General features: G+C 40.5%; 4 protein-coding genes across 4 annotated transcripts; all 4 read right to left on the reverse strand.

The window, feature by feature from the left end:
• Window positions 1–8540: 8540 nt before the first annotated feature.
• LOC118241470 (chemokine-like receptor 1) lies at window positions 8541–9565 on the reverse strand. The gene is given in 2 exon segments (XM_035526551.1): window positions 8541–9433; window positions 9436–9565. Coding segments are annotated over 2 exon segments (1023 nt in total).
• Window positions 9566–13617: 4052 nt separating this feature from the next.
• On the reverse strand, window positions 13618–31387 carry LOC113569426 (chemokine-like receptor 1). The gene is given in 5 exon segments (XM_035525951.1): window positions 13618–13659; window positions 14171–14399; window positions 29756–30271; window positions 30273–30567; window positions 31261–31387. Coding segments are annotated over 5 exon segments (1209 nt in total).
• Window positions 31388–34365: 2978 nt separating this feature from the next.
• LOC118241304 (chemokine-like receptor 1) lies at window positions 34366–51200 on the reverse strand. Its single transcript, XM_035525952.1, has 3 exons — window positions 50500–51200; window positions 34916–35144; window positions 34366–34407 (listed from the first exon to the last, which is right to left on the reverse strand). The coding sequence occupies exons 1-3, from the start codon at window positions 51198–51200 to the stop codon at window positions 34366–34368; spliced, it is 972 nt and encodes a 323-aa protein (XP_035381845.1).
• Window positions 51201–55112: 3912 nt separating this feature from the next.
• LOC118241305 (C3a anaphylatoxin chemotactic receptor-like) lies at window positions 55113–71954 on the reverse strand. The gene is made up of 3 exons (XM_035525953.1): window positions 71254–71954; window positions 55666–55894; window positions 55113–55154 (listed from the first exon to the last, which is right to left on the reverse strand). Exons 1-3 carry the CDS (start codon window positions 71952–71954, stop codon window positions 55113–55115), a joined length of 972 nt encoding a protein of 323 aa, XP_035381846.1.
• Between the last annotated feature and the right edge of the window lie 135 nt (window positions 71955–72089).

The following is a 72089-nucleotide window of genomic DNA, read 5'->3' on the forward strand; positions in this document are numbered from 1 at the left end:
TATTAATACAAATAAAAACTACTAACACTTCTAATGCTAATATACTAATAAAAAAACAGTGTAACTGTAAATGTCCACTTGTGTAATTAGCTCCATCAAAAGGTGTCTGTCTAATGTGGGAAAACAATAAATACAAATGATTACATGTAGTGTGTGACGGGCCTGGCAGAATCGGACGCTTACGGAAATAAAACAGGAGCTTTAATAGGGTTAAACACAGTGGTGGCTGAACAAACCAGGCTCCAAACCAAAAGGGCAAGGTAAGGGGAAATCCGAATCTTGGAAAAAGAACAATCTGTGTCAAAACCAGAAGAGCAATCCAAAACCAGGCAGATAAATCCAAGGGGCAGGCAAAAATCAGCAATGAGAAATACAAAATCAAGGTACGATACACAGGGAGATGTGTGTATATCATATCATACATATGATAAACGACTTACGTAGCGATGATGACCAACAAAGGAAGCACACACGGACAGGGGTTTAAATAGACACGGCAACACTTGACAAAGCCTGTGCACGTGTGTGTAATCCCAGGGGGGTGTGGTTACAAAATAGATAAACAATACACATGTGGATCCCCCACACTTAGCAGGCCGTACCATGTCACTTATGGGGGAGGAGCAGTCCGTGACAGGTAGCTACAACCCCTTGACAAAAGGTATGTGGTTATGCTCAAGCCAAGAAAATTAAATGAAAAAAAAAAACATTTACTGTAGGTGCATGAAGAAAATAGCAGAATGTCTAAAAAATAAAGACTGTAGCCTGTACACTACTAGAAAAAGATCAGGAGAATCCAACAGAGCTTTTGATAAAATTTATTCCATTAGTATGATCAGATGTCAGCCACTGAAACAATAATAAATGTTTCAGGTTACCATGAGAAACCACCTTTTGTAGGCTCACCTTTTATAGGCTAAAACTGATGTGCAGGTTGAGTAATTCGTGCCTTAAAGGTGGCTGTGGTAGCTCAGTGGAAGGTTGCTGGTTCAGGCCGCACCACTGCCAAGTTACCACTGTACCCCTGAGCAAGGCCCTTAACCCTCAACCCTCAAGTTGTACTCAGTTATAATTGTAAGCCGCTTTGGATAAAAGCATCAGCTAAATGCCATAAATGTAAACCTTAAAGACACAGTAACAGCAAAAGATAATAAATATCATGAAGCCAAAAAGGAAAATGTATATAACAAGAAGCAATAAAAAGATGTATTAAAATATATTAAGAAATGGCAGTGTACCCTCTTACAATAATAATTAAAAAAAAAAAACAGTTTAAGATTAAGGACTTCATTCATCCCTATGGGAAACATGGAAGCCAAATCACAAATATAAAAAATCTCCCTGTGTAATAGTGATTTATCTCGGTCTCCCCCTCTTTTTTATACCCCAACCCTCTCGATACATAAGAAACTATGTTATGTATCTGTTGTGATGATCTGTTGTGATTAATGAACTGTAATAGTCTTGTTACATAATAAATATTATTGATTTACTTTTGTTGTCTGAAGACAATCATTGCTGGATTTTCTTTAGCATGCATTAGACTTAGAATAAGAACCTTCTGTACATGCATCATATAGCTTTGTGTGTGTGTGTGTGTGTGTGTGTGTGTTTGTTGTTAAGGGGAGTATGGTGGTGACTGGAGACGTTAGTTGAGCTAACTGATAAGCTGTGAATAATTTTTATTGCTCTCTTTTCACAGTGTTAGACTATGTGACTCCTCTGGTGCCAATTATCCAACAGAACAGTGGAGGCGCTGCAGCACACAGTGGTAGGTGTAGGGGGAGTGTGACTATGTCGTTTGCAACACCTTCTTTCAGTCGAAAACTTTATTCAGCTCAGCAAGGAACTTGATGACATGAAGCTATACTAACACGAAAAGGTTTTCCATTACTAACATTAAAACCACGAATTCTACACCAAAGTGAGAGACATCAAAATGTGAATCAATCATTATTGAAATCTGTGCATATAGGCTATAGTCACCTTACAGAATATACAGGAAGTTGCATTTACGAAATTGCATTATTGTAGATATGTGTATGGTGCATATCTTTGTGAGATACTCCTATTGTATTACACAGGAAGTCCCAACCAATGTTATGCCTGCACAGTTAGTACTATGAATTTGATTCATTTGGTTCAGATAGTTTCAGTTTTATATGTATTGTACAATGTACCAAACCTTTCCAAAATGTACAGATATTATCTTTAAGTTGGACATGAATTAAATACTATTTTGAAATACTGGCTGAGTACCACAAACAGAAGACAGCTGGTAACAGTGACTGGGTTGCTGTAAGACAGTACAGCAAACTGTGTGTACACTGCATGTAACACCTAGTATGGAGATAATATGGAGAAAAAATGGAGCTAAAGATGAGGAGGCACTGAAAATTAGATATGGACAGAACAATAAAGAAAGAATCAGTCTTCCATGTCTGGTTCTGTCCCCTTAACTGTGTTGAAACTCACCCTGTCAAAGCATATCCTGACTAGTCAAAGTGAAGGGAAGATGACCAGTCTACACAAATGCATCATATATACAAACTCATGAAATACCTACATGCTGATTGAATTGAATACCTCGACAGTAGAAGAGAAAAATGTTTTGGATGATTTATTTTGTATTTGTTTTACCCTGATAGAGAACTGAGAACTATCATTTTGACTAGTATTGTTTTAGGCTTGTTTGTAACAACAAAATAATTTTAACTACATGCAGTTTTTAAACTGAATAGCACATGCCTGCTTTATAATCTCCTTGACTTCTTTTGTAAATGGCCAAATTAACTACATGAGCAAATGAGGAAAGTGTCTCTGATTGGTCAAGGCAGTTTGTGAACCCTTTTTTTGCATCTTTTCTAAGAACCCTGTCATTGTATGAGTTTTCCAATCGCATTCAAGAAATGAAGCTCAATTTAAATTCTCTGATTTTCCTGAAGCTTTAAACTGTGTTTATTATTCATTATTATACTTATTACTGGATCTTTGCTGCTAGGCAGGAGCAGATTTGGCATTTCTGGGGCCCCAAACAAAGGTATGTCTGGAGTCACTAATCAAAGACATTTCTTTTCCTTAATTTTGTTTCTTCTTTGGGTGCTGCTGGGATATGAGCATTTCATGGTTGCTCTCAAGAGTCCTGATTAGCTAGCTAGAATGTTCCGTTGTTGAACAATGAAAGAAAGAATACTTTTAGTCCTATTTAAAATTTCTCAGGCAACCACTTGCGGCCAGTGGGACTAGCAATTTCCACTGAAGGACAATATTAATGCTAAACATCCAGAGCTCAGGGCACAGTGGGCTCGGCACCCTCCTATGTCAACAGAGTATGGCAGAAAGAGCACCATCGCACATCTACAAGCAGTAGCCACTACAAGGTTACACAATCTCCAAGGCAACTTGTTGACAACACAGTGCAAAGGTGTGAACAAATCTGATGACACAAAGACACTCAGTGCTTCTGGGAATGGACTGTTATTCTGTCAAGGGTAGAGAACATGCAAAGAAAATTTGTTAAAAGTGTGTGGCGGGAGTTATGGAGCAGGTGCGAGTTTAAAACTAAATATTGAAGGAAACAAACAAAAAAATTGAAACAAACATAACATTAATAATCCACAAAGCTGTTATACCAGAATTGGGTTTTAAAACCAAGAAAAAACAGGATGTAACTACATATTGTCGTTAGAAGGCTATTTATTTGGAATATGTTTTTATATGTAGTCTTCTGTTTGTAAACTATCAGATTTGCCAAATAAAATGACCAGTGTTGATGTTAAAGGTGTATAATAAAAGTTTATAGTCACTATTTTCTTTTTTTTAATGGCAACTGTGTATATACATTGCTTTTTAATTACAATTTAGTGCACAACCAAAGCTCAAGTGTTGCAAACTCTATATGGCTTATAAAACACTGGAGTGGTTATAATTTGAGGAAATTACTGTTTACTGGAATTGGAACAATTTAGACATATTTTATACATTCTATCATTGTTTGCTCTTATAGGCTTTACTATTGTAATACGTGGCAGGCTAGAGTTTGAAAAAGGAACATGAAACTTATATAATGGAATAATGAATAAATAACATTAAAAACCAGTAAGAGCAGTATGAACAATTACTCCCCTAAAAGTTAACTAGTTTCATTAAATACCACGAAAAGCACAACTAGAGCACAATACCACCAGGTTACTATAAAATACCATCAAAAACCAACAGAATCAAATACATTACTGAACAAGAACTACTACCAACAATACATACCATTAGACAGTCATAGCAGACCAACAGGAATCCAGTCATATCCACGAAGAACATCTAATCCCTAAGGTCTCTAATGTTTTCTCTGCAGGCATGTAGTTTTCCAGTGGTTAGCCACTAAAAGTTGAGGAAAGTTTTTTTTTTTAAATCAACACACACTGGTTCTGACACAATCACACTGCCAGAATTATTTATTTCAGTTTTCAGCCATTCTTCCCAATTATTTCATTTTGCCACAGTCTTATTTTGATGTTAATAAGCAAACGGTACTAATAATATAACACATGGAATAGTTAGTATGCACTCGTGAATATTTAGCATATGTCCAAGTCTATCCATCTTGTTGTGACCCTTATCAGTTATGGGAAAGTTAAGATTTTGATTCATGTATAGTTCCTGTGACGTCGGAGGCTAGGCAGGACGCAGGAACAAGCCGAGTGTGACAAAGTGACATTTATTGACACGAACAAAAGACAATGTAGGACACTCGCAAGATTAATCACCGACAACATCCACTACTAAAAAACGCTTATATATACACTCATGACAACGACACAAAATGAGGAGCAGGTGTGAAACACGGGGAGGGCGTGGCCATATGAACAACACACACACACACACACACACACACAGACGTCTGGGAGGAGGGGCCGTACCGTGACAGTTCCCCAGTAGTCAGTGGTGGCACATTGGCTAATTATTATGCACTGACTGGTACAGAACAGGTGTCTGAAATGGAGGTGTCCATCTTGATGATATTCATCAGTTGTTATGGGAAAGTTAAGAAAGCCAAATGTATACAATGTGTGACAAGAAATAAAAAATGTAAACATGTCAACCTCAATGTTTTTGTTTGCAAAACAACAACCGGCCATTTGTGATATATATTAATCCATAATTTGTAATATATCCATAGTAATATATACTTTGTCCTAGCCATTTTGTTCATATGTTAAGAATTTTGAGAGTTTTTTATAATTGGTATTTTAATTTTCAGGCCTGATTAATCTTTAACTTATAAAGAACATTTAGATATTTTATCTTTATCACAACAAGATACCACAGGCTGTGACAGAAAACTTTCAGCCCTATTAAAACACACTCTTGGACACAATGTCCCATAACCTTTTATTTAAACAACCTTGGCTGAATGTGAGCCTGCTAGATGCTAGTTAAATCACCTGATAGCAACATGACCAATATGTTATTTGTGTGTACAGATGGATGAAAGTTATTGTAGCTATTGCTGTTGTAGGCTATCTTGGCAGCTCATCTATACATTGCCACTTATTCCATGCATAGAATAGGTACATGCCAACATATTTTCTCTGTGACATTGTCAGTTGATGTCTGGCTGAATTAAGCTAATGGAAACCCCAGAAGGATCAACAGTGAGAGTTGCTGTCCCAGACCCACCCCTCCAATTTTACTTTATAATACACTTTACTGTTTACCATAGCGGCATCCTCAGTGACTATGGTAATAAACCTGACTGGCCATGTCAATACATGCCAAGTGTAAACTATGACGGCGGTAGTTGAATGGAAGCGAGAGGCGGGGTTGCAAAGAGATGCTCTTTATTATCCATCAGGTTCTTAACGATGGAAGCAGGAGTGTAATGACAGAGTGTGGCCAGTAATCAGCTGTCTGGTGAGTCAGCTCGGTGGAATTAACTGAGGGGTGTGACACCACAGTGGTCTCCATGGTGACTAAGGCTGTACCAAGACCTACTGGCCCTGTTAGTGTCACCAGTTCCACCACACCACCTCTCATACATAACAACATTTCCTCAAATCATTATTAAAACACACCAACAGTACGATGCATGCCTGACTTGGCTACAAATCCACTATTTCCTGTCTCCGTAGGCCTAATATGTGCTTACTATCCATGATCCCTTACCTCAGCTCTGCATATTCCTGCTTCTTCCTTTCCTCAGTTATGCATTTGTAAATAAACATGCACATCAACTCCAGCACATATAAACACTATATATATATATATATATATATATATATATATATATATATATATATATACAAAAATAAAGCACACCGTTTTCTCTTTTTTGACAGATCACATTAACAATCATGAATAAAGTTACACAGCAGTGATAACTTTAATATTTTAAATATTTTAAATCTAGTACCTCATTATTGGGCAGTGGTGTTGATTGGTTTGGTCCAGCTTTCCTGTAGTGAACTAGTCCAGCTGACATTGATCGACATTAATTTCGTTTTTATCACAGAATTTCTGTGGGGAACAAAATTTTTTTCCACATTTTTTTCACAGAATACAGCTGACAGAGCAGTTAGAACTAGAGCAACTGCTAGAAACAAATAAATGGAACTCTTTAAATATTCTGGGGTCAATGATTGTCTCATATGCCCATCTTTCATAGTTACACTGCTGAAATACTAGGTCTACAGGAGAACTTCTCCTGTAAGTTTATATAATCTCAATACCTCAATAACCTCAATTCCCCTATGCCCACCCAAGATCTGTTTTTAGATGTGAAATGCATAGTTTAATTATCATTCAGCCCTTTTGATTAACATAATGCAGTGCTATTCTTGCTTCACATGGGGTTAAGTGATAAATCAACCAATAATTATTCAAGAAGAAATACAATATATATGGCATCCTATGATAGTACCTCACTGAAAATCACTGAGCTCTTCAGTTTGACAGATCTATCAAGACTTCATGGCTATGTGCTTGATGTTATACACCTGTAGGCAATGACTGTGGATGAAACACCTGCTTAATTGTTCAGAAGAAAACTAAAGAGAACCAGAAATGTAACCTTCTGCTTTAGGGTCCAAGTTGTAATGGACCACATGATGCAAATTTAGTGTTTTTGTCACCTTTACATGACAGTGGCCAAGTGTTAAATGTGCAGAGATGCAGTGTGTTAAAGTGCAGAGATGCCTATAATAACCACTAAGTGTGAGGACATAGCATTGCCTCTCCAGTTCTGCATTTAAAAAATACACTATAAGTGAAGAGCTAATGAACTATATCCAGTATATACAGTGCCCATAATAAGTATACAGTGTACAGCATTACAGAATGTACAAAGACAAGCAGAGGTTTTTGCAAGTACCACCTTTAAGAAAGCAAGTAAAATCACTGAATTACAAATGCTTGCTACAAAAATAAAATGCAAAACCCAGCACATTCAATATGCATTCATTTATTGTTTATATACAAAAAGTTAAACTGTGAGATTTCCTATCTTGTTCATCTTTAATCTGAAAGATTTATGTGGATGAGAGAATTAGACATAGAATAGGGGGAAATGCATGTTTAACCAGCATCAGCCAATTTCACCATAAGACTAAGGACATGAAAAACAACCAGTTTTAAGACCCAGCAGCAATAGCTTCAGCTGAAGCAAACACAATAATAAACACAGTTTAAAACTTCAGAAAAATCACTGAGCATTTAAATTGAGTTTCATTTCGTGAATGCTTTTAGAAAAACTCATGCAATTACAGTTATTACAAAGACAATGTGTGCAAAAATAGGTACAAGTGGTTAACAAACTGTTTTGATCAATCAGAGACTCTTTGCTTACTTGCTCATATGATTAATTTGGCCATTTAAAAAACAAGGAGACCATAACGGAGGTACATTGTCTTAAGTGACCAAGGAATACTGTCATGTTTCAACAGCAACGTTAATGTATGCTACAGGCAAGCAACAGAGTCTCTGATAGGTCATGGCAGCGATAAAGCAAAGGCAAAGTTTGCAGGAGACTGAAAGGCTAGAGAGAAAACCCTGATAATGTTTTAAGATTTCAGCCAGCTTTGTTCCCTGTAATCCATCATGGTGGCCTCCTGTGATAGCTAGTTATTGTGCAGAATTACTAAATGTGGCTTAATTCATCAAGTTACAAGCCTTAGGTAACAATGTGGACTTTTAACAATACCACCCTTTCCGTTTAAGTGTGATGCAGGACATTTCTTCTTTTGATGCAAATCTTCTCAACATGCTCAAAACTATGAAAGCACCAGTCAACATAAAGTACTGTGACTGTGATGTTCAAAATTTGCAGAAAAATATGAACTATACAAATGTTTTATGTCCCCTGAAATGCTTTTTAAGTAGATAAATGCAGTTGTTTTCCATATAAACCAAGACTACTCTAGACAAAGATAACATGAGTGAGCTCTGCAAGAGGCAAAATTGCATTAGCAAATACAAATATTTACACATTATTTTTTACCTAATTGTTTGATAATCTTCATGACAGACAAAAACATACACAAGACACGTTAAACGGTAGTTGAAAGTAGGCCTTCCCCTGAGTTGGTCATAAACGTCCCTCGGACTGTGCTCCGTCCCTCCTCCTTGATTGCAATCTCAATCTTTGACAGAATTGTGTAACAGTTCCTCTTAAAATCCTTCCCCATGAAAGCATAAAGAAATGGGTTCATAAAGCTGTTTGCAGTGAGTAGAGTGGTAGTAATTTTTTGTCCAGTGGGAACAAGACTGTGATATTTAGTGTCAAGTTCCATGAAAGCAACAGTGTGAAATGGAAACCAGCAGATAAAAAAGCAAACAATCAGCACGGCCATGATCCTAAACGGCTTTTTGGACTTTGCCATCTGGTTGGTCTTCAGCTTTTGGATGATGACAGCATAACAGGTGACGATGACCAGGAACGGGATCACAAATCCAAAAATGAATCGGCACACTACAATGGCAATATGGTCTTGATTTTTAACATCTGTGTATCTGTAGTAACATGTTTTTATTGAAGTCATGTGATCTTCCTTGATGTTCCGGTAAATGGCTGATGGTGTGCTAAGCAGTGCTGAGACAATCCAAGCCAGCATGACTATCACAGAGGCCTTTTTTACAGTGCGCTGGTTCTGCGCCCACACGGGAAACCTAACAACCACACAGCGGTCCACGCTGATGATGAAGAGGAGGAAGATGCTGCTGAACATGTTAACGAACATTATGAAGGACTGGAGCTTGCACAAGAACAGCCCAAAGACCCAGTCACCTTTAACCAAGTAGACAACATAAAATGGCAGGAAGGCACAGGACAGGAAGTCAGACATGGCCAGGCTGAGGTACCAGGTTGTGTTGATCGACTTCTTCATCCTGAATCCAGCGATCCAAATCACCAGACCATTTCCAGTGACACCCAGCACAAAATGATCACATTGGCTGTTGCTAAGATCACACACATCGCATCTCTGCATGATGGTGAAGACAATGTTGGGGTATCTGTTGTGTTGGGGTAGTCATAGTAATAATAGTCATTTTGTGTCACTTTGATAGAATTCATGATGTCTCTTGATTCTGTACAGCAAACAAAAACAGAAAATGTAGTTATTCTGATTTACAACAAAAACCTCTTTTAATGACTTCACTTCCTAGATGAGTTTTGATAATGAGCTGTAAACTGTAAAGATTAAGATAACAAAAAGAGAAAGACCTCTGTGAGGATTAATGCTAAATTAAATAGGATTAATGATACTCCTGAATAGTGAATGTTAATAGTGGCACCTATGTGTCCAGCATTCAGTATCTTAAACTTGTATTAAAAACTCCATGTAGTCCCTGCACTGAATTTTTGTGCTGTTAAAATAAAGCCTAAGAATAGTACTAGTCAAAATTATAGTTCTCAGAAGGACTCAGTTCTCTATAAGGATAAAACTAATATAAAATAAAAAATTATTAAAATTATAACTCTTCTACTGTTTAGATATTCTATTCAGTTGATATGTAGATAAGTAAATGAACTCTCAGACTTTATATGTTTCATATACACAGGATAACAATCATTTTTTCATTAATTTAATGAAAGGCTCAAAAGTGAGGTTTGGTGTCCCAGCCTCACTCCCTTCTAAGCTCACTTTAAACCAGATGCACCTTTTTAAGCACTATGCCACTAACAAACACAACCCGTAAGATCCATGATGGCCTTCCCAGCAACTAAGTCCATACTCAGCCCCACTGCCATCATTAATGCATGCTCAGTGCCATGCTCAGACGCATCCTGGCCTCCACAATGACTAGAGCCAGCACCGTTAATACCTGCTCCATGCCACCAGTTCCATCTGGATCTACCACTTTACACAATGACATGACAACCTCAGCCACTCCAACTTTAGGGTGCATTACCCCAATCCAGACTGAGCTCTCCTCATCCACAACTACTGACTAGCCCTTTCAGCTACTTATGATAACTCCTTTACAGTTTCTATAAATTTATGGCTTCAAAGGCTGAACTGTACAAGCAGTGGCAGACATCTACACATCCTTTGACACCTGTCTCTACTGGTCTTATAAGCACCTGCAAACATGCATTCGCTCACCTCAGCCACCAAGTCTGTGTACTTCAGCATTTTCCTTTTCAAAACCTTCATCCACTGCATCTTCAAATGGAACTGAATAAAAAACTATCCATTTACTTTCAGAATACAACACCATGTCTGGCCTCAGCATACTTAACGCAGAACACTGTGGGACCTGTACTTTTTTACATACATCTACAAATAATTTCCAGATTGCTTGTGTACGCTTCACCACATCATCCCTCTCACACAAACTTATTCCCTTTATTACTTATACCACTTGGCAACATGATCAAGTCTGGGCACTTACTATCAAATAAATACTCCTATACACTACGCAGTTGATTGTGTCTCCATGTATAGGAACCCTGTGACAAGCTAACCTTACACACTGTTAAAATATGCTTCAGTGTGCCAACTTGCACATCATTTACACTTAATGTCTTTGCCTCCCCACTGTCCCAGGTTTTGGAGAGTTGGGAGGATGTTGTAAGTTGCTCCAAGCAAAAAGTTGATGCAACTCACATCCACATCCCACAGCTCTTGCCAGGTGATTTTCCTTTTCTCCACTTTCCCAGTGAAGCCATTGGCATTGCCTTCCTTGCGATGCTGCTGCTGTGTGCCTTGCATCCAATTTCTGCTCACAAATAAAACTAGCCATCATTTGCCTTCTTGCATTCTTTGCTTTCCAGGTATCTTCTGACCTAAGGCCTGATTTTCCACATAGCACTCGTCCAATGACATCACTTAACACATTTAAATTCCTCAACTAAGCTTGTCAGAGGTAGCTCCAGCACTTTTCTTCCATATCATGCCACAATACATAAACAACGTGGCACACTTCCTTATAGAATAATTTGGAGTCCTCTCCAGCCTCCCCTTCACTTTCATTATGTCTGGATATGCTTTGACAGAGTGCATTTCAGCTCAGTTAAGGTGACCGAACCAGACATTCAAGACTGACACTTTCTCGTTTTTTTCATCTTTGCTTCCAAAAAAGCAGTAAACTTCTAAGCTAGTATTTCAATATTTAATTCATGTCTTACCTAAAGACAAGATCGGTACATTTTGAAATGGTTTGATACTCACAAGACGCATGTAAAACTGAAAATATCTGAACTAAACAAATGGAATCTTCATCTGTGAAGGAATAAAACAAGTAGGAGGTACTTAGTATTAAACTGTGCAGGCATAACATTGGTTGGGTAGTCCAATGAGAGTAATGGCGTCTCACAAAGATATGCACAAAATTCAATAAACATACAATAATTTAATTTCTTTTCTGTATCCTGTATATTCTAGAAGGTGACCAAAGCCTGTATGCACAGATCTGAACGATGACTGGCTTACCTTTTGATGTCTATTTATCACTTCAATGTAGAATCTGAGGTTTTAATGTCTATAATAGAAAAAGCCTTTCCTGTCAATAAAATGCCATGTCAGCAAGTTTCTTGCTGAGCTGAACGCTACTTTTAGAATACAAGAGGATGGTGCAACCTACTGCTGACTGCTGCAACAGCTCTACCTTTCTGTTGGGTAACACAAAGTACCAGATTAATCCCTGTGGAGGCTGCTAGGCAGTCGAAATTCCAAGATAATGCAGCACTGGTAACAGGCACCAGAGGAGTTACACAGTAGTAAAGCAGCAGAGAGCAAAAAAAAAATAATTCACAATTTATCATTTAGGTCAGTTAACGTTTCCTGATTACCATCCCCACCTTAAACATGCACACACAGAGCGAGAGTGAGAGAATCTGTGAAGCCAAGTGATGCATATGCAGAAGTTTCCTAATCTGAAACTAATGCGATTCACATGAACAACGTCTTCAGACAACACAAGTAAAACACATTAGTTCATAATATTGTTTATTATGTAATGAGACAATTACATTTAAAAGGGCAGGCACGTGTTTGTGGAAATGTAGCGGAAAAAAAAACGGTGTATTCAGCATGGGATTTCTGGCTAACGGATGCATGTAGACGGCTGAAAATCGGTAAGCAGGTACTTGTAATAGTCCTAAGGAATGCTATGTTGGTAAATGTAATGTACTTTAAGAATATCAAGTATTTATTTGAGTATGCCCGTTCAGGGACGCCTGCGTCCCTTTTAAAGGGCGTGGTGAACCATGGGGTTAATTAAAGACTAAGCACAACCTATGGACCTTCCTGAAGATTACATATTATCTTAGCTACTGTAAAAATGTATATGTGATTTAAAATTAAAATAGCAAACAATAATATTTATTATGCAACAAGACTATTGCAGTTAATTAATCACTTCAGATCATCATACACATCATACACACTCTACAGGCACTAGCAGAATGAAAGCATTACTATGCAGTGTACAAAATATATTTTTGGACTAAAATATATCCAATCTGGAGCTGGTTGCTGATTTTTAAATCATCAAGATCATCATCAAGACTAGACATAATTTGCATCCATTAGAAAAGTAGTCAGAACCCGAGCATAATCAGATACAGAGGTCTCACTCCCTACCTTCAGTTCAAGGACTTAGAAAACCAGAGTGGATAAAAAGTAATGTATATACACAGTTGCCATTAAAAAAAAGAAAAGAAAATAGTGACTATATAATTTTATTATACACCTTTAACATCAACACTGGTCATTTTATTTGGTAAATCTGTTTACAAACAGAAGACTACATGTAAAAACATATTCCAAATAAATAGCCTTCTAACAGCTTTAATATCCTAAACGACAATATGTAATTACATCCTGTTTTTTCTCGGTTTTAAAACCCAGTTGTGGTATAACAGCTTTGTGGATTATTAATGTTACGTTTGTTTCAATTTTTTTGTTTGTTTCCTTCAATATTTCCTTTTAAACTCGCACCTGCTCCACAACCCCCCCCACACACACTCTTTTAACAAATATTCTTTGTATGTTCTCCACCCTTGACAGAATAACAGTCCATTCCCAGAAGCACTGAGTGTCTTTGTGTTATCAGATTTGTTTGCACCTTTGCACTGTGTTGTCAGCGAGTTGCCTTGGAGTTTGTGTAACTTTGTAGTGGCTACTGCTTGTAGATGTGGGATGGTGCTCTTTCTGCCATACTCTATTGACATAGGAGGGTGCCAAACCCACTGTGCCCTGAGCTCCAGATGTTTAGCATTAATATTGTCCTTTGGTGGAATTTGTTTTGTAATTCATCAAATTACAAGCATTAGGTAAACATGTGGGCTTGATTTTAAAAATGCCACTTGGATGATGCAAGACATTTCGTCTTTTGATGCATATCTTCTTAACATGCTCATAACTGTGAAGGCACCAGTCAACATACAGTATTGTGACTTTGGAGATGTTAAAGAATTGGCACAAAAACATGAGCAGTGCAAATCTTTTATTCTCCCTGAACTGACTGTGCTTTTTTCAGTAAAAAATGTTTTCCAAATAAACATGGACTACCCTAAAACAAAGACTACTCTTGATCATACATTACTCAATAGTATGACTGAGGTTGTAAGAGACAATACTACATAAACATATAAAACCTTTCCAAATTTTTTTTCTTTTTGGCTAATTGTTTAATAATCTTCATGACAGACAAAAAACCCCACACATGACACCTCAAACATTAGTTGAAAGTCTGCCTTCCCTGAGTTGGTGATAGATGTTCCTCGGACTGTGCTCCTTCCTTCCTCCTCAATTGCACTCTTTATATTCAACAGAATTGCATAAAACGTCCTCTTAAAATCCTTCCTCATGAAAGCATAAATAAACGGGTTCATAAAACTGTTTGCAGTGGCTAGAATCTGAGCTATTGTTTGTCCAGTGGGAACAAGACTGTGAGATTTAGTGTCAAGTTCCATGAAAATGTCATGATCCTAAACTGTTTTTTGATATTTGCCATCTGGTTGGTCTTCAGCTTGCGGATAATGACAGCATAACAGGTGACGATGACCAGGAATGGGATCACAAATCCAAAAATGAATCAGCACACTACAATGGCAATATGGTCTTGATTTTTAACATCTGTGTATCTGTAGTAACATTTTAATTGAGGTCATGTGATCTTCCTTGCTGTTCCAGTAAATGGCTGATGGTGTGCTACGCAGTGCTGAGACAATCCAAGCCAGCATTGCTATCACAGAGGCCTTTTTTACAGTGCGCTGGTTCTGCGCCCACACAGGAAACATACCGACCACACGACAGTACATGGTGATGATGATGAAGAGAAATCTCCTGTTAAACATGTTAATGAACATGATGAAGGACTGGAGCTTCCACAAGAACAACCCAAATACCACACTGGCTGTTGCAAATATCACACACACTGCATACCTGCATGATGCTGAAGGCATTTTTGGGTTTGTGGTAGTGCCATCATAGAAATCACTGTACTTGTTATCTTGTGCTGTTGCAGTGGGGCTCATGGTGCCTCTTGGTTCTGTTCAGCAAATAGAAAGCAGAAAAATGTTGTTCTGCTGACTTACAGCAAAAATGTCTGGCAGTGACTTCCTTCACTTCCCTCTAGATGTGGTTTGATAATGACCTATAAAATGTACAAAAATGCAAGATAACAAAAATCATTAAAATTGAGGATTAATCCTAAATTAAATATTTGTGATGATGCTGAATAGTGAATGTTTGTAGTGACACCTGTGTGTCCAGCATTTAGATATTTAAAGGCATCTTAAACTTGTCTTAAAATGGGCAGAGATCTGTGATAAAAAGGCTTTTTGGTTTGTATATTTATTTATTTTTATGAAACAGCATTATTTGAGTGTCTTGCTCGGGCCGGTAGCCAGCCAGGACTCTCACACAAATCACACCAGTCTCAGCTTCCTTCCACTTCCTCACTCACAGGCACCAGTTTATTGATTCTTAAACACACCTGCTTTTCATTGGCTCCCACTTATTTAATCCCCACTGACGTCTGAGTCCAGTGCTTCCCACTGATGGTCCCTACAAGCCACATAGAGACTGCTCAAATCAGCTGTACTTCTAAAGTGAATTTTCTTTTATTCTGTTAAAAACTGCATGTAGTTAAAATTATTTTGTTGTTACAAACAAGCCTAAAACAGTACTAGCGAAACGTCTAGTTCTATATTCTATTGTAAAACAAATATAAAATAAATAATTATAAAACATTTTTATCTTCTACTGTCTAGGTATTCAGTTCAGTCAGTATGTAGCTATTTCATGAGTTTGTGTATATAATGTGTTTGTTTAGACAGGGCATCTTCCCTTCACTTTGACTAGTCAAGATATACTTTGACAGGGTGAGTTTCAATCCAGTTAAGGGGACAGAACCATAGATGGAAGACTTTCTTTTTTCTTCTGTCCGTATCTAATTTTCAGTGCCTCCTCATCTTTATCTCCATTTTCTCCATATTATCTCCTTACTAGGTGTTACATGCAGTGTTCACACAGTTTGCTATACTGTCTTACAGCAACCCAGTCACTGTTAACAGCCATCTTCTGTTTGTGGTACTCAGACAGTATTTCATAATAGTATTTAATTCATGTCCTACTTAAAGACAATGTCTTTACATTTTGGAATGTTTTGGTACTTTGTACAACACATGTAAAACTGAAAATATCTGAACCAAATGAACGGAATCAAATTCATGTGAAGAAACAAAATGAGTGGGAGGTACATAGTACCTTCATACTACAACACCTCAACACCTCGACAGCCCTGGAACCTACGCTAGAGTTCTGATTGTGGACTTCAGCTCGGTGTTCAACACTGTAGTGCCTGAGTTGCTGCAGGTTAAACTATCCAAGCTGTTGGTGCCAGATTCCATCTGCAGGTGGATCCTGGATTTCCTGACCGACAGGAAACAGCAGGTGCGACTAGGGAAGCACACATCAGATCCTCAGACCCTAAGCACAGGAGCACCACAAGGTTGTATGCTTTCACCTCTCCATTTTAATCTGTATACCAATGACTGTGTTTCCAATGTACCAGCTGTGAAAATCTTGAAGTTTGCAGACAACACCACCCTGGTCAGTCTTATAACCAATGGAGAGGAGTCTGCATTCAGAAAGGAAGTGGTTTTGTCGTTCCGCAGCAACCATTTGCTGCTGAACACAGAAAAGACGGTGGAGATGGTGATCGACTTTAGACGTCACCCCCCCATCCTACCTGTCCTCATCATTAATGTCCCTGTGGTTTCCACTGTGGAGTCCCTCAAATTCCTGGGCACTACCATTTCCAGGGATCTGAAGTGGGAGGAGAACATAATCTCCATCACTAAGAAAGCACAGCAAAGAATGTACTTTCTAAGACAGTTAAAGAAATTCAACTTGCCTCAGAGTCTGATGATCCAGTTCTACATAGCGATAATCGAGTCCGTCCTTAAAACATCTATAACCATCTGGTTTGGTTTGTCCACCTCACAGGAACGAGCCAATCTCCAGTACATAATCAGGAAGGCAGAGAAGATCATCGGATGTAGCCTGCCACCACTCCAGGACATTTATACCAGCAGGTTGATGAAACGTGCCAGCAAAATAATTGCTGACTCTTCTCATCCTGGACATCAACTTTTCCAGCCACTGCCCTCTGCTGGAAGACTCAGGGCTATCAGAGCCAGCACTACTAGACATGCTAACAGCTTTTTCCCCAGAGCTGTAGCACTCTTCAACGACAGTGGACATTTTGCACTTTAAAACTGAACTTACAAACTTTGTATGTGGTATGCATCCTGTGGTATGCTTATTTTGCACAACTGCACAATATGTTAGTATTCAATGTTCATACTACTCTATTATTTTTCTAATATATATGTTAATATACATATCTCACATGTATAGATATCCTTAGTTCTTGTAACTCTAAGTTTTATTTTTATTGTTTACCTATTCCTTTTTCTATATTCTGCTTTATTTAATATTTTGTCTTTCTTTCTGTTATAGTTAAATTGTGTTGTGGTATATGTGCTGTCCAATTGGTTTTAGTAGGTTACATCATACATGTGTGCACTGACCAATACAAATTCCTTGTATGTGTATACACATACTTGGCCAAATAAAGTGCTTCTGATTCTGATTCTGATGGTATTAAACTGTGCAGGCATAACATTGGTTGGGAGTTCCTGTGTAATACAAAAGGAGTATCTCACATATGCAAAATATATGCAAAATACACATGAAATATACAATAATGCAATTTCTTAAATATACATTTCTTAAATGCAACTGTCTGTTTGACACTTTGATGTAGAATTCGTGGTTTTAATGTCTGTAATGGAAAACCTTTTCGTGTTAGTAAAGCTTCATGTCATTGAGTTCCTTGCTGAGCTGAATATAGTTTTGGATGGAAAGAAGGTGTTGCAAACCACATAGTCACACTCCCCCTCCACCTACCACTGTCTGCTGCAGTGCCTCCACTGTTCTGTTGGGTAATTGGCACTAGAGGAGTCACACAGTGCTAGAGCTAAAAGAGAGAGATAAAAATGATTCACATCTTATCAGTTAGATCAACTAACGTCTCCAGCCACCACCATACTCCCCTTAACAACACACACACACACACACACACACACACACACACACACACACACACACACACAAAGCTATATGATGCATTTGCAGAAGGTTTTTATTGTAAATCTAATGCATGCTAAACAAAATCCAGCAATGAATGTCTTCAGACAACAAAAGTAAAACACTAAAATGTATTATGTAACAAGACCATTACAGTTCATTAATCATGACATATACACAATCTAGAGGAACTGCAGAATGAAAGCATGACTATGCAGAGTACAAAATATATTTACAGTGTGCCTGAGCATCAGAACTTGCATTTTTTGGACTAAAATATTTCCAATCCGGAGCTGGATTAAATGATCTGATTCTGTCTTAGTTCTTGATCAAGATTATTATCAAGACTAGTCTTCATTTGTATCCATAAGAAAAGGTCAGAACTCTAGACCATAATCAGAGACAGGTCTAACTCCTTACCTTCAGTTCAAGTACTTAGAAACCCAGAGTGTATTTACCACATACATTTTTTTTTTTATTCAACTGGAATATTACCTACTTAAAGAGTAGTTAGTTCTGGAACTGCATTTATGTGAGTCTAAGCTCTGGCATACATAGAGCTGGAGCGTGACAGGTAGCGGCTCAATTTGATATAACAATTCCTTTAGACATCTAAAGTCAATCTAGTGTAGTTAAGCTTATTGTAAACAACTCATATCGTATCTGCTTTTTTGTGTGCCTATAAAGACCAGTCATCCAAACCAGTGTATCTTCCTAAATGGGTTATCACATAACAGTACTGCATTGGATGTGCTGAATTACTTCTAAATGAGGTGAGTCTTGACAAGTGTGATAAAAATGTTAAAATTAAAAGTAACTGATTGGATAAATATATAACAAATACAATCCAAATAAATTGTCCATCTAAAAAGACCAGTTAGATTGAAAATCCTTTCATTACCTTATTGTGGTATAAATGTATCTTTAAATATATGCATGCTTTAACTGACTACTTAAGTTACTTTTAAACAACTGTTAAAACAAAAGCAAAAATGAATGACAGACCCTGCTGGAAGCTGCAAGAATATATGGATTCCCATCTCTTTTTCACCAAGACTCATGATGGTGTTCTGTTCTTCCAACATGACATTCATGCAATCACTTCCAAGCTCCCTGTGGAAATTTAAATCACCCTCATGAGGAGTCTCTCACTTCCAGCAAAAGGATGACTGGGACTGTAGTCTACATTTCATTTCCTTCAGAAAAAATATATTTTCAATTATTTATGCAGTGTAATTCTGTGTTATCCTGTGAGACAACCTGACTCTATATAGACAACACAATTATTTATAAGCACATAGTCCCTAACTATTTACAATGTAATTGTTAAAACAGCATGTATGTCCTTTTCCTGTCTTTGTGTCATTATGACATATTGCTCACAGTGTCTGTGCTTATGTTACATTGTTAAAATAACCTGCTCAACATTTTTATAATCAGTTTTTTTTTTAAGCCTAAGTTATTAATTGAATGGAAGTTATCACATCAAACTTACATGTAATCAAGTTTCAAGTTTGGTTTATTTGTCACATACATAGTCGTACACGATATAACCTGCAGTGAAATGGTTTTAGAGTGCTCTGTCCAAACTAAGAAAAAAAAAAGAGGGTGCATAGGGAAACATATATCTATATATATGTACAAAATATGTTAACAATGTATGTACAATATATGTATATATATACACAATATACAATGTATATATGGATATGTGTATGTACACAATGTACAGTTCCATCTTACAAATTTACAGATTTAGAGTCGCATAGTGGTGGTGATCCCCACAGTTAATAAGTTTCCCTGATTCAGGGCCTAAATGGCCTGTGGGAAGAAGCTCCTCTTCAGTCTCTCTCTATTGGTCTTCAGGGAGCAAAAGCACTTCCCTGACCTCAACAGAGAGAAGAGCCTACTGTTAGGATGGGTGGGATCCTTTACAATCCTCCTGGCCTTGGTCTGGCACCGCTTGTCTGCAGATCAGGAAGTTCTGTATGTGTGATGCGCTCTGCTGAACGCAACACCCTTTGGAGTGCTTGCCTGTCCTGCTTGGTGCTGTTCCCAAACCAGACTGTGATGTTCCCCATGAGGATGCTCTCGATAGTGCAGGTGTAGAAGTTTCGCAGTACCTTGGAGGGCAGTCTGAAGTCTCTTAGGCGTCTGAGGTGGTAAAGACACTGACGAGCCTTCTTTGCCAGGGAGTTGGTGTGGCGGGACCAGGACAGGTCTTGCGAGATGTGAATTCCAAGGTACCTGAAACTATCTACTCTCCCCATCGTGGTTCCATTGATCCTCACAGCTTGGTAGTGCCACTCCTGCTTCTTGCTGCAGTCCACAAGCAGCTCCTTTGTCTTGCTGACGTTTAGGAGGAGATTATTTTCCTGGCACCAGTTTTCCACGTGTTTAATCTCCTCCAGGTAGGCCCTCTCATCGTTGTCCGAGATCAGGCCCATGACGACGGTATCGTCAGCAAACTTGACAGTGATGTTGGAGCTGGAAGTGGCTGTACAGTCGTAGGTGTACAGTGAGTAGAGCAGGGGGCTTAGAACACAACCCTGAGGAGCTCTAGTGCTGAGGGTGAGGGTGGATGAGACGCAGTTGCCCACCCGTACTGATTGTGGTCTGTCTGTTAGGAAGTTGGAGATCCAGTCGCACAGGGATATATGCAGTCCTAGATCCCCCAACTTAGTAGTGAGTAGGGAAGGGATGATAGTATTAAATGCTGAACTGTAGTCGACAAAAAGCATTTTAACATAATTTCCCCTCCCTTTGTGAAGGTGGGTCAGTGTGGTGTGGAGCAGATGTGCAATTGCGTCATCGGTGGAGCGGTTGTGGCGATATGCAAACTGCATTGGGTCCATGGAGGCTGGCAGTGAAGGTGATGAAGTCTCTGACTAGCTTTTCAAAGCACTTCATCACGACTGATGTGAAGGCAACAGGGCGATAGTCATTGCGGCCGGAAGGTCGAGGTTTCTTTGGGACGGGGACGATGGTGAATCTCTTGAAGCTGGATGGGACGGTACCGAGCGTTACGTAGAGATTAAACATGTCGGTGAATACTGGGGCTAGCTGGTCTGCGCAGTCTTTGAGGACTCTCCCACAGATACCATCTGGTCGCACCGCCTTCCTGGTATTCACCCTTATAAACACTCTTCTCACGTCACTCTCCATGATGATGAGGGAGCGCTGTTCTATGGTGGGCTCTGTGCATGCGCCGTTGGCTGCGCCTATAGAATATTGTTAGCGTAAGCGCTGTTAGCATTAACACTGCTAGATGTTGCCTCAAAGTGAGAGAAGAATGTGTTTAGCTCATTCCCCAGAGACTCATCCACACTCTTCAGTCCGGAGGGTGGGCTCTTGTAGTCCGTAGTCCCTGCCACAGGGATCTAGAGCCACTCTGCTGGAACTGTGACTCTAGTTTCCTCCCGTAGCGCCGCTTTGCCTCCCTCACCGCCCTGCGCACTCCGTATGCCGCAGACTTGTACTCGACCATGTTCCTGCTGATGATCCCCGCATTGTAGGCAGCAGTGTGAGAGTTCAGAGCCTCGCGCATGGTTTTGTCCAACCAGGGTTTCTGGTTGGAAAACTTCTTGATGGTGGCTCTTTGAATCGTGTCGTCCACCAGTTTCCCAATAAACCCCACTACTGCCTCCGTAAACTTGCTGACATCATCAGTGCTGCACTGGAACATGTCCCACTCTGCATCATGCAGACCATCCTACAGAGCGGCCATCGATTGGTCTGTCCATCGCGCGATCTCCCTCTGAACCGGAGCATCCCGTTTCAGCCGTTGTTTATATTTTGGTAGGAGGAAGATGGCAGCGTGGTCCGACTTGCCAAACGGTGGATGAGCTAGTGCCTTGTAGCTGTCCTTGTACGGTGTGTAGCAGTGGTCAGGTGTCCTATTTCCCCTGGTGGGGAAGGTTACATGCTGGTAAAGGTTGGGCACTGCACGCTTGAGGTTAGCATTGTTAAAATCCCCCACCATGATAAGTGCAGCATACTGGTGTTGTGCCTGAAACTGTGGGAGCCTCATAAAGTTCACACAGTGCAGTGTCCATTTTGGCCTGAGGTGGAATGTTCACGGTGTTGATGATGACCGAAGTGAACTCCCGAGGAAGGTAGAAAGGACGAAACTTGAGGGCGAGCAGCTCCACTTTGGGTGAGTAGGAGCGGGCGAGAGTAACAACATTGGCATTGTTGCACCAGCTGTTGTTTACCATCACACATACTCCACCATCTCATGACTTTCCCGAATCTGCTGTCCTGTCCATGCTGTGAACCGAGAAGAACTTGGCCAGTGGGATGGCGTGGTTCGGTACCGTTGGGTTCAGCCACGACTCGGTGAAGCAGAGGAGATTGCAGTCCCGAATGTCCCTCTGGAACTTTATGCTGTCCCGGAGGTCATCGAGCTTGTTGTCCAGAGACTGGACATTGGCAAGCAGAATGCTAGGTAAGGGAGCTCGGTGTGCCCGAGCCCTCAGCCTGTTCCTGACGCCGGCTCACTTCCCTCGAGGCCTTTTCCTCACGTTGCATCCTTTGTTTTTCCTCAGGATCTCCGTCGGCCATCTTGGGTCCGGGGTTAGAGATGGCTTGAGTGCTATGTAGATTAAGAGAATAAGAGCATCTCTGCTGTATGAGATACGCGTCGTGGTGTAGAGAGAAGGGCTGCGGAGAAATCAAGTTCAAAGTTCAAAGAGTTCAAAGAGGTTTTTATTGTCATTTCAGCTATATACAAGTACACAACAAAAACGAGACAATGTTCCTCCAGGACCATCGTGCAACACAAAAACAACAGTGCAACAGACAGCATGCTACACAAGTGCAAACAGTCCAATATAGTGCAAAATGTCATTAAATAAACATTAAATAAACAATAATAAATACAGGACAGGACAAATACAAAATGAGTAGACAGTGCAATTATTTAGTACAGTACACAGTACTGGGCATATGTAAAGCGAGTTGTGCATAGCAATCAGTGACATGCTACCCTGAACATAGCAGTCACCGGTAGCAGCCATAACAGTTCAGAGTACAGTGCTGGATTAGTACAGTACTCTAGCAGCAAGTAGGATAATGTGCAAGACTGCAACAGGAGTGCATAGTTTATTTGTGCGAGGTTTGACTTCAGCACTAGTCCGATGCAAAACAATGTGTGAGTGTGTGTATAAATATGTATGTATGTATGTACGTATGTATGTTTGTGTGTGTGTGTGTTTGTGTGTGTGTGTGTGTGTGTGTGTGTGACTGTCTATAAGCATGTATAAAAGTGCCCATTTTGGAATCTGAATTGGAATTGGAGTTAGCCAGAGTTCAGGAGTCCAATTGCTTTTCGGAAGAAGCTGTTGCATAGTCTGGAGGTGCGGGACTGGATGCTGCGATAACTTCTTCCAGATGGCAAAAGGGTGAACAGTTCATGTGAGGGGTGTGTGGGGTCTTTCACAATGTTGGTGGCTTTCCGGATGCAGCGTGTTATGTAGATGTTCGTGATGGAGGGAAGAGAGACCCCAATGATCTTCTCAGCTGTTCTCACTATTCTTTGGAGGGTCTTGCGGTCAAAGGCGGTGCAGTTCCCAGACCAGGTAACGATGCAGCTGCTCAGTATGCACTCTACAGTACCTCTGTAGAAGGTAGTGAGGATGGGTGATGGGAGATGGACTTCCTTCAGCTTCCGAAGGAAGTAAAGACGTTGCTGGTCTCTCTTGGTGATGGAATGGGTGTTCAGGGTCCAGGTGAGGTTCTCCGCTATGTGAACACCAAGGAACTTGATGTTCTCGACAATCTCCACTGAGGAGCCGTTGATGGCAAGCGGGGAGTGATCTTGCCTTGCTCTCCTGAAGTCAACAACCATTTCTTTTGTCTTGTCAACATTCAGATACAGGTTCTTGACCTTACACCAGTTCTCACCAGTTCTCGCACCTCCTCTCTGTATGCTGACCCGTTGTATTTGTTGATGAGACCCACCACGGTCGTGTCATCAGCAAACTTGATGATGTGATTCAAACTGTGCATCGCTGCACAGTCATGAGTCAGCAGTGTGAACAGCAGAGGGCTGAGTACGCTACCGTGGGGAGCACCAGTACTCAGTGTGGTGGTCTTGGAAGTACTGCTCCCAATCTGGACTGACTGAGGTCTACCAGTCAAGAAATCCAGGATCCAGTTGCAGAGGGAGGTGTTCAAGCCCAGTAAGCTCAACTTTCCAATCAGATGCTGAGGAACAATGGTGTTGAATGCTGAACTGAAGTCTATGAACAGCATTCTTACATAGGTGCCCTTTTTATCCAGATGTGTGAGTGCCAGATGAAGTGTGGTAGAGATGGCATCATGTGTAGAGCGGTTGGGGTGGTACGTGAACTGCAGGGGGTCCAGAGAAGGGGGAAGCTGGGTCTTGATGTGTCTCATGACGAGTCTCTCGAAGCACTTCATGATGATGGATGTGAGTGCGATGGGACGGTAGTCATTGAGACACGACATCGTGGGCTTCTTAGGCACGGGGACGATGGTGGTGGTCTTGAAGCATGTTGGGACCATGGCGCAGCTCAGAGAGATATTGAAGATGTCTGTCAGGACATCTGCAAGCTGGTCAGCACATTCTCTGAGCACATGACCCGGGATGTTGTCTGGTCCAGCAGCTTTCCGTGGGTTAACTCCATGCAGAGTACGCCTCACATCAGCCGCCATCAGGCACAGCACCTGGTCATTTTGTGGAGGGATGGACTTTTCTGCTGCAACGTTGTTCTGCGCTTCAAACTGTGCATAGAAGTCATTCAGCGTATCTGGGAGGATGGCATCACTGCCCAAGGAAGTGGTGTTTTCCTGTAGTTAGTAATGGCCTGAATGCCCTCCCACATGCGCCGTGTGTCACCAGCGTCTTTGAAGTGTCCATGGATCCTCTGTGCGTGTGCACACTTTGCTTTCCTGATTGCACGTGACAGTTTGGCTCTTGTTTTCCTGAGAGCCTCTCTGTCACCTGTTCTGAAGGCTGAGTCACGGGTCCTCAGTAGCATACGCACCTCAGCAGTCATCCATGGCTTCTGTTTGGGGCGTGTGGTGATCGTCTTGGAGACAGTAACATCATCAATACACTTGCTGTCACTGATGCTGTGTACTCTTCCAGGTTAACAGTGCCACCGTCAGTAGCAGCCTCCTTGAACGTGATCCAAGTCATGTGCTCAAAACAGTCCTGAAGAGCAGAGATGGCTCCTGCTGGCCAGGTTCTCACCTGCTTCAGAAGCGGTTTTGAGCATCTGACGATCGGTCTATATGCAGGAATCAACATTACAGACATATGTTCAGAGTATCCGAGGTGGGGGCGGGGCTCCGCCCGGTACACGCCGGAAATGTTTGTGTAAACGAGATCCAGCGTGTTCGCTCCTCTCGTTGCAAAGTTCACATGTTGATGGAATTTAGGCAGTACTGACTTGAGATTTGTGTGGTTGAAGTCTCCAGCGCCAATAAACAGTCCGTCTGGACGAATGTTCTGCAGTTCACTAATCGCTCCAGGGGTAGTGGGAAGAGCAAAAAGAGTGAAAAAAGTGCCAGGTGTGGACAGAGCAGTCGTGACGGCATCCGACCTCACCGGCGCCATCTTAATCCAAATTAAAATTTAATCAATAAATAATTTTTTTGACCACTACATGGTCAAAAGTATGTGCACATCCCTACTAATGACTGAGATCAGGTATCAACTCCCACAGGTATGACGGGCAGGTGTCTCAATGGTGGAAGGTGTTACATAGTGGACACTGAGATTCATCATAACCCTCTTATGGCCTTTCTAAAGTCAGAGTCATGAAGCTGCTAGTAATTCTTTAATGAGTACATTCATACACCTCTAATCAAAACACATTACTGTTTTTATAGTAGTTTCCTGCGCGTTTCTTGTATTCTGCATTCTTAAATTGGTAAATTGTTGCACTTTTACTAATATAAGAAGCAACAAGCTTGTGTTTAACTCTACATTTCAAGCAAGCAATAGTGAATAGTGACAGTACAGTGGGAGACAACACATGAAACATGGATGACATAAGAGGAAAAAAGGGCAAAGGTCACAACAAGCAAATACATTCAGGGAGAGATCAAGGACACCAAATCAGCCAAAGAAACACTGTCCAGCTAGAGAATCCGACTGTAGAAAGTGGCAGCAACATGAAGAACAGTGTGGGAAAGTTTTGTAGCTCACACACTTCACACTGCAGGAGGATGGGAAGGTTGTGAAAAAATCAGGAGATTCATAGAAATGAAGAGGCATAGGGCACTTTAGATAGGTGTCATGAAAAATTAGGATTTTGCAAATACACCACATCTGGTTTATCGCAAAAGTGAAACATCAGTGTTCACTTCTGTCAAAAACTGCAATGACTTCTTTGAAAACATCGTTGGGTCTCTCCAGCATGACTTCATTTTCCTAAACAATTAATACGCAGTTCCTCTATGTATAAGTCTTGTCTAATTACAATGATTAACTGAAGTATGTGAATTGTGTGGGATTGTTTACACTTGATACTAGAATAATGTTCTCTCCCATCAATTGCCAGAAGTAGTAATTCATCACAAGTAGTAGATTTGATTGGGTGTATTCAGTTTAGTGTCTGCTTCCCTTCCCCAATACTGCTGCTGTGTTTGGGCTGATCTCTCTTCTCTTCCCCAGCACTGCTGCTGTGTTTGGGCTGATCTCTCTTCTCTTCCCCAATACTGCTGCTGCGTTTGGGCTGATCTCTCTTCTCTTCCCCAACACCGCTGCTGTGTTTGGGCTGATCTCTCTTTATATAACCAAATGTGATGCTGCACCTTCTCACACAGTCAGAGCTTGGTAAAGTGAATGACTGCACAGACTAATAACATTATTTTTATACAGAGTGTTGAGCCCAGTGTTACACTTGTGTATTAACACAGTCCTGTGCACAGTCCCAAGGCCTCACACTGCAAGATGCTCAGGAGATCACTAGTGTTTTCTTATTTTCACCATTAGTGTAATGCTTTTATACTTCAAAATGTAATAAAGTACAAAATGTAATAGAAACATAAAATGTAAATATAGGTGTAATCATAATTTTCCTTTATTAATGCCTGCAAAATGACTGATATTACACATCATATACTGTATGTGTCGGTGTTGTACATAATTCATGCTACTTATGGGTACATATGTAATACAGAATATACGAGCCTTTATCTCTGCCTGCTGGTGCTAATGCAGTTAACAAGCTTTCTTGAAAAAAAGAATGTTTCATATAAAGGCCTGACACTGTAAAAACAATTAGTTGTTTATATCTACTTTTATAATATTATTAATCTATTTGATTTCATTTTGAGGGCAAGTACAGCCATGCAGTTTATCTCTACTGTGTGGTCCCTGCTGACCTCTAGTGGTTAACTAGTATAGATTTTAAAGAGCAGGACTGATGTGTAACATAAACCTTTTTTAACTATTTTATTTATCAGGAAGAACTAATTATGCAGAGTCTCAAGAAGTAGGGCCTATTCAGAGAAACAGATACCTAAAAAGGTCTATTTGGTAAATGGACTTGATAACATGGACCAGTTTATAAAGTGGTTGTACCTAAAGGGAGCTGTGACTGTATATTCTTTATAAGTTCCATTGATGTTTTCACAGACTGAACATAAATGAATAATGCACATACACAAAAACAAATACACAATAAGGTATTTCCTTACACTGAGTTTTCTGTTTTAATAGTAATACTGTTGTAATATCATACCGCTGACATAAATGCTGGCAATAAATGTTTCTTCTTCTCAGCAATTTTCTGCCAAAGCCTGTGGCGTCTTGTTGTGATAAAGATAAAATATCTAAAAGTTCTTTATAAGTTAAAGATTAATCAGACAGAGAGTTAACACCAAATCTAAAAACTCTCAAAATTCTTAACATATCAACAAATTGACTAGGACAAAGTATATATTACTATGGATTATATATTACAAATTATAGATTAATATATATATCACAAATGGTTGGTTGATGGTTTGCAAACAAAAAAATTGAGATTGACATGTTTCCATTTTTTATTTCTTGTCACACATTGTTTACATTTGGCTTTCTTAACGTTCCCATAACAACTGATGAGTATCAACAAGATGGACAGACTCAGACACCTGATATGTACCAGCCAGTGAATAATAATTAGTCAGTGTGCCTGGCAGTATGATTGTCTGAGAAACAGTGTGTGTTACTGAAAACGACAGTACCGGAACTGTCACGGTACGGCCCCTCGTGCGTGTGTGCGTGTGTGTGTATGTGTTTGTTCGTATGGCCACGCCCTCCCCGTGTTTCACACCCGCTCCTCATTTTGTGTCATTATCGTGAGTGTATATAAATCTCTTTTTTAGTAATGGATGTTGTCGGTGATTAATCTTGCGTTAGCCTGTGTGCTACCATGGCTGTTGTTCGTGTCAGTAAACGTCACTTTGTCACACTCGGCTCGTTCCTGCGTCCTGCCTAGCCTCCGACGTCACAGGAACTATACATTTATCAAAATCTTCTTAACTTTCCAATAACTGATAAGGGTCACAACAAGATTGATAGACTTGGACAAATGCTAAATATTCATGAGTGCATACTAATTATTCCATGTGTTATATTATTAGCACTGGTTGGTTAATAAAATCAAAATAAGACTGTGGCAAAATGAAATAACTGGGAAGAATGGCTGAAAACTGAAATAGATCATCCTGGCAGTGTGATTGTGTCAGAGCCAGTGTGTGTTGATTAAAAAACTTTCTTCAACTTTCAGTGACTAACTACTGGGAAACTATACATGAATCTTTTTTTGTTTGTTTGTTTGTTTTATAACTTGAGTGTTTTGATTTGTTTTTTTCCAGAAATTTAGCACTTCCCATTTATTGCACAAGATCCCTGCAGATAAAACATTAGAGTCCTTTAGGGATTAGCAGTTCTTAGTGGATATTATTGGATTCCTTTTGGTCTGCTGTGACAGTCTAATGGTATGTGTTGTTGGTAGTAGTTCTTGTTCAGTAATGTATTTGATTCTGTTGGTTTTTGATGATATTTTATAGTAACCTTGTGGTATTGTGCTCTAGTTGTGCGTTTAGTGGTATTTAATGAAACTAATTAACCTTTAGGGGAGTAATTGTTCATACTGGTCTTACTGGTTTTTAATGTTATTTATTCATTATTCCATTATATAAGTTTCATGTTGCTTTTTCAAACTCTAGCCTGCCACATATTACAATAGTAAAGCCTATAAGAGCAAACAATGATAGAATGTATAAAATATGTCTAAATTGTTCCAATTCCAGTAAACAGTAACACACCAGTATTTTATAGGCCATACAGAGTTTAATGCAATACTTGAGCTTTGGTTGTACAATAAATTGTAATTTGCAGAAAAATATGAACTGTAGAAATGTTTCATGTCCCCGAACTGACTGTGCTTTTTAAGTAAATAAATACAGATGTTTTCCATATAAAACAAGACTACTCTAGACAAAGATAACATGAGTGAGTTCTTCAAGAGGCAAAATTGCATTAGCAAATAGAAATATTTACACATTGTTTTTTACCTAATTGTTTGATATTCTTCATGACAGAGAAAAACATACACAAGACACATATAAAGCTGTTTGCAGTGGATAGAGCGGCAGAAATTTTTTGTCCAGTGGGAACAAGACTGTGATATTTAGTGTCAAGTTCCATGAAAGCAACAGTGTGAAATGCAAACCAGCAGATAAAAAAGCCAACAAGCTGCACTGTCATGATCCTAAATGGCTTTTTGGACTTTACCATCTGGTTGGTCTTCAGCTTTTGGATGATGACAGCATAACAGGTGACGATGACCAGGAACGGGATCACAAATCCAAAAATGAATTGGCACACTACAATGGCAATATGGTCTTGATTTTTAACATCTGTGTATCTGTAGTAACATGTTTTTATTGAAGTCATGTGATCTTCCTTGATGTTCCGGTAAATGGCTGATGGTGTGCTAAGCAGTGCTGAGACAATCCAAGCCAGCATGACTATCACAGAGGCCTTTTTTACAGTGCGCTGGTTCTGCGCCCACACGGGAAACCTAACAACCACACAGCGGTCCACGCTGATGATGATGAGGAGGAAGATGCTGCTGAACATGTTAACGAACATAATGAAGGACTGGAGCTTGCACAAGAAGAGCCCAAAGACCCAGTCGCCTTTACCAAGTAGACGACATAAATGGCAGGAAGGCACAGAACAGGAAGTCAGACACGGCCAGGCTGAGGTACCAGGTTGTGTTGACCGAGATCTTCATCCTAAATCCAGAGATCCAAATCACCAGACCATTTCCAGTGACACCCAGCACAAAGATGATCACATTGGCTGTTGCTAAGATCACACACATCGCATCTCTGCATGATGGTGAAGACAATGTTGGGGTATCTGTTGTGTTGGGGTAGTCATAGTAATAATAGTCAGTTTGTGTCACTTCGATAGAATTCATGATGTCTCTTGATTCTGTACAGCAAACAGAAACAGAAAATGTAGTTATTCTGATTTACAACAAAAACCTCTTTTAATGACTTCATTTCCTAGATGAGTTTTGATAATGAGCTGTAAACTATAAAGATTAAGATAACAAAAAGAGCAAGACCCCTGTGAGGATTAATCCTAAATTAAATAGGATTAATGCTGCTCCTGAATAGTGAATGTTTAAAGTGGCACGTGTGTCCATCATTCAGTATCTTAAACTTGTGTTTAAAAACTCCAGGTAGTTCTTGCACTGAATTTTTGTGCTGTTAAAATAAAGCCTAAGAATAGCACTAGTCAAAATGATAGTTCTCAGAAGGACTCACTTCTCTATAAGGATAAAACTAATATAAAATAAAAAATTATAAAAATTATAACTCTTCTACTGTTTAGATATTCTATTCAGTTGATATGTAGATAAGTAAATGAGCTCTTAGAGTTTATATGTTTCATATACACAGGATAACCATTTTTTCATTAAATTAAGCCCGAAGGCTCAAAAGTGAGGTTTGGTGTCCCAGCCTCACTCCCTTCCAAGCTCACTTTAAACCAGTTGCACCTCTTTAAGCACTATGCCACTAATAATCACAACCCGTAAGAGCCATGATGGCCTTCCCAGCAACTAAGTCCATACTCAGCCCCACTGCCATCATTAATGCATGCTCAGTGCCATGCTCAGACCCATCCTGGCCTCCACAATGACTAGAGCCAGCACCGTTAATACCTGCTCCATGCCACCAGTTCCATCTGGATCTACCACTTTACACAATGACATGACAACCTCAGCCACTCCAACTTTAGGGTGCATTACCCCAATCCAGACTGAGCTCTCCTCCTCCACAACTACTGACTAGCCCTTTCAGCTACTTATGATAACTCCTTTACAGTTTCTATAAATTTATGGCTTCAAAGGCTGAACTGTACAAGCAGTGATGTGGCAGACATCTACACATCCTTTGACACCTGTCTCTACTGGTCTTATAAGCACCTGCAAACATGCATTCGCTCACCTCAGCCACCAAGTCTGTGTACTTCAGCATTTTCCTTTTCAAAACCTTCATCCACTGCATCTTCAAATGGAACTGAATAAAAAACTATCCATTTACTTTCAGAATACAACACCATGTCTGGCCTCAGCATACTTAACGCAGAACACTGTGGGACCTGTACTTTTTTACATACATCTACAAATAATTTCCAGATTGCTTGTGTACGCTTCACCACATCATCCCTCTCACACAAACTTATTCCCTTTATTACTTATACCACTTGGCAACATGATCAAGTCTGGGCACTTACTATCAAATAAATACTCCTATACACTACGCAGTTGATTGTGTCTCCATGTATAGGAACCCTGTGACAAGCTAACCTTACACACTGTTAAAATATGCTTCAGTGTGCCAACTTGCACATCATTTACACTTAATGTCTTTGCCTCCCCACTGTCCCAGGTTTTGGAGAGTTGGGAGGATGTTGCAAGTTGCTCCAAGCAAAAAGTTGATGCAATTCGCATCCACATCCCACAGCTCTTGCCAGGTGATTTTCCTTTTCTCCACTTTCCCAGTGAAGCCATTGGCATTGCTTTCCTTGCGATGCTGCTGCTGTGTGCCTTGCATCCAATTTCTGCTCACAAATAAAACTAGCCATCATTTGCCTTCTTGCTTTCTTTGCTTTCCAGGTATCTTCTGACCTAAGGCCTGATTTTCCACATAGCACTCGTCCAATGACATCACTTAACACATTTAAATTCCTCAACTAAGCTTGTCAGAGGTAGCTCCAGCACTTTTCTTCCATATCATGCCACAATACATAAACAACGTGGCACACTTCCTTATAGAATAATTTGGAGTCCTCTCCAGCCTCCCCTTCACTTTCATTATGTCTGGATATGCTTTGACAGAGTGCATTTCAGCTCAGTTAAGGTGACCGAACCAGACATTCAAGACTGACACTTTCTCGTTTTTTTCATCTTTGCTTCCAAAAAAGCAGTAAACTTCTAGGCTAGTATTTCAATATTTAATTCATGTCCTACCTAAAGACAAGATCGGTACATTTTGAAATGGTTTGATACTCACAAGACGCATGTAAAACTGAAAATATCTGAACTAAACAAATGGAATCTTCATCTGTGAAGGAATAAAACAAGTAGGAGGTACTTAGTATTAAACTGTGCAGGCATAACATTGGTTGGGTAGTCCAATGAGAGTAATGGCGTCTCACAAAGATATGCACAAAATTCAATAAACATACAATAATTTAATTTCTTTTCTGTATCCTGTATATTCTAGAAGGTGACCAAAGCCTGTATGCACAGATCTGAACGATGACTGGCTTACCTTTTGATGTCTATTTATCACTTCAATGTAGAATCTGAGGTTTTAATGTCTATAATAGAAAAAGCCTTTCCTGTCAATAAAATGCCATGTCAGGCAAGTTTCTTGCTGAGCTGAACGCTACTTTTAGAATACAAGAGGATGGTGCAACCTACCACTGACTGCTGCAACGGCTCTACTTTTCTGTTGGGTAACACAAAGTACCAGATTAATCCCTGTGGAGGCTGCTAGGCAGTCGAAATTCCAAGATAATGCAGCACTGGTAACAGGCACCAGAGGAGTTACACAGTAGTAAAGCAGCAGAGAGCAAAAAAAAAATAATTCACAATTTATCATTTAGGTCAGTTAACGTTTCCTGATTACCATCCCCACCTTAAACACGCACACACAGAGCGAGAGTGAGAGAATCTGTGAAGCCAAGTGATGCATATGCAGAAGTTTCCTAATCTGAAACTAATGCGATTCACATGAACAACGTCTTCAGACAACACAAGTAAAACACATTAGTTCATAATATTGTTTATTATGTAATGAGACAATTACATTTAATTAAAGACTAAGCACAACCTATGGACCTTCCTGAAGATTACATATTATCTTAGCTACTGTAAAAATGTATATGTGATTAAAATTAAATAGCAAACAATAATATTTATTATGCAACAAGACTATTGCAGTTAATTAATCACTTCAGATCATCATACACATCATACACACTCTACAGGCACTAGCAGAATGAAAGCATTACTATGCAGTGTACAAAATATATTTTTGGACTAAAATATATCCAATCTGGAGCTGGTTGCTGATTTTTAAATCATCAAGATCATCATCAAGACTAGACATAATTTGCATCCATTAGAAAAGTAGTCAGAACCCGAGCATAATCAGATACAGAGGTCTCACTCCCTACCTTCAGTTCAAGGACTTAGAAAACCAGAGTGGATAAAAAGTAATGTATATACACAGTTGCCATTAAAAAAAAGAAAAGAAAATAGTGACTATATAATTTTATTATACACCTTTAACATCAACACTGGTCATTTTATTTGGTAAATCTGTTTACAAACAGAAGACTACATGTAAAAACATATTCCAAATAAATAGCCTTCTAACAGCTTTAATATCCTAAACGACAATATGTAATTACATCCTGTTTTTTCTCGGTTTTAAAACCCAGTTGTGGTATAACAGCTTTGTGGATTATTAATGTTACGTTTGTTTCAATTTTTTTGTTTGTTTCCTTCAATATTTCCTTTTAAACTCGCACCTGCTCCACAACCCCCCCACACACACTCTTTTAACAAATATTCTTTGTATGTTCTCCACCCTTGACAGAATAACAGTCCATTCCCAGAAGCACTGAGTGTCTTTGTGTTATCAGATTTGTTTGCACCTTTGCACTGTGTTGTCAGCGAGTTGCCTTGGAGTTTGTGTAACTTTGTAGTGGCTACTGCTTGTAGATGTGGGATGGTGCTCTTTCTGCCATACTCTATTGACATAGGAGGGTGCCAAACCACTGTGCCCTGAGCTCCAGATGTTTAGCATTAATATTGTCCTTTGGTGGAATTTGTTTTGTAATTCATCAAATTACAAGCATTAGGTAAACATGTGGGCTTGATTTTAAAAATGCCACTTGGATGATGCAAGACATTTCGTCTTTTGATGCATATCTTCTTAACATGCTCATAACTGTGAAGGCACCAGTCAACATACAGTATTGTGACTTTGGAGATGTTAAAGAATTGGCACAAAACATGAGCAGTGCAAATCTTTTATTCTCCCTGAACTGACTGTGCTTTTTTCAGTAAAAAATGTTTTCCAAATAAACATGGACTACCCTAAAACAAAGACTACTCTTGATCATACATTACTCAATAGTATGACTGAGGTTGTAAGAGACAATACTACATAAACATATAAAACCTTTCCAAATTTTTTTCTTTTTGGCTAATTGTTTAATAATCTTCATGACAGACAAAAAACCCCACACATGACACCTCAAACATTAGTTGAAAGTCTGCCTTCCCTGAGTTGGTGATAGATGTTCCTCGGACTGTGCTCCTTCCTTCCTCCTCAATTGCACTCTTTATATTCAACAGAATTGCATAAAACGTCCTCTTAAAATCCTTCCTCATGAAAGCATAAATAAACGGGTTCATAAAACTGTTTGCAGTGGCTAGAATCTGAGCTATTGTTTGTCCAGTGGGAACAAGACTGTGAGATTTAGTGTCAAGTTCCATGAAAATGTCATGATCCTAAACTGTTTTTTGATATTTGCCATCTGGTTGGTCTTCAGCTTGCGGATAATGACAGCATAACAGGTGACGATGACCAGGAATGGGATCACAAATCCAAAAATGAATCAGCACACTACAATGGCAATATGGTCTTGATTTTTAACATCTGTGTATCTGTAGTAACATTTTAATTGAGGTCATGTGATCTTCCTTGCTGTTCCAGTAAATGGCTGATGGTGTGCTACGCAGTGCTGAGACAATCCAAGCCAGCATTGCTATCACAGAGGCCTTTTTTACAGTGCGCTGGTTCTGCGCCCACACAGGAAACATACCGACCACACGACAGTACATGGTGATGATGATGAAGAGAAATCTCCTGTTAAACATGTTAATGAACATGATGAAGGACTGGAGCTTCCACAAGAACAACCCAAATACCACACTGGCTGTTGCAAATATCACACACACTGCATACCTGCATGATGCTGAAGGCATTTTTGGGTTTGTGGTAGTGCCATCATAGAAATCACTGTACTTGTTATCTTGTGCTGTTGCAGTGGGGCTCATGGTGCCTCTTGGTTCTGTTCAGCAAATAGAAAGCAGAAAAATGTTGTTCTGCTGACTTACAGCAAAAATGTCTGGCAGTGACTTCCTTCACTTCCCTCTAGATGTGGTTTGATAATGACCTATAAAATGTACAAAAATGCAAGATAACAAAAATCATTAAAATTGAGGATTAATCCTAAATTAAATATTTGTGATGATGCTGAATAGTGAATGTTTGTAGTGACACCTGTGTGTCCAGCATTTAGATATTTAAAGGCATCTTAAACTTGTCTTAAAATGGGCAGAGATCTGTGATAAAAAGGCTTTTTGGTTTGTATATTTATTTATTTTTATGAAACAGCATTATTTGAGTGTCTTGCTCGGGCCGGTAGCCAGCCAGGACTCTCACACAAATCACACCAGTCTCAGCTTCCTTCCACTTCCTCACTCACAGGCACCAGTTTATTGATTCTTAAACACACCTGCTTTTCATTGGCTCCCACTTATTTAATCCCCACTGACGTCTGAGTCCAGTGCTTCCCACTGATGGTCCCTACAAGCCACATAGAGACTGCTCAAATCAGCTGTACTTCTAAAGTGAATTTTCTTTTATTCTGTTAAAAACTGCATGTAGTTAAAATTATTTTGTTGTTACAAACAAGCCTAAAACAGTACTAGCGAAACGTCTAGTTCTATATTCTATTGTAAAACAAATATAAAATAAATAATTATAAAACATTTTTATCTTCTACTGTCTAGGTATTCAGTTCAGTCAGTATGTAGCTATTTCATGAGTTTGTGTATATAATGTGTTTGTTTAGACAGGGCATCTTCCCTTCACTTTGACTAGTCAAGATATACTTTGACAGGGTGAGTTTCAATCCAGTTAAGGGGACAGAACCATAGATGGAAGACTTTCTTTTTTCTTCTGTCCGTATCTAATTTTCAGTGCCTCCTCATCTTTATCTCCATTTTCTCCATATTATCTCCTTACTAGGTGTTACATGCAGTGTTCACACAGTTTGCTATACTGTCTTACAGCAACCCAGTCACTGTTAACAGCCATCTTCTGTTTGTGGTACTCAGACAGTATTTCATAATAGTATTTAATTCATGTCCTACTTAAAGACAATGTCTTTACATTTTGGAATGTTTTGGTACTTTGTACAACACATGTAAAACTGAAAATATCTGAACCAAATGAACGGAATCAAATTCATGTGAAGAAACAAAATGAGTGGGAGGTACATAGTACCTTCATACTACAACACCTCAACACCTCGACAGCCCTGGAACCTACGCTAGAGTTCTGATTGTGGACTTCAGCTCGGTGTTCAACACTGTAGTGCCTGAGTTGCTGCAGGTTAAACTATCCAAGCTGTTGGTGCCAGATTCCATCTGCAGGTGGATCCTGGATTTCCTGACCGACAGGAAACAGCAGGTGCGACTAGGGAAGCACACATCAGATCCTCAGACCCTAAGCACAGGAGCACCACAAGGTTGTATGCTTTCACCTCTCCATTTTAATCTGTATACCAATGACTGTGTTTCCAATGTACCAGCTGTGAAAATCTTGAAGTTTGCAGACAACACCACCCTGGTCAGTCTTATAACCAATGGAGAGGAGTCTGCATTCAGAAAGGAAGTGGTTTTGTCGTTCCGCAGCAACCATTTGCTGCTGAACACAGAAAAGACGGTGGAGATGGTGATCGACTTTAGACGTCACCCCCCCATCCTACCTGTCCTCATCATTAATGTCCCTGTGGTTTCCACTGTGGAGTCCCTCAAATTCCTGGGCACTACCATTTCCAGGGATCTGAAGTGGGAGGAGAACATAATCTCCATCACTAAGAAAGCACAGCAAAGAATGTACTTTCTAAGACAGTTAAAGAAATTCAACTTGCCTCAGAGTCTGATGATCCAGTTCTACATAGCGATAATCGAGTCCGTCCTTAAAACATCTATAACCATCTGGTTTGGTTTGTCCACCTCACAGGAACGAGCCAATATCCAGTACATAATCAGGAAGGCAGAGAAGATCATCGGATGTAGCCTGCCACCACTCCAGGACATTTATACCAGCAGGTTGATGAAACGTGCCAGCAAAATAATTGCTGACTCTTCTCATCCTGGACATCAACTTTTCCAGCCACTGCCCTCTGCTGGAAGACTCAGGGCTATCAGAGCCAGCACTACTAGACATGCTAACAGCTTTTTCCCCAGAGCTGTAGCACTCTTCAACGACAGTGGACATTTTGCACTTTAAAACTGAACTTACAAACTTTGTATGTGGTATGCATCCTGTGGTATGCTTATTTTGCACAACTGCACAATATGTTAGTATTCAATGTTCATACTACTCTATTATTTTTCTAATATATATGTTAATATACATATCTCACATGTATAGATATCCTTAGTTCTTGTAACTCTAAGTTTTATTTTTATTGTTTACCTATTCCTTTTTCTATATTCTGCTTTATTTAATATTTTGTCTTTCTTTCTGTTATAGTTAAATTGTGTTGTGGTATATGTGCTGTCCAATTGGTTTTAGTAGGTTACATCATACATGTGTGCACTGACCAATACAAATTCCTTGTATGTGTATACACATACTTGGCCAAATAAAGTGCTTCTGATTCTGATTCTGATGGTATTAAACTGTGCAGGCATAACATTGGTTGGGAGTTCCTGTGTAATACAAAAGGAGTATCTCACATATGCAAAATATATGCAAAATACACATGAAATATACAATAATGCAATTTCTTAAATATACATTTCTTAAATGCAACTGTCTGTTTGACACTTTGATGTAGAATTCGTGGTTTTAATGTCTGTAATGGAAAACCTTTTCGTGTTAGTAAAGCTTCATGTCATTGAGTTCCTTGCTGAGCTGAATATAGTTTTGGATGGAAAGAAGGTGTTGCAAACCACATAGTCACACTCCCCCTCCACCTACCACTGTCTGCTGCAGTGCCTCCACTGTTCTGTTGGGTAATTGGCACTAGAGGAGTCACACAGTGCTAGAGCTAAAAGAGAGAGATAAAAATGATTCACATCTTATCAGTTAGATCAACTAACGTCTCCAGCCACCACCATACTCCCCTTAACAACACACACACACACACACACACACACACACACACACACACACACACACACACAAAGCTATATGATGCATTTGCAGAAGGTTTTTATTGTAAATCTAATGCATGCTAAACAAAATCCAGCAATGAATGTCTTCAGACAACAAAAGTAAAACACTAAAATGTATTATGTAACAAGACCATTACAGTTCATTAATCATGACATATACACAATCTAGAGGAACTGCAGAATGAAAGCATGACTATGCAGAGTACAAAATATATTTACAGTGTGCCTGAGCATCAGAACTTGCATTTTTTGGACTAAAATATTTCCAATCCGGAGCTGGATTAAATGATCTGATTCTGTCTTAGTTCTTGATCAAGATTATTATCAAGACTAGTCTTCATTTGTATCCATAAGAAAAGGTCAGAACTCTAGACCATAATCAGAGACAGGTCTAACTCCTTACCTTCAGTTCAAGTACTTAGAAACCCAGAGTGTATTTACCACATACATTTTTTTTTTTATTCAACTGGAATATTACCTACTTAAAGAGTAGTTAGTTCTGGAACTGCATTTATGTGAGTCTAAGCTCTGGCATACATAGAGCTGGAGCGTGACAGGTAGCGGCTCAATTTGATATAACAATTCCTTTAGACATCTAAAGTCAATCTAGTGTAGTTAAGCTTATTGTAAACAACTCATATCGTATCTGCTTTTTTGTGTGCCTATAAAGACCAGTCATCCAAACCAGTGTATCTTCCTAAATGGGTTATCACATAACAGTACTGCATTGGATGTGCTGAATTACTTCTAAATGAGGTGAGTCTTGACAAGTGTGATAAAAATGTTAAAATTAAAAGTAACTGATTGGATAAATATATAACAAATACAATCCAAATAAATTGTCCATCTAAAAAGACCAGTTAGATTGAAAATCCTTTCATTACCTTATTGTGGTATAAATGTATCTTTAAATATATGCATGCTTTAACTGACTACTTAAGTTACTTTTAAACAACTGTTAAAACAAAAGCAAAAATGAATGACAGACCCTGCTGGAAGCTGCAAGAATATATGGATTCCCATCTCTTTTTCACCAAGACTCATGATGGTGTTCTGTTCTTCCAACATGACATTCATGCAATCACTTCCAAGCTCCCTGTGGAAATTTAAATCACCCTCATGAGGAGTCTCTCACTTCCAGCAAAAGGATGACTGGGACTGTAGTCTACATTTCATTTCCTTCAGAAAAAATATATTTTCAATTATTTATGCAGTGTAATTCTGTGTTATCCTGTGAGACAACCTGACTCTATATAGACAACACAATTATTTATAAGCACATAGTCCCTAACTATTTACAATGTAATTGTTAAAACAGCATGTATGTCCTTTTCCTGTCTTTGTGTCATTATGACATATTGCTCACAGTGTCTGTGCTTATGTTACATTGTTAAAATAACCTGCTCAACATTTTTATAATCAGTTTTTTTTTTAAGCCTAAGTTATTAATTGAATGGAAGTTATCACATCAAACTTACATGTAATCAAGTTTCAAGTTTGGTTTATTTGTCACATACATAGTCGTACACGATATAACCTGCAGTGAAATGGTTTTAGAGTGCTCTGTCCAAACTAAGAAAAAAAAAAGAGGGTGCATAGGGAAACATATATCTATATATATGTACAAAATATGTTAACAATGTATGTACAATATATGTATATATATACACAATATACAATGTATATATGGATATGTGTATGTACACAATGTACAGTTCCATCTTACAAATTTACAGATTTAGAGTCGCATAGTGGTGGTGATCCCCACAGTTAATAAGTTTCCCTGATTCAGGGCCTAAATGGCCTGTGGGAAGAAGCTCCTCTTCAGTCTCTCTCTATTGGTCTTCAGGGAGCAAAAGCACTTCCCTGACCTCAACAGAGAGAAGAGCCTACTGTTAGGATGGGTGGGATCCTTTACAATCCTCCTGGCCTTGGTCTGGCACCGCTTGTCTGCAGATCAGGAAGTTCTGTATGTGTGATGCGCTCTGCTGAACACAACACCCTTTGGAGTGCTTGCCTGTCCTGCTTGGTGCTGTTCCCAAACCAGACTGTGATGTTCCCCATGAGGATGCTCTCGATAGTGCAGGTGTAGAAGTTTCGCAGTACCTTGGAGGGCAGTCTGAAGTCTCTTAGGCGTCTGAGGTGGTAAAGACACTGACGAGCCTTCTTTGCCAGGGAGTTGGTGTGGCGGGACCAGGACAGGTCTTGCGAGATGTGAATTCCAAGGTACCTGAAACTATCTACTCTCCCCATCGTGGTTCCATTGATCCTCACAGCTTGGTAGTGCCACTCCTGCTTCTTGCTGCAGTCCACAAGCAGCTCCTTTGTCTTGCTGACGTTTAGGAGGAGATTATTTTCCTGGCACCAGTTTTCCACGTGTTTAATCTCCTCCAGGTAGGCCCTCTCATCGTTGTCCGAGATCAGGCCCATGACGACGGTATCGTCAGCAAACTTGACAGTGATGTTGGAGCTGGAAGTGGCTGTACAGTCGTAGGTGTACAGTGAGTAGAGCAGGGGGCTTAGAACACAACCCTGAGGAGCTCTAGTGCTGAGGGTGAGGGTGGATGAGACGCAGTTGCCCACCCGTACTGATTGTGGTCTGTCTGTTAGGAAGTTGGAGATCCAGTCGCACAGGGATATATGCAGTCCTAGATCCCCCAACTTAGTAGTGAGTAGGGAAGGGATGATAGTATTAAATGCTGAACTGTAGTCGACAAAAAGCATTTTAACATAATTTCCCCTCCCTTTGTGAAGGTGGGTCAGTGTGGTGTGGAGCAGATGTGCAATTGCGTCATCGGTGGAGCGGTTGTGGCGATATGCAAACTGCATTGGGTCCATGGAGGCTGGCAGTGAAGGTGATGAAGTCTCTGACTAGCTTTTCAAAGCACTTCATCACGACTGATGTGAAGGCAACAGGGCGATAGTCATTGCGGCCGGAAGGTCGAGGTTTCTTTGGGACGGGGACGATGGTGAATCTCTTGAAGCTGGATGGGACGGTACCGAGCGTTACGTAGAGATTAAACATGTCGGTGAATACTGGGGCTAGCTGGTCTGCGCAGTCTTTGAGGACTCTCCCACAGATACCATCTGGTCGCACCGCCTTCCTGGTATTCACCCTTATAAACACTCTTCTCACGTCACTCTCCATGATGATGAGGGAGCGCTGTTCTATGGTGGGCTCTGTGCATGCGCCGTTGGCTGCGCCTATAGAATATTGTTAGCGTAAGCGCTGTTAGCATTAACACTGCTAGATGTTGCCTCAAAGTGAGAGAAGAATGTGTTTAGCTCATTCCCCAGAGACTCATCCACACTCTTCAGTCCGGAGGGTGGGCTCTTGTAGTCCGTAGTCCCTGCCACAGGGATCTAGAGCCACTCTGCTGGAACTGTGACTCTAGTTTCCTCCCGTAGCGCCGCTTTGCCTCCCTCACCGCCCTGCGCACTCCGTATGCCGCAGACTTGTACTCGACCATGTTCCTGCTGATGATCCCCGCATTGTAGGCAGCAGTGTGAGAGTTCAGAGCCTCGCGCATGGTTTTGTCCAACCAGGGTTTCTGGTTGGAAAACTTCTTGATGGTGGCTCTTTGAATCGTGTCGTCCACCAGTTTCCCAATAAACCCCACTACTGCCTCCGTAAACTTGCTGACATCATCAGTGCTGCACTGGAACATGTCCCACTCTGCATCATGCAGACCATCCTACAGAGCGGCCATCGATTGGTCTGTCCATCGCGCGATCTCCCTCTGAACCGGAGCATCCCGTTTCAGCCGTTGTTTATATTTTGGTAGGAGGAAGATGGCAGCGTGGTCCGACTTGCCAAACGGTGGATGAGCTAGTGCCTTGTAGCTGTCCTTGTACGGTGTGTAGCAGTGGTCAGGTGTCCTATTTCCCCTGGTGGGGAAGGTTACATGCTGGTAAAGGTTGGGCACTGCACGCTTGAGGTTAGCATTGTTAAAATCCCCCACCATGATAAGTGCAGCATACTGGTGTTGTGCCTGAAACTGTGGGAGCCTCATAAAGTTCACACAGTGCAGTGTCCATTTTGGCCTGAGGTGGAATGTTCACGGTGTTGATGATGACCGAAGTGAACTCCCGAGGAAGGTAGAAAGGACGAAACTTGAGGGCGAGCAGCTCCACTTTGGGTGAGTAGGAGCGGGCGAGAGTAACAACATTGGCATTGTTGCACCAGCTGTTGTTTACCATCACACATACTCCACCATCTCATGACTTTCCCGAATCTGCTGTCCTGTCCATGCTGTGAACCGAGAAGAACTTGGCCAGTGGGATGGCGTGGTTCGGTACCGTTGGGTTCAGCCACGACTCGGTGAAGCAGAGGAGATTGCAGTCCCGAATGTCCCTCTGGAACTTTATGCTGTCCCGGAGGTCATCGAGCTTGTTGTCCAGAGACTGGACATTGGCAAGCAGAATGCTAGGTAAGGGAGCTCGGTGTGCCCGAGCCCTCAGCCTGTTCCTGACGCCGGCTCACTTCCCTCGAGGCCTTTTCCTCACGTTGCATCCTTTGTTTTTCCTCAGGATCTCCGTCGGCCATCTTGGGTCCGGGGTTAGAGATGGCTTGAGTGCTATGTAGATTAAGAGAATAAGAGCATCTCTGCTGTATGAGATACGCGTCGTGGTGTAGAGAGAAGGGCTGCGGAGAAATCAAGTTCAAAGTTCAAAGAGTTCAAAGAGGTTTTTATTGTCATTTCAGCTATATACAAGTACACAACAAAAACGAGACAATGTTCCTCCAGGACCATCGTGCAACACAAAAACAACAGTGCAACAGACAGCATGCTACACAAGTGCAAACAGTCCAATATAGTGCAAAATGTCATTAAATAAACATTAAATAAACAATAATAAATACAGGACAGGACAAATACAAAATGAGTAGACAGTGCAATTATTTAGTACAGTACACAGTACTGGGCATATGTAAAGCGAGTTGTGCATAGCAATCAGTGACATGCTACCCTGAACATAGCAGTCACCGGTAGCAGCCATAACAGTTCAGAGTACAGTGCTGGATTAGTACAGTACTCTAGCAGCAAGTAGGATAATGTGCAAGACTGCAACAGGAGTGCATAGTTTATTTGTGCGAGGTTTGACTTCAGCACTAGTCCGATGCAAAACAATGTGTGAGTGTGTGTATAAATATGTATGTATGTATGTACGTATGTATGTTTGTGTGTGTGTGTGTTTGTGTGTGTGTGTGTGTGTGTGTGTGTGACTGTCTATAAGCATGTATAAAAGTGCCCATTTTGGAATCTGAATTGGAATTGGAGTTAGCCAGAGTTCAGGAGTCCAATTGCTTTTCGGAAGAAGCTGTTGCATAGTCTGGAGGTGCGGGACTGGATGCTGCGATAACTTCTTCCAGATGGCAAAAGGGTGAACAGTTCATGTGAGGGGTGTGTGGGGTCTTTCACAATGTTGGTGGCTTTCCGGATGCAGCGTGTTATGTAGATGTTCGTGATGGAGGGAAGAGAGACCCCAATGATCTTCTCAGCTGTTCTCACTATTCTTTGGAGGGTCTTGCGGTCAAAGGCGGTGCAGTTCCCAGACCAGGTAACGATGCAGCTGCTCAGTATGCACTCTACAGTACCTCTGTAGAAGGTAGTGAGGATGGGTGATGGGAGATGGACTTCCTTCAGCTTCCGAAGGAAGTAAAGACGTTGCTGGTCTCTCTTGGTGATGGAATGGGTGTTCAGGGTCCAGGTGAGGTTCTCCGCTATGTGAACACCAAGGAACTTGATGTTCTCGACAATCTCCACTGAGGAGCCGTTGATGGCAAGCGGGGAGTGATCTTGCCTTGCTCTCCTGAAGTCAACAACCATTTCTTTTGTCTTGTCAACATTCAGATACAGGTTCTTGACCTTACACCAGTTCTCACCAGTTCTCGCACCTCCTCTCTGTATGCTGACCCGTTGTATTTGTTGATGAGACCCACCACGGTCGTGTCATCAGCAAACTTGATGATGTGATTCAAACTGTGCATCGCTGCACAGTCATGAGTCAGCAGTGTGAACAGCAGAGGGCTGAGTACGCTACCGTGGGGAGCACCAGTACTCAGTGTGGTGGTCTTGGAAGTACTGCTCCCAATCTGGACTGACTGAGGTCTACCAGTCAAGAAATCCAGGATCCAGTTGCAGAGGGAGGTGTTCAAGCCCAGTAAGCTCAACTTTCCAATCAGATGCTGAGGAACAATGGTGTTGAATGCTGAACTGAAGTCTATGAACAGCATTCTTACATAGGTGCCCTTTTTATCCAGATGTGTGAGTGCCAGATGAAGTGTGGTAGAGATGGCATCATGTGTAGAGCGGTTGGGGTGGTACGTGAACTGCAGGGGGTCCAGAGAAGGGGGAAGCTGGGTCTTGATGTGTCTCATGACGAGTCTCTCGAAGCACTTCATGATGATGGATGTGAGTGCGATGGGACGGTAGTCATTGAGACACGACATCGTGGGCTTCTTAGGCACGGGGACGATGGTGGTGGTCTTGAAGCATGTTGGGACCATGGCGCAGCTCAGAGAGATATTGAAGATGTCTGTCAGGACATCTGCAAGCTGGTCAGCACATTCTCTGAGCACATGACCCGGGATGTTGTCTGGTCCAGCAGCTTTCCGTGGGTTAACTCCATGCAGAGTACGCCTCACATCAGCCGCCATCAGGCACAGCACCTGGTCATTTTGTGGAGGGATGGACTTTTCTGCTGCAACGTTGTTCTGCGCTTCAAACTGTGCATAGAAGTCATTCAGCGTATCTGGGAGGATGGCATCACTGCCCAAGGAAGTGGTGTTTTCCTGTAGTTAGTAATGGCCTGAATGCCCTCCCACATGCGCCGTGTGTCACCAGCGTCTTTGAAGTGTCCATGGATCCTCTGTGCGTGTGCACACTTTGCTTTCCTGATTGCACGTGACAGTTTGGCTCTTGTTTTCCTGAGAGCCTCTCTGTCACCTGTTCTGAAGGCTGAGTCACGGGTCCTCAGTAGCATACGCACCTCAGCAGTCATCCATGGCTTCTGTTTGGGGCGTGTGGTGATCGTCTTGGAGACAGTAACATCATCAATACACTTGCTGTCACTGATGCTGTGTACTCTTCCAGGTTAACAGTGCCACCGTCAGTAGCAGCCTCCTTGAACGTGATCCAAGTCATGTGCTCAAAACAGTCCTGAAGAGCAGAGATGGCTCCTGCTGGCCAGGTTCTCACCTGCTTCAGAAGCGGTTTTGAGCATCTGACGATCGGTCTATATGCAGGAATCAACATTACAGACATATGTTCAGAGTATCCGAGGTGGGGGCGGGGCTCCGCCCGGTACACGCCGGAAATGTTTGTGTAAACGAGATCCAGCGTGTTCGCTCCTCTCGTTGCAAAGTTCACATGTTGATGGAATTTAGGCAGTACTGACTTGAGATTTGTGTGGTTGAAGTCTCCAGCGCCAATAAACAGTCCGTCTGGACGAATGTTCTGCAGTTCACTAATCGCTCCAGGGGTAGTGGGAAGAGCAAAAAGAGTGAAAAAAGTGCCAGGTGTGGACAGAGCAGTCGTGACGGCATCCGACCTCACCGGCGCCATCTTAATCCAAATTAAAATTTAATCAATAAATAATTTTTTTGACCACTACATGGTCAAAAGTATGTGCACATCCCTACTAATGACTGAGATCAGGTATCAACTCCCACAGGTATGACGGGCAGGTGTCTCAATGGTGGAAGGTGTTACATAGTGGACACTGAGATTCATCATAACCCTCTTATGGCCTTTCTAAAGTCAGAGTCATGAAGCTGCTAGTAATTCTTTAATGAGTACATTCATACACCTCTAATCAAAACACATTACTGTTTTTATAGTAGTTTCCTGCGCGTTTCTTGTATTCTGCATTCTTAAATTGGTAAATTGTTGCACTTTTACTAATATAAGAAGCAACAAGCTTGTGTTTAACTCTACATTTCAAGCAAGCAATAGTGAATAGTGACAGTACAGTGGGAGACAACACATGAAACATGGATGACATAAGAGGAAAAAAGGGCAAAGGTCACAACAAGCAAATACATTCAGGGAGAGATCAAGGACACCAAATCAGCCAAAGAAACACTGTCCAGCTAGAGAATCCGACTGTAGAAAGTGGCAGCAACATGAAGAACAGTGTGGGAAAGTTTTGTAGCTCACACACTTCACACTGCAGGAGGATGGGAAGGTTGTGAAAAAATCAGGAGATTCATAGAAATGAAGAGGCATAGGGCACTTTAGATAGGTGTCATGAAAAATTAGGATTTTGCAAATACACCACATCTGGTTTATCGCAAAAGTGAAACATCAGTGTTCACTTCTGTCAAAAACTGCAATGACTTCTTTGAAAACATCGTTGGGTCTCTCCAGCATGACTTCATTTTCCTAAACAATTAATACGCAGTTCCTCTATGTATAAGTCTTGTCTAATTACAATGATTAACTGAAGTATGTGAATTGTGTGGGATTGTTTACACTTGATACTAGAATAATGTTCTCTCCCATCAATTGCCAGAAGTAGTAATTCATCACAAGTAGTAGATTTGATTGGGTGTATTCAGTTTAGTGTCTGCTTCCCTTCCCCAATACTGCTGCTGTGTTTGGGCTGATCTCTCTTCTCTTCCCCAGCACCGCTGCTGTGTTTGGGCTGATCTCTCTTCTCTTCCCCAATACTGCTGCTGCGTTTGGGCTGATCTCTCTTCTCTTCCCCAACACCGCTGCTGTGTTTGGGCTGATCTCTCTTTATATAACCAAATGTGATGCTGCACCTTCTCACACAGTCAGAGCTTGGTAAAGTGAATGACTGCACAGACTAATAACATTATTTTTATACAGAGTGTTGAGCCCAGTGTTACACTTGTGTATTAACACAGTCCTGTGCACAGTCCCAAGGCCTCACACTGCAAGATGCTCAGGAGATCACTAGTGTTTTCTTATTTTCACCATTAGTGTAATGCTTTTATACTTCAAAATGTAATAAAGTACAAAATGTAATAGAAACATAAAATGTAAATATAGGTGTAATCATAATTTTCCTTTATTAATGCCTGCAAAATGACTGATATTACACATCATATACTGTATGTGTCGGTGTTGTACATAATTCATGCTACTTATGGGTACATATGTAATACAGAATATACGAGCCTTTATCTCTGCCTGCTGGTGCTAATGCAGTTAACAAGCTTTCTTGAAAAAAAGAATGTTTCATATAAAGGCCTGACACTGTAAAAACAATTAGTTGTTTATATCTACTTTTATAATATTATTAATCTATTTGATTTCATTTTGAGGGCAAGTACAGCCATGCAGTTTATCTCTACTGTGTGGTCCCTGCTGACCTCTAGTGGTTAACTAGTATAGATTTTAAAGAGCAGGACTGATGTGTAACATAAACCTTTTTTAACTATTTTATTTATCAGGAAGAACTAATTATGCAGAGTCTCAAGAAGTAGGGCCTATTCAGAGAAACAGATACCTAAAAAGGTCTATTTGGTAAATGGACTTGATAACATGGACCAGTTTATAAAGTGGTTGTACCTAAAGGGAGCTGTGACTGTATATTCTTTATAAGTTCCATTGATGTTTTCACAGACTGAACATAATGAATAATGCACATACACAAAAACAAATACACAATAAGGTATTTCCTTACACTGAGTTTTCTGTTTTAATAGTAATACTGTTGTAATATCATACCGCTGACATAAATGCTGGCAATAAATGTTTCTTCTTCTCAGCAATTTTCTGCCAAAGCCTGTGGCGTCTTGTTGTGATAAAGATAAAATATCTAAAAGTTCTTTATAAGTTAAAGATTAATCAGACAGAGAGTTAACACCAAATCTAAAAACTCTCAAAATTCTTAACATATCAACAAATTGACTAGGACAAAGTATATATTACTATGGATTATATATTACAAATTATAGATTAATATATATATCACAAATGGTTGGTTGATGGTTTGCAAACAAAAAAATTGAGATTGACATGTTTCCATTTTTTATTTCTTGTCACACATTGTTTACATTTGGCTTTCTTAACGTTCCCATAACAACTGATGAGTATCAACAAGATGGACAGACTCAGACACCTGATATGTACCAGCCAGTGAATAATAATTAGTCAGTGTGCCTGGCAGTATGATTGTCTGAGAAACAGTGTGTGTTACTGAAAACGACAGTACCGGAACTGTCACGGTACGGCCCCTCGTGCGTGTGTGCGTGTGTGTGTATGTGTTTGTTCGTATGGCCACGCCCTCCCCGTGTTTCACACCCGCTCCTCATTTTGTGTCATTATCGTGAGTGTATATAAATCTCTTTTTTAGTAATGGATGTTGTCGGTGATTAATCTTGCGTTAGCCTGTGTGCTACCATGGCTGTTGTTCGTGTCAGTAAACGTCACTTTGTCACACTCGGCTCGTTCCTGCGTCCTGCCTAGCCTCCGACGTCACAGGAACTATACATTTATCAAAATCTTCTTAACTTTCCAATAACTGATAAGGGTCACAACAAGATTGATAGACTTGGACAAATGCTAAATATTCATGAGTGCATACTAATTATTCCATGTGTTATATTATTAGCACTGGTTGGTTAATAAAATCAAAATAAGACTGTGGCAAAATGAAATAACTGGGAAGAATGGCTGAAAACTGAAATAGATCATCCTGGCAGTGTGATTGTGTCAGAGCCAGTGTGTGTTGATTAAAAAACTTTCTTCAACTTTCAGTGACTAACTACTGGGAAACTATACATGAATCTTTTTTTGTTTGTTTGTTTGTTTTATAACTTGAGTGTTTTGATTTGTTTTTTTCCAGAAATTTAGCACTTCCCATTTATTGCACAAGATCCCTGCAGATAAAACATTAGAGTCCTTTAGGGATTAGCAGTTCTTAGTGGATATTATTGGATTCCTTTTGGTCTGCTGTGACAGTCTAATGGTATGTGTTGTTGGTAGTAGTTCTTGTTCAGTAATGTATTTGATTCTGTTGGTTTTTGATGATATTTTATAGTAACCTTGTGGTATTGTGCTCTAGTTGTGCGTTTAGTGGTATTTAATGAAACTAATTAACCTTTAGGGGAGTAATTGTTCATACTGGTCTTACTGGTTTTTAATGTTATTTATTCATTATTCCATTATATAAGTTTCATGTTGCTTTTTCAAACTCTAGCCTGCCACATATTACAATAGTAAAGCCTATAAGAGCAAACAATGATAGAATGTATAAAATATGTCTAAATTGTTCCAATTCCAGTAAACAGTAACACACCAGTATTTTATAGGCCATACAGAGTTTAATGCAATACTTGAGCTTTGGTTGTACAATAAATTGTAATTTGCAGAAAAATATGAACTGTAGAAATGTTTCATGTCCCCGAACTGACTGTGCTTTTTAAGTAAATAAATACAGATGTTTTCCATATAAAACAAGACTACTCTAGACAAAGATAACATGAGTGAGTTCTTCAAGAGGCAAAATTGCATTAGCAAATAGAAATATTTACACATTGTTTTTTACCTAATTGTTTGATATTCTTCATGACAGAGAAAAACATACACAAGACACATATAAAGCTGTTTGCAGTGGATAGAGCGGCAGAAATTTTTTGTCCAGTGGGAACAAGACTGTGATATTTAGTGTCAAGTTCCATGAAAGCAACAGTGTGAAATGCAAACCAGCAGATAAAAAAGCCAACAAGCTGCACTGTCATGATCCTAAATGGCTTTTTGGACTTTACCATCTGGTTGGTCTTCAGCTTTTGGATGATGACAGCATAACAGGTGACGATGACCAGGAACGGGATCACAAATCCAAAAATGAATTGGCACACTACAATGGCAATATGGTCTTGATTTTTAACATCTGTGTATCTGTAGTAACATGTTTTTATTGAAGTCATGTGATCTTCCTTGATGTTCCGGTAAATGGCTGATGGTGTGCTAAGCAGTGCTGAGACAATCCAAGCCAGCATGACTATCACAGAGGCCTTTTTTACAGTGCGCTGGTTCTGCGCCCACACGGGAAACCTAACAACCACACAGCGGTCCACGCTGATGATGATGAGGAGGAAGATGCTGCTGAACATGTTAACGAACATAATGAAGGACTGGAGCTTGCACAAGAAGAGCCCAAAGACCCAGTCGCCTTTTACCAAGTAGACGACATAAAATGGCAGGAAGGCACAGAACAGGAAGTCAGACACGGCCAGGCTGAGGTACCAGGTTGTGTTGACCGAGATCTTCATCCTAAATCCAGAGATCCAAATCACCAGACCATTTCCAGTGACACCCAGCACAAAGATGATCACATTGGCTGTTGCTAAGATCACACACATCGCATCTCTGCATGATGGTGAAGACAATGTTGGGGTATCTGTTGTGTTGGGGTAGTCATAGTAATAATAGTCAGTTTGTGTCACTTCGATAGAATTCATGATGTCTCTTGATTCTGTACAGCAAACAGAAACAGAAAATGTAGTTATTCTGATTTACAACAAAAACCTCTTTTAATGACTTCATTTCCTAGATGAGTTTTGATAATGAGCTGTAAACTATAAAGATTAAGATAACAAAAAGAGCAAGACCCCTGTGAGGATTAATCCTAAATTAAATAGGATTAATGCTGCTCCTGAATAGTGAATGTTTAAAGTGGCACGTGTGTCCATCATTCAGTATCTTAAACTTGTGTTTAAAAACTCCAGGTAGTTCTTGCACTGAATTTTTGTGCTGTTAAAATAAAGCCTAAGAATAGCACTAGTCAAAATGATAGTTCTCAGAAGGACTCACTTCTCTATAAGGATAAAACTAATATAAAATAAAAAATTATAAAAATTATAACTCTTCTACTGTTTAGATATTCTATTCAGTTGATATGTAGATAAGTAAATGAGCTCTTAGAGTTTATATGTTTCATATACACAGGATAACCATTTTTTCATTAAATTAAGCCCGAAGGCTCAAAAGTGAGGTTTGGTGTCCCAGCCTCACTCCCTTCCAAGCTCACTTTAAACCAGTTGCACCTCTTTAAGCACTATGCCACTAATAATCACAACCCGTAAGAGCCATGATGGCCTTCCCAGCAACTAAGTCCATACTCAGCCCCACTGCCATCATTAATGCATGCTCAGTGCCATGCTCAGACCCATCCTGGCCTCCACAATGACTAGAGCCAGCACCGTTAATACCTGCTCCATGCCACCAGTTCCATCTGGATCTACCACTTTACACAATGACATGACAACCTCAGCCACTCCAACTTTAGGGTGCATTACCCCAATCCAGACTGAGCTCTCCTCCTCCACAACTACTGACTAGCCCTTTCAGCTACTTATGATAACTCCTTTACAGTTTCTATAAATTTATGGCTTCAAAGGCTGAACTGTACAAGCAGTGATGTGGCAGACATCTACACATCCTTTGACACCTGTCTCTACTGGTCTTATAAGCACCTGCAAACATGCATTCGCTCACCTCAGCCACCAAGTCTGTGTACTTCAGCATTTTCCTTTTCAAAACCTTCATCCACTGCATCTTCAAATGGAACTGAATAAAAAACTATCCATTTACTTTCAGAATACAACACCATGTCTGGCCTCAGCATACTTAACGCAGAACACTGTGGGACCTGTACTTTTTTACATACATCTACAAATAATTTCCAGATTGCTTGTGTACGCTTCACCACATCATCCCTCTCACACAAACTTATTCCCTTTATTACTTATACCACTTGGCAACATGATCAAGTCTGGGCACTTACTATCAAATAAATACTCCTATACACTACGCAGTTGATTGTGTCTCCATGTATAGGAACCCTGTGACAAGCTAACCTTACACACTGTTAAAATATGCTTCAGTGTGCCAACTTGCACATCATTTACACTTAATGTCTTTGCCTCCCCACTGTCCCAGGTTTTGGAGAGTTGGGAGGATGTTGCAAGTTGCTCCAAGCAAAAAGTTGATGCAATTCGCATCCACATCCCACAGCTCTTGCCAGGTGATTTTCCTTTTCTCCACTTTCCCAGTGAAGCCATTGGCATTGCTTTCCTTGCGATGCTGCTGCTGTGTGCCTTGCATCCAATTTCTGCTCACAAATAAAACTAGCCATCATTTGCCTTCTTGCTTTCTTTGCTTTCCAGGTATCTTCTGACCTAAGGCCTGATTTTCCACATAGCACTCGTCCAATGACATCACTTAACACATTTAAATTCCTCAACTAAGCTTGTCAGAGGTAGCTCCAGCACTTTTCTTCCATATCATGCCACAATACATAAACAACGTGGCACACTTCCTTATAGAATAATTTGGAGTCCTCTCCAGCCTCCCCTTCACTTTCATTATGTCTGGATATGCTTTGACAGAGTGCATTTCAGCTCAGTTAAGGTGACCGAACCAGACATTCAAGACTGACACTTTCTCGTTTTTTTCATCTTTGCTTCCAAAAAAGCAGTAAACTTCTAGGCTAGTATTTCAATATTTAATTCATGTCCTACCTAAAGACAAGATCGGTACATTTTGAAATGGTTTGATACTCACAAGACGCATGTAAAACTGAAAATATCTGAACTAAACAAATGGAATCTTCATCTGTGAAGGAATAAAACAAGTAGGAGGTACTTAGTATTAAACTGTGCAGGCATAACATTGGTTGGGTAGTCCAATGAGAGTAATGGCGTCTCACAAAGATATGCACAAAATTCAATAAACATACAATAATTTAATTTCTTTTCTGTATCCTGTATATTCTAGAAGGTGACCAAAGCCTGTATGCACAGATCTGAACGATGACTGGCTTACCTTTTGATGTCTATTTATCACTTCAATGTAGAATCTGAGGTTTTAATGTCTATAATAGAAAAAGCCTTTCCTGTCAATAAAATGCCATGTCAGCAAGTTTCTTGCTGAGCTGAACGCTACTTTTAGAATACAAGAGGATGGTGCAACCTACCACTGACTGCTGCAACGGCTCTACTTTTCTGTTGGGTAACACAAAGTACCAGATTAATCCCTGTGGAGGCTGCTAGGCAGTCGAAATTCCAAGATAATGCAGCACTGGTAACAGGCACCAGAGGAGTTACACAGTAGTAAAGCAGCAGAGAGCAAAAAAAAAATAATTCACAATTTATCATTTAGGTCAGTTAACGTTTCCTGATTACCATCCCCACCTTAAACACGCACACACAGAGCGAGAGTGAGAGAATCTGTGAAGCCAAGTGATGCATATGCAGAAGTTTCCTAATCTGAAACTAATGCGATTCACATGAACAACGTCTTCAGACAACACAAGTAAAACACATTAGTTCATAATATTGTTTATTATGTAATGAGACAATTACATTTAATTAAAGACTAAGCACAACCTATGGACCTTCCTGAAGATTACATATTATCTTAGCTACTGTAAAAATGTATATGTGATTTAAAATTAAAATAGCAAACAATAATATTTATTATGCAACAAGACTATTGCAGTTAATTAATCACTTCAGATCATCATACACATCATACACACTCTACAGGCACTAGCAGAATGAAAGCATTACTATGCAGTGTACAAAATATATTTTTGGACTAAAATATATCCAATCTGGAGCTGGTTGCTGATTTTTAAATCATCAAGATCATCATCAAGACTAGACATAATTTGCATCCATTAGAAAAGTAGTCAGAACCCGAGCATAATCAGATACAGAGGTCTCACTCCCTACCTTCAGTTCAAGGACTTAGAAAACCAGAGTGGATAAAAAGTAATGTATATACACAGTTGCCATTAAAAAAAAGAAAAGAAAATAGTGACTATATAATTTTATTATACACCTTTAACATCAACACTGGTCATTTTATTTGGTAAATCTGTTTACAAACAGAAGACTACATGTAAAAACATATTCCAAATAAATAGCCTTCTAACAGCTTTAATATCCTAAACGACAATATGTAATTACATCCTGTTTTTTCTCGGTTTTAAAACCCAGTTGTGGTATAACAGCTTTGTGGATTATTAATGTTACGTTTGTTTCAATTTTTTTGTTTGTTTCCTTCAATATTTCCTTTTAAACTCGCACCTGCTCCACAACCCCCCCACACACACTCTTTTAACAAATATTCTTTGTATGTTCTCCACCCTTGACAGAATAACAGTCCATTCCCAGAAGCACTGAGTGTCTTTGTGTTATCAGATTTGTTTGCACCTTTGCACTGTGTTGTCAGCGAGTTGCCTTGGAGTTTGTGTAACTTTGTAGTGGCTACTGCTTGTAGATGTGGGATGGTGCTCTTTCTGCCATACTCTATTGACATAGGAGGGTGCCAAACCCACTGTGCCCTGAGCTCCAGATGTTTAGCATTAATATTGTCCTTTGGTGGAATTTGTTTTGTAATTCATCAAATTACAAGCATTAGGTAAACATGTGGGCTTGATTTTAAAAATGCCACTTGGATGATGCAAGACATTTCGTCTTTTGATGCATATCTTCTTAACATGCTCATAACTGTGAAGGCACCAGTCAACATACAGTATTGTGACTTTGGAGATGTTAAAGAATTGGCACAAAAACATGAGCAGTGCAAATCTTTTATTCTCCCTGAACTGACTGTGCTTTTTTCAGTAAAAAATGTTTTCCAAATAAACATGGACTACCCTAAAACAAAGACTACTCTTGATCATACATTACTCAATAGTATGACTGAGGTTGTAAGAGACAATACTACATAAACATATAAAACCTTTCCAAATTTTTTTTCTTTTTGGCTAATTGTTTAATAATCTTCATGACAGACAAAAAACCCCACACATGACACCTCAAACATTAGTTGAAAGTCTGCCTTCCCTGAGTTGGTGATAGATGTTCCTCGGACTGTGCTCCTTCCTTCCTCCTCAATTGCACTCTTTATATTCAACAGAATTGCATAAAACGTCCTCTTAAAATCCTTCCTCATGAAAGCATAAATAAACGGGTTCATAAAACTGTTTGCAGTGGCTAGAATCTGAGCTATTGTTTGTCCAGTGGGAACAAGACTGTGAGATTTAGTGTCAAGTTCCATGAAAATGTCATGATCCTAAACTGTTTTTTGATATTTGCCATCTGGTTGGTCTTCAGCTTGCGGATAATGACAGCATAACAGGTGACGATGACCAGGAATGGGATCACAAATCCAAAAATGAATCAGCACACTACAATGGCAATATGGTCTTGATTTTTAACATCTGTGTATCTGTAGTAACATTTTAATTGAGGTCATGTGATCTTCCTTGCTGTTCCAGTAAATGGCTGATGGTGTGCTACGCAGTGCTGAGACAATCCAAGCCAGCATTGCTATCACAGAGGCCTTTTTTACAGTGCGCTGGTTCTGCGCCCACACAGGAAACATACCGACCACACGACAGTACATGGTGATGATGATGAAGAGAAATCTCCTGTTAAACATGTTAATGAACATGATGAAGGACTGGAGCTTCCACAAGAACAACCCAAATACCACACTGGCTGTTGCAAATATCACACACACTGCATACCTGCATGATGCTGAAGGCATTTTTGGGTTTGTGGTAGTGCCATCATAGAAATCACTGTACTTGTTATCTTGTGCTGTTGCAGTGGGGCTCATGGTGCCTCTTGGTTCTGTTCAGCAAATAGAAAGCAGAAAAATGTTGTTCTGCTGACTTACAGCAAAAATGTCTGGCAGTGACTTCCTTCACTTCCCTCTAGATGTGGTTTGATAATGACCTATAAAATGTACAAAAATGCAAGATAACAAAAATCATTAAAATTGAGGATTAATCCTAAATTAAATATTTGTGATGATGCTGAATAGTGAATGTTTGTAGTGACACCTGTGTGTCCAGCATTTAGATATTTAAAGGCATCTTAAACTTGTCTTAAAATGGGCAGAGATCTGTGATAAAAAGGCTTTTTGGTTTGTATATTTATTTATTTTTATGAAACAGCATTATTTGAGTGTCTTGCTCGGGCCGGTAGCCAGCCAGGACTCTCACACAAATCACACCAGTCTCAGCTTCCTTCCACTTCCTCACTCACAGGCACCAGTTTATTGATTCTTAAACACACCTGCTTTTCATTGGCTCCCACTTATTTAATCCCCACTGACGTCTGAGTCCAGTGCTTCCCACTGATGGTCCCTACAAGCCACATAGAGACTGCTCAAATCAGCTGTACTTCTAAAGTGAATTTTCTTTTATTCTGTTAAAAACTGCATGTAGTTAAAATTATTTTGTTGTTACAAACAAGCCTAAAACAGTACTAGCGAAACGTCTAGTTCTATATTCTATTGTAAAACAAATATAAAATAAATAATTATAAAACATTTTTATCTTCTACTGTCTAGGTATTCAGTTCAGTCAGTATGTAGCTATTTCATGAGTTTGTGTATATAATGTGTTTGTTTAGACAGGGCATCTTCCCTTCACTTTGACTAGTCAAGATATACTTTGACAGGGTGAGTTTCAATCCAGTTAAGGGGACAGAACCATAGATGGAAGACTTTCTTTTTTCTTCTGTCCGTATCTAATTTTCAGTGCCTCCTCATCTTTATCTCCATTTTCTCCATATTATCTCCTTACTAGGTGTTACATGCAGTGTTCACACAGTTTGCTATACTGTCTTACAGCAACCCAGTCACTGTTAACAGCCATCTTCTGTTTGTGGTACTCAGACAGTATTTCATAATAGTATTTAATTCATGTCCTACTTAAAGACAATGTCTTTACATTTTGGAATGTTTTGGTACTTTGTACAACACATGTAAAACTGAAAATATCTGAACCAAATGAACGGAATCAAATTCATGTGAAGAAACAAAATGAGTGGGAGGTACATAGTACCTTCATACTACAACACCTCAACACCTCGACAGCCCTGGAACCTACGCTAGAGTTCTGATTGTGGACTTCAGCTCGGTGTTCAACACTGTAGTGCCTGAGTTGCTGCAGGTTAAACTATCCAAGCTGTTGGTGCCAGATTCCATCTGCAGGTGGATCCTGGATTTCCTGACCGACAGGAAACAGCAGGTGCGACTAGGGAAGCACACATCAGATCCTCAGACCCTAAGCACAGGAGCACCACAAGGTTGTATGCTTTCACCTCTCCATTTTAATCTGTATACCAATGACTGTGTTTCCAATGTACCAGCTGTGAAAATCTTGAAGTTTGCAGACAACACCACCCTGGTCAGTCTTATAACCAATGGAGAGGAGTCTGCATTCAGAAAGGAAGTGGTTTTGTCGTTCCGCAGCAACCATTTGCTGCTGAACACAGAAAAGACGGTGGAGATGGTGATCGACTTTAGACGTCACCCCCCCATCCTACCTGTCCTCATCATTAATGTCCCTGTGGTTTCCACTGTGGAGTCCCTCAAATTCCTGGGCACTACCATTTCCAGGGATCTGAAGTGGGAGGAGAACATAATCTCCATCACTAAGAAAGCACAGCAAAGAATGTACTTTCTAAGACAGTTAAAGAAATTCAACTTGCCTCAGAGTCTGATGATCCAGTTCTACATAGCGATAATCGAGTCCGTCCTTAAAACATCTATAACCATCTGGTTTGGTTTGTCCACCTCACAGGAACGAGCCAATATCCAGTACATAATCAGGAAGGCAGAGAAGATCATCGGATGTAGCCTGCCACCACTCCAGGACATTTATACCAGCAGGTTGATGAAACGTGCCAGCAAAATAATTGCTGACTCTTCTCATCCTGGACATCAACTTTTCCAGCCACTGCCCTCTGCTGGAAGACTCAGGGCTATCAGAGCCAGCACTACTAGACATGCTAACAGCTTTTTCCCCAGAGCTGTAGCACTCTTCAACGACAGTGGACATTTTGCACTTTAAAACTGAACTTACAAACTTTGTATGTGGTATGCATCCTGTGGTATGCTTATTTTGCACAACTGCACAATATGTTAGTATTCAATGTTCATACTACTCTATTATTTTTCTAATATATATGTTAATATACATATCTCACATGTATAGATATCCTTAGTTCTTGTAACTCTAAGTTTTATTTTTATTGTTTACCTATTCCTTTTTCTATATTCTGCTTTATTTAATATTTTGTCTTTCTTTCTGTTATAGTTAAATTGTGTTGTGGTATATGTGCTGTCCAATTGGTTTTAGTAGGTTACATCATACATGTGTGCACTGACCAATACAAATTCCTTGTATGTGTATACACATACTTGGCCAAATAAAGTGCTTCTGATTCTGATTCTGATGGTATTAAACTGTGCAGGCATAACATTGGTTGGGAGTTCCTGTGTAATACAAAAGGAGTATCTCACATATGCAAAATATATGCAAAATACACATGAAATATACAATAATGCAATTTCTTAAATATACATTTCTTAAATGCAACTGTCTGTTTGACACTTTGATGTAGAATTCGTGGTTTTAATGTCTGTAATGGAAAACCTTTTCGTGTTAGTAAAGCTTTATGTCATTGAGTTCCTTGCTGAGCTGAATATAGTTTTGGATGGAAAGAAGGTGTTGCAAACCACATAGTCACACTCCCCCTCCACCTACCACTGTCTGCTGCAGTGCCTCCACTGTTCTGTTGGGTAATTGGCACTAGAGGAGTCACACAGTGCTAGAGCTAAAAGAGAGAGATAAAAATGATTCACATCTTATCAGTTAGATCAACTAACGTCTCCAGCCACCACCATACTCCCCTTAACAACACACACACACACACACACACACACACACACACACACACACACACACACACACACACAAAGCTATATGATGCATTTGCAGAAGGTTTTTATTGTAAATCTAATGCATGCTAAACAAAATCCAGCAATGAATGTCTTCAGACAACAAAAGTAAAACACTAAAATGTATTATGTAACAAGACCATTACAGTTCATTAATCATGACATATACACAATCTAGAGGAACTGCAGAATGAAAGCATGACTATGCAGAGTACAAAATATATTTACAGTGTGCCTGAGCATCAGAACTTGCATTTTTTGGACTAAAATATTTCCAATCCGGAGCTGGATTAAATGATCTGATTCTGTCTTAGTTCTTGATCAAGATTATTATCAAGACTAGTCTTCATTTGTATCCATAAGAAAAGGTCAGAACTCTAGACCATAATCAGAGACAGGTCTAACTCCTTACCTTCAGTTCAAGTACTTAGAAACCCAGAGTGTATTTACCACATACATTTTTTTTTTTATTCAACTGGAATATTACCTACTTAAAGAGTAGTTAGTTCTGGAACTGCATTTATGTGAGTCTAAGCTCTGGCATACATAGAGCTGGAGCGTGACAGGTAGCGGCTCAATTTGATATAACAATTCCTTTAGACATCTAAAGTCAATCTAGTGTAGTTAAGCTTATTGTAAACAACTCATATCGTATCTGCTTTTTTGTGTGCCTATAAAGACCAGTCATCCAAACCAGTGTATCTTCCTAAATGGGTTATCACATAACAGTACTGCATTGGATGTGCTGAATTACTTCTAAATGAGGTGAGTCTTGACAAGTGTGATAAAAATGTTAAAATTAAAAGTAACTGATTGGATAAATATATAACAAATACAATCCAAATAAATTGTCCATCTAAAAAGACCAGTTAGATTGAAAATCCTTTCATTACCTTATTGTGGTATAAATGTATCTTTAAATATATGCATGCTTTAACTGACTACTTAAGTTACTTTTAAACAACTGTTAAAACAAAAGCAAAAATGAATGACAGACCCTGCTGGAAGCTGCAAGAATATATGGATTCCCATCTCTTTTTCACCAAGACTCATGATGGTGTTCTGTTCTTCCAACATGACATTCATGCAATCACTTCCAAGCTCCCTGTGGAAATTTAAATCACCCTCATGAGGAGTCTCTCACTTCCAGCAAAAGGATGACTGGGACTGTAGTCTACATTTCATTTCCTTCAGAAAAAATATATTTTCAATTATTTATGCAGTGTAATTCTGTGTTATCCTGTGAGACAACCTGACTCTATATAGACAACACAATTATTTATAAGCACATAGTCCCTAACTATTTACAATGTAATTGTTAAAACAGCATGTATGTCCTTTTCCTGTCTTTGTGTCATTATGACATATTGCTCACAGTGTCTGTGCTTATGTTACATTGTTAAAATAACCTGCTCAACATTTTTATAATCAGTTTTTTTTTAAGCCTAAGTTATTAATTGAATGGAAGTTATCACATCAAACTTACATGTAATCAAGTTTCAAGTTTGGTTTATTTGTCACATACATAGTCGTACACGATATAACCTGCAGTGAAATGGTTTTAGAGTGCTCTGTCCAAACTAAGAAAAAAAAAAGAGGGTGCATAGGGAAACATATATCTATATATATGTACAAAATATGTTAACAATGTATGTACAATATATGTATATATATACACAATATACAATGTATATATGGATATGTGTATGTACACAATGTACAGTTCCATCTTACAAATTTACAGATTTAGAGTCGCATAGTGGTGGTGATCCCCACAGTTAATAAGTTTCCCTGATTCAGGGCCTAAATGGCCTGTGGGAAGAAGCTCCTCTTCAGTCTCTCTCTATTGGTCTTCAGGGAGCAAAAGCACTTCCCTGACCTCAACAGAGAGAAGAGCCTACTGTTGGGATGGGTGGGATCCTTTACAATCCTCCTGGCCTTGGTCTGGCACCGCTTGTCTGCAGATCAGGAAGTTCTGTATGTGTGATGCGCTCTGCTGAACGCAACACCCTTTGGAGTGCTTGCCTGTCCTGCTTGGTGCTGTTCCCAAACCAGACTGTGATGTTCCCCATGAGGATGCTCTCGATAGTGCAGGTGTAGAAGTTTCGCAGTACCTTGGAGGGCAGTCTGAAGTCTCTTAGGCGTCTGAGGTGGTAAAGACACTGACGAGCCTTCTTTGCCAGGGAGTTGGTGTGGCGGGACCAGGACAGGTCTTGCGAGATGTGAATTCCAAGGTACCTGAAACTATCTACTCTCCCCATCGTGGTTCCATTGATCCTCACAGCTTGGTAGTGCCACTCCTGCTTCTTGCTGCAGTCCACAAGCAGCTCCTTTGTCTTGCTGACGTTTAGGAGGAGATTATTTTCCTGGCACCAGTTTTCCACGTGTTTAATCTCCTCCAGGTAGGCCCTCTCATCGTTGTCCGAGATCAGGCCCATGACGACGGTATCGTCAGCAAACTTGACAGTGATGTTGGAGCTGGAAGTGGCTGTACAGTCGTAGGTGTACAGTGAGTAGAGCAGGGGGCTTAGAACACAACCCTGAGGAGCTCTAGTGCTGAGGGTGAGGGTGGATGAGACGCAGTTGCCCACCCGTACTGATTGTGGTCTGTCTGTTAGGAAGTTGGAGATCCAGTCGCACAGGGATATATGCAGTCCTAGATCCCCCAACTTAGTAGTGAGTAGGGAAGGGATGATAGTATTAAATGCTGAACTGTAGTCGACAAAAAGCATTTTAACATAATTTCCCCTCCCTTTGTGAAGGTGGGTCAGTGTGGTGTGAAGCAGATGTGCAATTGCGTCATCGGTGGAGCGGTTGTGGCGATATGCAAACTGCATTGGGTCCATGGAGGCTGGCAGTGAAGGTGATGAAGTCTCTGACTAGCTTTTCAAAGCACTTCATCACGACTGATGTGAAGGCAACAGGGCGATAGTCATTGCGGCCGGAAGGTCGAGGTTTCTTTGGGACGGGGACGATGGTGAATCTCTTGAAGCTGGATGGGACGGTACCGAGCGTTACGTAGAGATTAAACATGTCGGTGAATACTGGGGCTAGCTGGTCTGCGCAGTCTTTGAGGACTCTCCCACAGATACCATCTGGTCGCACCGCCTTCCTGGTATTCACCCTTATAAACACTCTTCTCACGTCACTCTCCATGATGATGAGGGAGCGCTGTTCTATGGTGGGCTCTGTGCATGCGCCGTTGGCTGCGCCTATAGAATATTGTTAGCGTAAGCGCTGTTAGCATTAACACTGCTAGATGTTGCCTCAAAGTGAGAGAAGAATGTGTTTAGCTCATTCCCCAGAGACTCATCCACACTCTTCAGTCCGGAGGGTGGGCTCTTGTAGTCCGTAGTCCCTGCCACAGGGATCTAGAGCCACTCTGCTGGAACTGTGACTCTAGTTTCCTCCCGTAGCGCCGCTTTGCCTCCCTCACCGCCCTGCGCACTCCGTATGCCGCAGACTTGTACTCGACCATGTTCCTGCTGATGATCCCCGCATTGTAGGCAGCAGTGTGAGAGTTCAGAGCCTCGCGCATGGTTTTGTCCAACCAGGGTTTCTGGTTGGAAAACTTCTTGATGGTGGCTCTTTGAATCGTGTCGTCCACCAGTTTCCCAATAAACCCCACTACTGCCTCCGTAAACTTGCTGACATCATCAGTGCTGCACTGGAACATGTCCCACTCTGCATCATGCAGACCATCCTACAGAGCGGCCATCGATTGGTCTGTCCATCGCGCGATCTCCCTCTGAACCGGAGCATCCCGTTTCAGCCGTTGTTTATATTTTGGTAGGAGGAAGATGGCAGCGTGGTCCGACTTGCCAAACGGTGGATGAGCTAGTGCCTTGTAGCTGTCCTTGTACGGTGTGTAGCAGTGGTCAGGTGTCCTATTTCCCCTGGTGGGGAAGGTTACATGCTGGTAAAGGTTGGGCACTGCACGCTTGAGGTTAGCATTGTTAAAATCCCCCACCATGATAAGTGCAGCATACTGGTGTTGTGCCTGAAACTGTGGGAGCCTCATAAAGTTCACACAGTGCAGTGTCCATTTTGGCCTGAGGTGGAATGTTCACGGTGTTGATGATGACCGAAGTGAACTCCCGAGGAAGGTAGAAAGGACGAAACTTGAGGGCGAGCAGCTCCACTTTGGGTGAGTAGGAGCGGGCGAGAGTAACAACATTGGCATTGTTGCACCAGCTGTTGTTTACCATCACACATACTCCACCATCTCATGACTTTCCCGAATCTGCTGTCCTGTCCATGCTGTGAACCGAGAAGAACTTGGCCAGTGGGATGGCGTGGTTCGGTACCGTTGGGTTCAGCCACGACTCGGTGAAGCAGAGGAGATTGCAGTCCCGAATGTCCCTCTGGAACTTTATGCTGTCCCGGAGGTCATCGAGCTTGTTGTCCAGAGACTGGACATTGGCAAGCAGAATGCTAGGTAAGGGAGCTCGGTGTGCCCGAGCCCTCAGCCTGTTCCTGACGCCGGCTCACTTCCCTCGAGGCCTTTTCCTCACGTTGCATCCTTTGTTTTTCCTCAGGATCTCCGTCGGCCATCTTGGGTCCGGGGTTAGAGATGGCTTGAGTGCTATGTAGATTAAGAGAATAAGAGCATCTCTGCTGTATGAGATACGCGTCGTGGTGTAGAGAGAAGGGCTGCGGAGAAATCAAGTTCAAAGTTCAAAGAGTTCAAAGAGGTTTTTATTGTCATTTCAGCTATATACAAGTACACAACAAAAACGAGACAATGTTCCTCCAGGACCATCGTGCAACACAAAAACAACAGTGCAACAGACAGCATGCTACACAAGTGCAAACAGTCCAATATAGTGCAAAATGTCATTAAATAAACATTAAATAAACAATAATAAATACAGGACAGGACAAATACAAAATGAGTAGACAGTGCAATTATTTAGTACAGTACACAGTACTGGGCATATGTAAAGCGAGTTGTGCATAGCAATCAGTGACATGCTACCCTGAACATAGCAGTCACCGGTAGCAGCCATAACAGTTCAGAGTACAGTGCTGGTTTAGTACAGTACTCTAGCAGCAAGTAGGATAATGTGCAAGACTGCAACAGGAGTGCATAGTTTATTTGTGCGAGGTTTGACTTCAGCACTAGTCCGATGCAAAACAATGTGTGAGTGTGTGTATAAATATGTATGTATGTATGTACGTATGTATGTTTGTGTGTGTGTGTGTTTGTGTGTGTGTGTGTGTGTGTGTGTGTGACTGTCTATAAGCATGTATAAAAGTGCCCATTTTGGAATCTGAATTGGAATTGGAGTTAGCCAGAGTTCAGGAGTCCAATTGCTTTTCGGAAGAAGCTGTTGCATAGTCTGGAGGTGCGGGACTGGATGCTGCGATAACTTCTTCCAGATGGCAAAAGGGTGAACAGTTCATGTGAGGGGTGTGTGGGGTCTTTCACAATGTTGGTGGCTTTCCGGATGCAGCGTGTTATGTAGATGTTCGTGATGGAGGGAAGAGAGACCCCAATGATCTTCTCAGCTGTTCTCACTATTCTTTGGAGGGTCTTGCGGTCAAAGGCGGTGCAGTTCCCAGACCAGGTAACGATGCAGCTGCTCAGTATGCTCTCTACAGTACCTCTGTAGAAGGTAGTGAGGATGGGTGATGGGAGATGGACTTCCTTCAGCTTCCGAAGGAAGTAAAGACGTTGCTGGTCTCTCTTGGTGATGGAATGGGTGTTCAGGGTCCAGGTGAGGTTCTCCGCTATGTGAACACCAAGGAACTTGATGTTCTCGACAATCTCCACTGAGGAGCCGTTGATGGCAAGCGGGGAGTGATCTTGCCTTGCTCTCCTGAAGTCAACAACCATTTCTTTTGTCTTGTCAACATTCAGATACAGGTTGTTGACCTTACACCAGTTCTCACCAGTTCTCGCACCTCCTCTCTGTATGCTGACCCGTTGTATTTGTTGATGAGACCCACCACGGTCGTGTCATCAGCAAACTTGATGATGTGATTCAAACTGTGCATCGCTGCACAGTCATGAGTCAGCAGTGTGAACAGCAGAGGGCTGAGTACGCTACCGTGGGGAGCACCAGTACTCAGTGTGGTGGTCTTGGAAGTACTGCTCCCAATCTGGACTGACTGAGGTCTACCAGTCAAGAAATCCAGGATCCAGTTGCAGAGGGAGGTGTTCAAGCCCAGTAAGCTCAACTTTCCAATCAGATGCTGAGGAACAATGGTGTTGAATGCTGAACTGAAGTCTATGAACAGCATTCTTACATAGGTGCCCTTTTTATCCAGATGTGTGAGTGCCAGATGAAGTGTGGTAGAGATGGCATCATGTGTAGAGCGGTTGGGGTGGTACGTGAACTGCAGGGGGTCCAGAGAAGGGGGAAGCTGGGTCTTGATGTGTCTCATGACGAGTCTCTCGAAGCACTTCATGATGATGGATGTGAGTGCGATGGGACGGTAGTCATTGAGACACGACATCGTGGGCTTCTTAGGCACGGGGACGATGGTGGTGGTCTTGAAGCATGTTGGGACCATGGCGCAGCTTAGAGAGATATTGAAGATGTCTGTCAGGACATCTGCAAGCTGGTCAGCACATTCTCTGAGCACATGACCCGGGATGTTGTCTGGTCCAGCAGCTTTCCGTGGGTTAACTCCATGCAGAGTACGCCTCACATCAGCCGCCATCAGGCACAGCACCTGGTCATTTTGTGGAGGGATGGACTTTTCTGCTGCAACGTTGTTCTGCGCTTCAAACTGTGCATAGAAGTCATTCAGCGTATCTGGGAGGATGGCATCACTGCCCAAGGAAGTGGTGTTTTCCTGTAGTTAGTAATGGCCTGAATGCCCTCCCACATGCGCCGTGTGTCACCAGCGTCTTTGAAGTGTCCATGGATCCTCTGTGCGTGTGCACACTTTGCTTCCCTGATTGCACGTGACAGTTTGGCTCTTGTTTTCCTGAGAGCCTCTCTGTCACCTGTTCTGAAGGCTGAGTCACGGGTCCTCAGTAGCATACGCACCTCAGCAGTCATCCATGGCTTCTGTTTGGGGCGTGTGGTGATCGTCTTGGAGACAGTAACATCATCAATACACTTGCTGTCACTGATGCTGTGTACTCTTCCAGGTTAACAGTGCCACCGTCAGTAGCAGCCTCCTTGAACGTGATCCAAGTCATGTGCTCAAAACAGTCCTGAAGAGCAGAGATGGCTCCTGCTGGCCAGGTTCTCACCTGCTTCAGAAGCGGTTTTGAGCATCTGACGATCGGTCTATATGCAGGAATCAACATTACAGACATATGTTCAGAGTATCCGAGGTGGGGGCGGGGCTCCGCCCGGTACACGCCGGAAATGTTTGTGTAAACGAGATCCAGCGTGTTCGCTCCTCTCGTTGCAAAGTTCACATGTTGATGGAATTTAGGCAGTACTGACTTGAGATTTGTGTGGTTGAAGTCTCCAGCGCCAATAAACAGTCCGTCTGGACGAATGTTCTGCAGTTCACTAATCGCTCCAGGGGTAGTGGGAAGAGCAAAAAGAGTGAAAAAAGTGCCAGGTGTGGACAGAGCAGTCGTGACGGCATCCGACCTCACCGGCGCCATCTTAATCCAAATTAAAATTTAATCAATAAATAATTTTTTTGACCACTACATGGTCAAAAGTATGTGCACATCCCTACTAATGACTGAGATCAGGTATCAACTCCCACAGGTATGACGGGCAGGTGTCTCAATGGTGGAAGGTGTTACATAGTGGACACTGAGATTCATCATAACCCTCTTATGGCCTTTCTAAAGTCAGAGTCATGAAGCTGCTAGTAATTCTTTAATGAGTACATTCATACACCTCTAATCAAAACACATTACTGTTTTTATAGTAGTTTCCTGCGCGTTTCTTGTATTCTGCATTCTTAAATTGGTAAATTGTTGCACTTTTACTAATATAAGAAGCAACAAGCTTGTGTTTAACTCTACATTTCAAGCAAGCAATAGTGAATAGTGACAGTACAGTGGGAGACAACACATGAAACATGGATGACATAAGAGGAAAAAAGGGCAAAGGTCACAACAAGCAAATACATTCAGGGAGAGATCAAGGACACCAAATCAGCCAAAGAAACACTGTCCAGCTAGAGAATCCGACTGTAGAAAGTGGCAGCAACATGAAGAACAGTGTGGGAAAGTTTTGTAGCTCACACACTTCACACTGCAGGAGGATGGGAAGGTTGTGAAAAAATCAGGAGATTCATAGAAATGAAGAGGCATAGGGCACTTTAGATAGGTGTCATGAAAAATTAGGATTTTGCAAATACACCACATCTGGTTTATCGCAAAAGTGAAACATCAGTGTTCACTTCTGTCAAAAACTGCAATGACTTCTTTGAAAACATCGTTGGGTCTCTCCAGCATGACTTCATTTTCCTAAACAATTAATACGCAGTTCCTCTATGTATAAGTCTTGTCTAATTACAATGATTAACTGAAGTATGTGAATTGTGTGGGATTGTTTACACTTGATACTAGAATAATGTTCTCTCCCATCAATTGCCAGAAGTAGTAATTCATCACAAGTAGTAGATTTGATTGGGTGTATTCAGTTTAGTGTCTGCTTCCCTTCCCCAATACTGCTGCTGTGTTTGGGCTGATCTCTCTTCTCTTCCCCAGCACCGCTGCTGTGTTTGGGCTGATCTCTCTTCTCTTCCCCAATACTGCTGCTGCGTTTGGGCTGATCTCTCTTCTCTTCCCCAACACCGCTGCTGTGTTTGGGCTGATCTCTCTTTATATAACCAAATGTGATGCTGCACCTTCTCACACAGTCAGAGCTTGGTAAAGTGAATGACTGCACAGACTAATAACATTATTTTTATACAGAGTGTTGAGCCCAGTGTTACACTTGTGTATTAACACAGTCCTGTGCACAGTCCCAAGGCCTCACACTGCAAGATGCTCAGGAGATCACTAGTGTTTTCTTATTTTCACCATTAGTGTAATGCTTTTATACTTCAAAATGTAATAAAGTACAAAATGTAATAGAAACATAAAATGTAAATATAGGTGTAATCATAATTTTCCTTTATTAATGCCTGCAAAATGACTGATATTACACATCATATACTGTATGTGTCGGTGTTGTACATAATTCATGCTACTTATGGGTACATATGTAATACAGAATATACGAGCCTTTATCTCTGCCTGCTGGTGCTAATGCAGTTAACAAGCTTTCTTGAAAAAAAGAATGTTTCATATAAAGGCCTGACACTGTAAAAACAATTAGTTGTTTATATCTACTTTTATAATATTATTAATCTATTTGATTTCATTTTGAGGGCAAGTACAGCCATGCAGTTTATCTCTACTGTGTGGTCCCTGCTGACCTCTAGTGGTTAACTAGTATAGATTTTAAAGAGCAGGACTGATGTGTAACATAAACCTTTTTTAACTATTTTATTTATCAGGAAGAACTAATTATGCAGAGTCTCAAGAAGTAGGGCCTATTCAGAGAAACAGATACCTAAAAAGGTCTATTTGGTAAATGGACTTGATAACATGGACCAGTTTATAAAGTGGTTGTACCTAAAGGGAGCTGTGACTGTATATTCTTTATAAGTTCCATTGATGTTTTCACAGACTGAACATAAATGAATAATGCACATACACAAAAACAAATACACAATAAGGTATTTCCTTACACTGAGTTTTCTGTTTTAATAGTAATACTGTTGTAATATCATACCGCTGACATAAATGCTGGCAATAAATGTTTCTTCTTCTCAGCAATTTTCTGCCAAAGCCTGTGGCGTCTTGTTGTGATAAAGATAAAATATCTAAAAGTTCTTTATAAGTTAAAGATTAATCAGACAGAGAGTTAACACCAAATCTAAAAACTCTCAAAATTCTTAACATATCAACAAATTGACTAGGACAAAGTATATATTACTATGGATTATATATTACAAATTATAGATTAATATATATATCACAAATGGTTGGTTGATGGTTTGCAAACAAAAAAATTGAGATTGACATGTTTCCATTTTTTATTTCTTGTCACACATTGTTTACATTTGGCTTTCTTAACGTTCCCATAACAACTGATGAGTATCAACAAGATGGACAGACTCAGACACCTGATATGTACCAGCCAGTGAATAATAATTAGTCAGTGTGCCTGGCAGTATGATTGTCTGAGAAACAGTGTGTGTTACTGAAAACGACAGTACCGGAACTGTCACGGTACGGCTCCTCGTGCGTGTGTGCGTGTGTGTGTATGTGTTTGTTCGTATGGCCACGCCCTCCCCGTGTTTCACACCCGCTCCTCATTTTGTGTCATTATCGTGAGTGTATATAAATCTCTTTTTTAGTAATGGATGTTGTCGGTGATTAATCTTGCGTTAGCCTGTGTGCTACCATGGCTGTTGTTCGTGTCAGTAAACGTCACTTTGTCACACTCGGCTCGTTCCTGCGTCCTGCCTAGCCTCCGACGTCACAGGAACTATACATTTATCAAAATCTTCTTAACTTTCCAATAACTGATAAGGGTCACAACAAGATTGATAGACTTGGACAAATGCTAAATATTCATGAGTGCATACTAATTATTCCATGTGTTATATTATTAGCACTGGTTGGTTAATAAAATCAAAATAAGACTGTGGCAAAATGAAATAACGGAAGAATGGCTGAAAACTGAAATAGATCATCCTGGCAGTGTGATTGTGTCAGAGCCAGTGTGTGTTGATTAAAAAACTTTCTTCAACTTTCAGTGACTAACTACTGGGAAACTATACATGAATCTTTTTTTGTTTGTTTGTTTGTTTTATAACTTGAGTGTTTTGATTTGTTTTTTTCCAGAAATTTAGTACTTCCCATTTATTGCACAAGATCCCTGCAGATAAAACATTAGAGTCCTTTAGGGATTAGCAGTTCTTAGTGGATATTATTGGATTCCTTTTGGTCTGCTGTGACAGTCTAATGGTATGTGTTGTTGGTAGTAGTTCTTGTTCAGTAATGTATTTGATTCTGTTGGTTTTTGATGATATTTTATAGTAACCTTGTGGTATTGTGCTCTAGTTGTGCGTTTAGTGGTATTTAATGAAACTAATTAACCTTTAGGGGAGTAATTGTTCATACTGGTCTTACTGGTTTTTAATGTTATTTATTCATTATTCCATTATATAAGTTTCATGTTGCTTTTTCAAACTCTAGCCTGCCACATATTACAATAGTAAAGCCTATAAGAGCAAACAATGATAGAATGTATAAAATATGTCTAAATTGTTCCAATTCCAGTAAACAGTAACACACCAGTATTTTATAGGCCATACAGAGTTTAATGCAATACTTGAGCTTTGGTTGTACAATAAATTGTAATTTGCAGAAAAATATGAACTGTAGAAATGTTTCATGTCCCCGAACTGACTGTGCTTTTTAAGTAAATAAATACAGATGTTTTCCATATAAAACAAGACTACTCTAGACAAAGATAACATGAGTGAGTTCTTCAAGAGGCAAAATTGCATTAGCAAATAGAAATATTTACACATTGTTTTTTACCTAATTGTTTGATATTCTTCATGACAGAGAAAAACATACACAAGACACATATAAAGCTGTTTGCAGTGGATAGAGCGGCAGAAATTTTTTGTCCAGTGGGAACAAGACTGTGATATTTAGTGTCAAGTTCCATGAAAGCAACAGTGTGAAATGCAAACCAGCAGATAAAAAAGCCAACAAGCTGCACTGTCATGATCCTAAATGGCTTTTTGGACTTTACCATCTGGTTGGTCTTCAGCTTTTGGATGATGACAGCATAACAGGTGACGATGACCAGGAACGGGATCACAAATCCAAAAATGAATTGGCACACTACAATGGCAATATGGTCTTGATTTTTAACATCTGTGTATCTGTAGTAACATGTTTTTATTGAAGTCATGTGATCTTCCTTGATGTTCCGGTAAATGGCTGATGGTGTGCTAAGCAGTGCTGAGACAATCCAAGCCAGCATGACTATCACAGAGACCTTTTTTACAGTGCGCTGGTTCTGCGCCCACACGGGAAACCTAACAACCACACAGCGGTCCACGCTGATGATGATGAGGAGGAAGATGCTGCTGAACATGTTAACGAACATAATGAAGGACTGGAGCTTGCACAAGAAGAGCCCAAAGACCCAGTCACCTTTAACCAAGTAGACAACATGAAATGGCAGGAAGGCACAGAACAGGAAGTCAGACACGGCCAGGCTGAGGTACCAGGTTGTGTTGACCGAGATCTTCATCCTAAATCCAGAGATCCAAATCACCAGACCATTTCCAGTGACACCCAGCACAAAGATGATCACATTGGCTGTTGCTAAGATCACACACATCGCATCTCTGCATGATGGTGAAGACAATGTTGGGGTATCTGTTGTGTTGGGGTAGTCTTAGTAATAATAGTCAGTTTGTGTCACTTCGATAGAATTCATGACGTCTCTTGATTCTGTACAGCAAACAGAAACAGA

Source organism: Electrophorus electricus, chromosome 5 (assembly GCF_013358815.1).
Source record: "Electrophorus electricus isolate fEleEle1 chromosome 5, fEleEle1.pri, whole genome shotgun sequence".
Classification (NCBI taxonomy): Eukaryota; Metazoa; Chordata; class Actinopteri; order Gymnotiformes; family Gymnotidae; genus Electrophorus; species Electrophorus electricus.

Bases quoted from the DNA above. Each gene is read 5' to 3' on its own strand.
- LOC118241305 (XM_035525953.1), bottom strand. From the start codon at position 71,954: ATGTGTGTGATCTTAGCAACAGCCAATGTGATCATCTTTGTGCTGGGT. The intron at 55,895-71,253 runs ATATCACAGTCT...GGAACTTGACAC, and splicing joins TTCATGGAACTTGACACTAA to TAAATCTCACAGTCTTGTTC. The intron at 55,155-55,665 runs GTGTCATGTGTG...CTATGTCAATAG, and splicing joins ACTTTCAACTAATGTTTGAG to AGTATGGCAGAAAGAGCACC.
- LOC118241304 (XM_035525952.1), bottom strand. From the start codon at position 51,200: ATGTGTGTGATCTTAGCAACAGCCAATGTGATCATCTTTGTGCTGGGT. The intron at 35,145-50,499 runs ATATCACAGTCT...GGAACTTGACAC, and splicing joins TTCATGGAACTTGACACTAA to TAAATCTCACAGTCTTGTTC. The intron at 34,408-34,915 runs GTGTCATGTGTG...CTATGTCAATAG, and splicing joins ACTTTCAACTAATGTTTGAG to AGTATGGCAGAAAGAGCACC.